The sequence below is a fragment of the Panthera uncia genome (genome assembly GCF_023721935.1).
Source record: "Panthera uncia isolate 11264 chromosome B2 unlocalized genomic scaffold, Puncia_PCG_1.0 HiC_scaffold_24, whole genome shotgun sequence".
Classification (NCBI taxonomy): Eukaryota; Metazoa; Chordata; class Mammalia; order Carnivora; family Felidae; genus Panthera; species Panthera uncia.
The window spans coordinates 62,127,832-62,199,920 of record NW_026057580.1 but is presented as its reverse complement, the minus strand read 5'-3'; the positions used below and the strand labels follow the sequence as shown (position 1 = coordinate 62,199,920).

General features: G+C 34.6%; 1 pseudogene; it reads right to left on the bottom strand.

Annotated features, from left to right (window-relative positions):
• Positions 1-27,596: 27,596 nt before the first annotated feature.
• Positions 27,597-57,594, bottom strand: LOC125939119 (endophilin-A1-like; annotated as a pseudogene).
• Between the last annotated feature and the right edge of the window lie 14,495 nt (positions 57,595-72,089).

Here is a 72,089-nt window from a genome sequence, read left to right as displayed (position 1 = left end):
AAGTTCATATCAGTGATAGATAGAATATTGAAAGAAATATTGGGTTTACATCTGCTTAAATCAAGACAAATAAAAAAATCACAGGCCAGACACAGGAAGGAAACAAAAAAAAATTAGAGGCAGGCAGGGCAACTAAAATACTTATCCTGTGGGGGGAAATGAGGACCAAGTGTGGTTATTTAGATGGAAGGCATGTGTCAGTCTTGCTAGCAAAATCCAGCTAATTTACTGAGGCTTGTTTATCCATGAAATAAACTCAGACTAGAGTAAATATAGCTTATTTGAAGCTTCCTACTTATGGAAGAAAATGGAACCAAAGAGGTTTTCATGAAGGACCTGGACCACGTGATTATAATGTGTCCAATCATATAATATGATGCATATATGATGCATCATATAATATGATCCACCAACTTAAGACTTGATTCTGTTTTTGAAATCTGAGCTGTCCAGATGGACATTACTTTAAAATAAATAGTGATGGTGAAGTGAATGGAGAAGGAAAGACAGAAAACAGTGAAAACAAATCAACAAGCCAATACTTAAAAGTCTTTGAGGAAATCTGATGCAGACATAATAGGCAAATATATGTATAAGGGATGAATTCAGAAAAATAATAATAACAGAGTAACTTGGAATTTTCAAAGAAATAGAGAATGCCAACTCTAAAATGAATGAATATTATGAAACAATAACAAGCAAAAATAAAATAAGGAGTGAACTGAAAAAGAGCTTATTTGAAGCCCTGAAAGTAATAAAACATTTATAATCATTGGGATGAAAATGCTCTAAGAAGCATAAACTGCAGACTTGACATGGCCAAAGACAATTTAGGATTCACCCAAAACTCAACTGAAAGAGAATATTGAATAAAATATACAAAATCTACGAGGTTGAAAAAAACTGATTGTTTACTATAAAGAAATAAATTCTGCTGCTAGTAACTCTCAAGAGTGTAGTAGACCTAAGGGTACAATGGAGTAATAGTCAAAACTCATGTAGAAATAAGTCTCCCTAGATTTCTATACCTACCTGCCTTATAAATCAGTAGTAAGGGTAAACTAAATACATTTTTCAGAAGTATACGCTAATATATTTATTATTGTTTGCTAAAACTACTACCAAAGCATAAAACTCAAGATTAAAAAAAGAGAGAGAGAAATGAATTTAGCAGCAGCCATGAGATGCAGGGAAAAATCAGGACACATACTGATGGAGCAAACTATAGAGGTCTGTGTAAATCAAAGATTATAATAAAAATTATTTTCTTCAGAATTATTCTGGAATTAAACTTCTAAATAAAACCAAAGTATTTTGGGAGAAAGAAGCAGGTATTTATTGGGTATAATATGGTAAGCTTAGTTGTTGTTGTTGTTTTGTTCATAAAGAGGATTGAGATGCTGAATAGCTTATATTTGCTAGAAAAAAATATAAACATGTCCATTAATAAGTGCATTTTATACTTAAAAATCACTGAATTTCAAATTAGCATGTGAAGATGAGAATGTGAACATAACAGAAGAAAATAAAATATTTTGCTATGGATATTACACTATGGAAATTTTACTCTGATTTGATGGTAAATGTAAGAAGCTCTTTACCCTAAAGATCTCCCACTGCTTTCTCAAGGAGGCTTTACAAATTGATAATTCCTGGTTGGAGAACCTAGAATACTGGAAAAGGAAAGGGTTAGGGAGATAAAGGAAACAGTAAATCCTAGATGCCTCCTGAGACTAAGTGCATAGAGGACATTCTGGAACAGCCTCTACAATCTGGATACATTTAGGATGAGCTAGTTATACTGTTCTAGTCTCAAAGGTAGAATCTTAATTGATTTGAAATTTATTTTCTTTTGTAAAATATAAGATTCTAATGCTTTAAATTTCCTCCAAAACACTGCTTTGTTCTTTCATTCCTCTCCTTTTGGGACTCCAATACATGCGTAACACATACTGATAATGTTCCATAGCTTTTTTTTTTTCTTTCTCCAATGTTTAAAAATTACAGTAAATACACATAACATGAAATTTATCATATTAACCATTTTTAAGTGTACAGTTCAGTAGTATTAAATATATTCATAATGTTGTGCAACCATCACCACAACCTAACTCCAAATATCTTTTTAATTTTGTAACACTGAAATTTTATACCCATTTATAGTAACTCCCATTCCCTCCTAGTCCAGCCCCTGAAACTACCATTCTACTTGCTCTTTGATTTTGACTGCTATAACTACCTCATAAAAATGTAATAATACAGTATTTTTTTGTGTGACTCACTTATTTCATTCAGCATAATGTCCTCAAGGTTCATCCATGTTATTACATATGTCAGAATCTTCTTCCTTTTTTAAGGTTGAAAATTATCCCATTGCATGTATGTACTACATTTTGCTTATCCATTCATCTATTAATGAACACTTGAGTTGCTTCCACATTTTACCTATTGTGAATAATGCCGCTATGAAAATGGGTGTAAAAATAATCTCCTTAAGACTCCATTTTCAATTATTTTATACCCAGAAGTATAATTGCTTGATCATATGCTAAGTTCTTTTTTTTTAATTTTTGAGGAATGACCATAATGTTTTCCCATACATGCTGTACCATTTTACATTCTTCCCAACAGAGCCCAAGGGTTCCAATTTCTCTACATCCTCACCAACACTTGTTATTTTCTGATTTTTGTAATTTGAGTCTCCTTTTTTTGGTAGACAGTGTAGCTAAAAGGTTGCCAAACTTTTCAAAGAGCCAAATTTTGGTCTAATTATTTTTCTCTATTGCTTATATATTTTCTATTTTGGTTATCTCTGCTCTCATGTTTATTATTTATTTTCTTCTATTGGCTTTAGCTTTAGTACTTTTCTTTTCCTTTTTTAAATTAGGTTGTTGTTTGAAACCTTTTATGTCTTTTTAAAATAAGTGTCTATGATTATTAATGCTCCCCTTAACACTAGTTTTGCTGTTTTGCAGTTTTTGGAATGTTCTTATTTTTGTTTCCATTCATTTCTAAATATTTTCTAATTTCCCATGTGATTTCTTCTTTGATCCATTGGTTGTTAAAGAGTGTGCTATTTAATTTCCAGCAATTTGTGTATTTTCCAGTTTCACTTCTGTCGTTGACTTCTAACTTCATTCTGTTGTGGTCAGAAAATATTCTTTGTATGATATCTAACTTTTTAAATCCATTGACACTAATCTATACAGGAAAATACTCCATGTGCACTTGAGAAGAATGTATATGCTACTGTTTGGGGGTAAAGTGTTCTATATATGTCTGCTAGGTAATTTATTGTCTGGTTGTTCTATCCATTTTTGACAGGGGTATTGAAGTCTCCAACTATTATTTTATTTTTAAGTTTATTTATTTATTTATTTATTTATTTATTTTGAGAGGGAGAGAGAGAGACACCAGCAGGGGAGTGGCAGAGAGATTGAGAGAGAGAGAGAGAGAGAGAGAGAGAGAGAGAAAATTCCAAGCAGGCTTTGCACTGCCACAGAGCCTGAGGCAGGCAGGGCTTGATCTCACAAACCGAGAGATCATGTCCTATGCTGCAATCAAGAATCAGATGTTTAAGAGACTGAGCGTCCCAGTCACCCCTCCAAATATTTTCAAAAACTTTTAAGTTTTTTTATTTATTTTGAGAGAGGAAAAAAGAGAGAGCAGGGAAAAGGCAGGGAAAGAGGGAGAGAGAAAATCCCAAGCAGGCTCTGCACTGCTAGCACAGATGCTGATGTGGGGTTTGAACTCAAGAAACCATGAGGTCATGACCTGAGCTGAAATCAAGAGTCTGACACTTAACTGACTGAGCCTCCCAGCTTCTCTCATTTAAAAAAAAAAATTTAAACATTTATTTATTATTGAGAGACAGAGAGACACAGAGCATGAGCAGGGGAGGGGTAGAGAGAGGGAGAGACACAGAATCTGAAGTAGGCTCCAGGCTCCAAGCTGTCAGCACAGAGCCTGATGTGGGACTCGAAGTCACAAACTGAGATAATGACCTGCGCCGAAGTGGGTTACTTAACTGACTGAGCCACCCAGGTGCCCCGTCATTTTTACTTCATACATTTTAATCATTTGCCACTAGGTACGTGAATGTTCATAATAGTTATATCTTCTTGGTGTGTTGACAGATTTCCTTGCCCCTCCCTGGTGGCTGCAGAGCTGGCCTTTCTTTTGTGGCAGAAACTCAACCTCAAGAATATTCCAGGTCTCTCCAAAAGAGGCTGATGACTTGTTTTTACTCCTTTACTCAAAGTAGCAGTGTATCTTTGTCTGGATACTGACGACAGCAGAGTTTCATACTCTACTTCTTGATTCCAATAGGATTTTTAAAAATTTTCCTACCTTGACCTTAATCTTTCTCTTAGAAGTATCTTGTGGAGACCCATTGGAAAAAGCTTGAAATTGAGTGCAAATTCCTTTTGTGTGGGTGGCTCCAGCTAGTCAAAATTGACATGCTTATCCATACTCAGTCCTGAAGAATTCATTAAAAACTTAGCTTCTTTATTCTTACATGTTTTTTATGGTGGCCAGCACTTTCTCTCATGCCATGCCCAAAGTAAAAGTTTATATGTCCTGGCTGTCCTTGAAGGAGCTTGTCATTCTTGACACATTAAGGTTGCCTCATAACCTGCATAACCTGAGTTTGTGATGGGCTCAAGAGACATTTTCTTTTTTTTAGAGCATTAGGTTTTACCTGTTATTTCATTGGGAACAGAGTTCTTATGTGGCTTTGTATACCTGAAGAAAAAGCAGAACTACTTGTGTTTTTTTTTTTTTTTCTAATTAAATGAATAACAAAGGTGATTGACTAGTGGAAAAGACTTCCACTGCAAGACGAATAGTTATGAATAAGAAGGAGCTGGAAGTTACAATGTGTTATCCCACATTGGCTTCTTTAGGGTCCATGGACACTGAGTGCAAAATAGACATGACTTTCTTTATACTCTTCAGTTTACCTTTTAACAACACTAAAGACATACATAAGAAGCAAAGGCAAAAAGGACTTTCTCCTCCCACAGCTTCAGGGAGAATCAATTTCAATAAGGGATGGGAAAATGTAGCATTTGATTTGATTTAAAGCAGAGCCTAAGGGGCTAACTTCAAGCCTAGTTTGAAGCCTCAAGTGATAAAGATTTATAGGAAAGCCATGAAGGTTATGAATACGCATCCATGCTATGAGAAAGTGAGATTATTTTAAAATTTTCGGCCAGTGTCAGGATGATATTGGTCCAATGTTCTATAGAAGCACAGCAGGAAATTAGATAGTACATATGCATGAGACATATCTCAAATCTGAAAAGGATCAAGTTTTTATTAATTTGCTTTGGAAGATGATCCAAAACTTGCTTTAATTTAATGGGATTAATAAGATGAGCCAGTGCTTAGAGGTAGAGGCAGAGATATGTCAAATATTTCTGTCTAGCATTTCTGGTACTATGAGCCTTGTTGTTACATATATATATATATATATATATGTAATATATATACATATATACATATACATATATATGTATATATGTATACATACATATATATAAAATATATATGTATCTATATAAATATATGTGTGTATATATATGCATATATGTAAATATATGTATGTATATATATATATGTGTATATATATGTATATATGCAGGATAATGGTATTGATTTAGAAATACATTTGCTAAGTTAGCAACTTTAGTAAAGAGAAGAGTTTCTATAGAAATATTTTTCTGGCTTCCCCTATACTCAATATGCATCCAGGACAGGAAACAATGACCACAAGGCTTCAGTACAGTAAATGCTTTACCCTAGTTCATGTTATAAAGCGCTGATGGAACTTTCATGGTAAGAAGTTAGGCTTACCCAATATCCTCTGTGTGAGCCATGCGAAATGTTAGGATGGAAAGGAGGACAGCTAGAGTAGCTACTCTGCCAAGCCGGTGGTGGCAGTTCAGTGAAGAATAGCCAAAAAGTGACAATAAAGCACTGAACCCGGGACTAGTGGGAGGGCTTAGAATCAACCTATTACACCAGTGATAGGGCTTTCAGGAGCCCGGATATTAGTGGGGGCCAGACCCTGACCCAGGCTTCATGGTATGTTCCACTATGGACTGGTGCCTGTGGCATGACAGAACCTCATCACATCCTGGTTCACCTCCATGCTGAGGAATTCTTTTGGTTGTACTACATAGCAATTTTAGTAGGGCATGGGGATGTCAAATCTTAGATTTTAAAAGATATCCTTTAGAACCCTCTGGAAACATAATTATACTTTGTATTTAAAAAATTATTAAGGAAAGGTGATTATGGAGATGGAAGGAGAAATCAATAAGTAAAGGAGACAATAAAAATAATTAGGTTGTAAGAATTCTGGGAAAGTTGGATAGCAGCTATGTCCTAAATGTAGTGACTTTTGTACATATTTAGAAACTTGTGTGCCATATACATGTTTCTGATGAGGTAAAAAAAAAATCTATCTTGTTTTTATTGTTGTGATTTCTAAAGCAGACTCAAAAAATGCATAAAAAGACTAAATCAGTAGCAGAAACAGTAATTTTTGGCATCACAATCAAAACCACCTTGTCATCACAAGAACATATATAAGTATTCAACAAGTAAGCTGTTGGTTAGTTAAGAATGTGTTCCAATTCCTGAGTAAACCCAGTGTGAGAGAATGGATGGTAATAGACGAGCAAACATGAGGCAGCAAAGGAAGTTGAGGAACTGATTGATATTAACATCCTGATTTTCAAAAATAAGAACATAAAGTGGGAATTAGATAGAATGCTTTAGATTTTTAAAAGTAATACATATGACAAGGCATCAAGATAGTAACAGGAAATTCTCCCTTAGAAGAAACAAGAAGGTGAATTTATTTTTTTTTTTATTTTTCCACAATGACACACAATTAAAAAATAATTGTTGCTGGGATCAAATGAAGAAGGTAAAATCATGTTGGAACAGAATAAGTGCATTTCTTGCAGTCCCTGTGGGACATCTATGATACTGCTGCCTTGACTCTACCTACGTACATGTTGAAGATATGGAATTTATTGGCAAAGTTCACCCATATGCCAATGCCAATGTAAAACACCACAGCTGTGCTCTGGAAGAAGTACATAAGACACAATATACCAAGCATTCACCAGTTATAGGATATGGCAAAGAAAGCATTCAGCAAGCCTTATTAAAACAACTAGAGTATCTAGTGGATGTTCCAAGAAAGAATCATCTTCAACAACATTTGAGACGTAGTTCATACTGACCCAACAAACATCATGTCTTTGCATCTGGTGTTTTCAATACTTAGATTCTTTACCAAGAGGTAAAACAATAAGAACCTCAAATTTGGAGTCCTATCAATTCTTCAGAAAAGCCAAAGGTTCTGCGGCTGGGGAAAGCTGGTAAAAGTAATGTTCTATTGAACATGATGGCAGTGAAGAAGAAGCATAACCATTGCATTACATAGAAGCCAGAATGTACTGAATTTGGCATGGTTTGTGGAGCATTGTTTTTGGTGGTACTTTTGCATAGCCTGACTGTGAAAACTTGAATGTGTTCTAGCTGAAACAAGTAGTGTTGTTGTTCTTCAGTATTAAGCCTAGTTCAGAATGGATGAGTATGAAATAAATGTTAATGAGGATGTTTAGAAGTCAATAGCCATTGGAACCAGACAAAAAAGCAGATCCAAGAGAGGTTTGGTTCTTAAGGTAAAAACTGTTACGAGAAACAGAGTGTGAATTCTCTGATTCTAATATTGAAGGCATAGAGGTTGTAAGAAGAAAAAAATGTAGTAGGAGAGAAAGAACCAGCCATCTTCAAAACTCCTCCAAAAGTAAATATCACTCTTGAGTTCAAGAGGAAGTTAGCCAATCAGCTCCTTCAAACAGACACTGTCGCACTTCTAACCTTATACATGGATTTTCCTTGTGTACAATATCGTATTATCTCTACAATATAACATTAAAGGTATTGGATCTCCCTTGAACCACAAACCATGGTCAGAAGCCAGGGATTAGAATCATGCATAGTAGGCTAATCCTAGGTTAGACTGTACATATTACTTTAGCATCATATAGATATATTCAGGTGATATCATGTGAACATTAATGTACAATGTCCAAACATAAAATGTACATTATTTTACTTCAGTTCTTTCAAGCTTTTTATTTTGAAATTGTTTTAGACTTTTAAAGCTAGTTTTTTTAAAGATTTTTTTAAAGTTTATTTATTTTGAGAAAGACAGAGAATAAGTGGGGGAGGGGCAGAGAGAGAGAGAGACAGGATCTGCAGCAGACTCTGTGCTGAAAGCAGAGAGCCTGATGCGGGGCTCAAACTTGTGAACCCTGAGATCATGACCTGAGCCAAAGTCAGATGCTTAACCGACTGAGCCACCTGGCACCCGTAAAGCTGGGTTTTAATAAGATTCTTAGAATTGTTTTAAACGATGAAGATATTGCAATTACCCAGAAATCTTACTATTATGTCATTTTAGATCTGAGAAACTTATTTTATAATAAACAAACTATTAAGATAATGTACCTTTTGTAAAAAGCATTTTCAAAGTCCATGTACAATGGATCTCATATGTATAATAAACCTGTCTCACCTTTAGAAATGAAAAACATGTTTTCTTCCTTGAATTTCGGTCTTTTCCTTACATATCCATTTTTTAAGAGCAAGAAAATATTAAACTAAGAACCTATGTATTTATATATGTATGTATATATTTATTTATATTAATGTGATTTCTTCAAATGACTCTACAATCTCAGATTTTTCTGTGCATTTAGTTACATAATTGGCCGGAAAAGGAGAACAGATCCTTGGATAGAGGTACCAAAGGAGATTTTGTTCTACTTAGTTTTATATGCTGTTGGGAAAAGATAAGCTCTTGCTACTATTATTTTTCTTAAGGCAGAGAGATTAGGACACTAAACTAAAGCATCTTGTATGGTGCTATGCATCCACTCAAACTGGTTAAATGGTGATTGGATTACAGTGAAAAAAAAAATGAACTTTTCACACCTGTTTTCTTTTTTTCTCCTACTTTTTCCTACATATTCATTTCTTCAAGAACTCAGAGAGCTTGCTCAAAACCTCAAGCAATTTTATTAAATTTTATATGTGACAACAATGTATAATATAACCTATCACTAGTTTTAGAGAACTGTGATCTGTTAGCAACACAACTGGAACAGTTGAGGTTTTTCAGATGTGATACAGTGATGATATGTCATGATTACATATTCTTAAAGATGTATGAGATGACAAACTTGTACTAAATTTGTTTTCTGCACCATAGTTAAATATATTTTACACGTCAGACACATTTTACATAGGATTTGGAGGTTAATTTATTTAAATAGGTTTACTCCTGAAACACAGTAGCATTTTAAAATGTCAAATGTGATATGAAAAACAGCTGAGCAGTTTTCAGTGCAACATTCACAATTTTTCTCTGAAGGAGTTATAGGTCATTAAACAGGCTTTCAGGGCCAACTGTTATTATCATTGAAAAAAAGGCATAAAATACACAGTGGTAGTACATCTCACGGTGTTAGAAATGAGGGTAATGCTACATTACTTGAGTAGATATATTTAAACAAACGTCAATCTCCATAAAACCTTATGTTCAAAGCTTCACTGGGAAAAGTATTAAGGAAGAAAACATAAGTCTTAGCATTTTACCTGTTCTGTAGTGTTAGTGATTTGATTAGTATTAAAAGTCATGCAAAAGATAAAATAATTGGATTTTTTTCTTTTTCAGAAGCGCCTAAGACAGCGAGTATAGGTATGGTCTGGGCATGAGAGGAACTCTAAAGTTTAGGATTCATTGGCAATAAATCTGCCATTAGCTGTACTTACCCCTCACCCAAATCCTCTTTATATCAGCCCACAAAAGAGGACAGCTTTCATCCAGCTGACCAGCCATTGACTTTTACCAAGCCATTGGTAATATCTTTGGCCTCTGCTCTACCCTTCAAATTCCTTCAATACAGTTCACCTCTGTTCCCTAATTTAAATACTGTTTTAACTTCACTTTTGTGGCTTTACACTTTCAAGGTATTTTTATTTCGACCTCAATGACTAATCTTTGTCAGACACTTTGGATGATTTCTTCTCTATCTGAACTACAAATATAGGGGTCTTGGGGATTTATCCAGTACCATTCTTCCTTCTCCATCTTTATTTTCTCCCTTACTGATCCAGGCCCTTCACATGGTGTAAATAAAATTTATATGTGGATGATTCTTGAACTTTCATCTTCAGTCTCTAAATTCTAGGTTGATACATCTGTGTTCTTACCTGGTATCCCTAAGGTTCATCTCAAACTTACTTTGTCTCTGGGTGACTTCTTGATAGCCTCACTCAAACATTTTTTTTTATTAGATTTGCTCTCTCATTAAATGGTTTGTTCACCTGTGAAATGAACAAACTAAATATCTAAGAGTTATCTGTCTTCTTCCTATAATCAATTCATCAATAATTTCTGTTTTGCCCCTTCCAAAATATTTTCCAATACCGCCCACTTTTCTCCACCTTCACTGTCATCCTCCCTTCCCCCAAATTCATCTTTCTTCCTTCAGGACTATTGTAACAGTGTTCTAATTGAGACCACTGTTTCTTTCTTCTTCTTTTTTTTAATGTTCATTTATTTATTTTTGAAAGAGAGAGAGAGAGAGAGAGAGAAAGAGAGAGAAATAACTGGGTAAGGGCAGAGAGAGAGAGGGAGAATCCCAAGCAGGCTCTGTGTTGTTTGTGCAGAGCCTAGAGCAGGGCTTGACCTCACGAACTGTGAGATCATGATCTGAGTCAAAATCAAGAGCCGAATGGATGTTCAATGGATTCAGCTATCCAGGTGCCCCTAATTGAGACCCCTGTTTCATTCTTGACTGTCCTTTCCAATCTAAAATATTCTCTAAATTGATTATATCTTCTTAAGATAATCTATCAAGTGAACAAATAAACTGCATAAAACTCTTGCTTGGAAAAACACAGATGTCAGATATCTCAGGAAAGACAGTGCAGTGTATCCATTAGGTGAGAAACTCTAAATGGCAAAGCTGGCTGAAGACCAAGAGAAAGTGGAATGGTTAGTGAAAGATGCAGCATTAATCTCTACTATCGCTTTATGAATGGTTACAGAAACTAGGGCTATGATATCTACCTGTATGTCTAGATTGCTGGGTCACATTTAATTATATGTTTTAACTAGCTTTTTAAAAATTTTCTTGTTTCTTTAAATTCTAAAGAGTTCATTAATATTGGTAAAGTAACAATTTATTTGATAGGTTATCATAGAACGACATGTAATTTTGATAAAATAGGAAGAGACAGTAAAATAAAAATCCTGTATTAAAGCCAGATACAATAACACACTTTGCTTTATGTTATTTTCCTTTGGTCAGAGGGAATCATCTTTTTTTGGAATAATATATAATTACTGTATTGGTCTGTTAGGAGGAAACAGCATCCACGCTCTGTTCCAGGAGTGCTTTAAAAAATGGACTGTTTAGGGGCGCCTGGGTGGCTCAGTCGGTTAAGCAGCTGACTTCAGCTCAGGTCACGATCTCGCAGTCCGTGGGTTCGAGCCCCGCGTTGGCTCTGGGCTGATGGCTCAGAGCCTGGAGCCTGCTTCCGATTCTGTGTCTCCCTCTCTCTCTGCCCCTCCCCCGTTCATGCTCTGTCTCTCTCTATCTCAAAAATAAAAATAAAAACGTTAAAAAAAAAATGGACTGTTTGTCAAAGAAACGACAAAATGTAGGGAACTCACAAGGGATAGTACTGTTAAGTATTTTGGGGCTACAACACCACCAGGGCCAAAGGAAAGGGGGGAAAAAGGCAGCAAAGACTGGAATACAGAAGGAAACAATTGAGTTAAATTAGAGTTTCAAATGCAGAGTCAACTTTCAAATGAGAGATGGATCCAGCCTGGAGCCACCCCACAGGGAGGAGCAAGGAGAAGAAACATCTACTACCTCAGGCTCCTTCCCTTTGGCCTCCTGCCAGGACTCCCTGTTCAAGCCAACCTGAAATCAGACCAGGGAGCTGTTGTGGTCCCTGTAGGTCAGTCACTTGGACCAGAAAGCAGGATGCAGAGAACTGGAGAGCAGAATGGAAGGTTTCTGGAATGTGACATCATGCGAGCCTGGGGCATTTTGTGCTGTCAGAAAGTTAAATATTAAAGAACGTGTTGGGCGTGGGGGAGGACTATATGGGCCAGTGAACAGTTGGGATCAAATGCTTGTATTTTGTGTGGACACCAGCATCACTTTAACATCATTCCTATTTGGGAGGAAATTCTCCATACTGAATTCTGCCTGGCCAAGGGGAAAGCCACAAACTTGATTTCTCATCCTCATGTGCCACTGAGGCACAGTCATGTGAAATAAGCATTGCCAGACAGATCACCCCATGTTCAACGTGGACTGTAGCAAAAACTGAAAAAGGCAGTTCCTTGTAGAAGCAATTTCCTCTCAAACTCTTTTGGCCAAGACATCTGGCTTTTAGGGTTAGCAGAGTTAATAGAGTGTCTGATGTCAGCTGCTGGGTTTGTGCCCATGGTCACAGCAGTGGGGTCTTCCCAGAGAAGAATCTACCATTTTTCATTGCTTCCTGCTGCATGGCCTCCTATGCTGACTTTTTCCGGCTGCTAGAGATTCTGGATCTCTTCTCTGGTTAAACTACTTACTGTGTTACCATACTTATTTTTTGCAGTTAAAATTCAGACTGATATATCGTGATATCCTTTAGACAGCTGCACATGAACAATACTAATTTAAAAACAAAATTCTGTTGATGGTCAATCAGGTAATTAAATGGTGCTACTACCATCTTTACCTATGAATTAAAATATTATGGAGTATTTATGAATTATGTATCTTTCAAGTAGAACAGATATACTGTGGCAATATATAATCAAGTTATAGAAAAATAACAAAAGGAAAATAACTAATACAATAAAATTTGCATATATTTATGCATACATATCAAAATAACTTTTTAATTAAAAGGTTAATAATATTTGTTATTGATTGGGAGAGTTCAATTTTTCTCTCCCTTGTTCTTTTTTATTTTATTTTATTTAAAAAATTTTTTTTAACGTTTATTTATTTTTGAGACAGAGAGAGACAGAGCATGAATGGGGGAGGGACAGAGAGAGGGAGACACAGAATCCGAAACAGGCTCCAGGCTCTGAGCTGCCAGCACAGAGCCCGACACGGGACTCGAACTCACAGACCGTGAGATCATGACCTGAGCCGAAGTCGGCCGCTCAAACGACTGAGCCACCCAGGTGCCCCTCTTTTTTATTTTATAATAAGCATCTATCATATTAAACCTGAGAATAGGACTGTCACAGTTTGCCTTATATGCCAGTTTGATTGGGCCACAAGATGTCCGATACTTGGTCAAATATTATTCTTTGGTAAATCTGTGAGGGTGTTTCTGGATGAGATTAGCATTTGAGTCTGTAGGCTGAGACGCAGATTGCTCTTTCTAATGTGGGTGAGCTTTATTGAAGTAACTGAAGATTGAATTGAAAAAAATAAATAAAATAAAAAGGTCTAAGAGGGTGCTCCTATTATTGGAGCTGGAAGGTAACTCTTTTCTTGTCTTCAGGTTCCTACTGAAACATCAGCTCTTCTTGGATCTTGACCCTGTCCACCTTAGGACTAGAATTTCAACATTTTCTCTACTGGTTCTCAAGTATTCAATCCAGAATGGAACTGTATCATAAGCTCTCTGACTGCAGCTTGTTGATGGTAGATCTTGGGTAGATCTTGGGACTTATCAGCCTCCATAAATGCTTAAGCCATTCCATTAAGTAAATAAATAAATAAAAGATGATAGATGAAAGACGATAGATAGATAGATATATGGATAGATAGGTAGATGATAGATAGATATAATGACAGCTTAACAAGCTGAAAATAAAAGCATTTTTATTAAAACCTCTGTCATAGTTTTTATTTTTCCCTAATGATACTTTAAAATTCAGTTGCTATTTTATTAAAGATGTAAAATTTTACATACTACTATACTTTAAAATCTACTATTTTTTTTTCTAACCTCCCCACGATTAGTCTTCTTTCTGCTGTCATGAATTTGTGGACCTTTCACTGCCTTTCCAGAGCCCTTCCAGGCCATATTTCTATCATGTTATTTTATGTACACCACTGTTTTACATGTATTTCAATCCATTATGTGACAGATTTTATGCACTATAAAACTTGCTTTTATACATATTTTAATATAGGCGCCTTTTTAAATTATTTTTAACGTTTATTCATTTTTGAGACAGACGGAGACAGAGTGCAAGGAGGGGTGGGGCAGAGAGAGAGGGAGACAGAGAATCTGAAGCAGCCTCCAGGCTCTGAGCTGTCAGCACAGAGCCAAACGTGGGGCTTGAACTCACGAACTGTGAGATCATGACCTAAGCCTAAGTCAGACACCTAACTGACTGAGCTACCCAGGTAACCCAAAACTATGCTTTTTTTTTTTTTAAGTTTATTTTTTTAGTTGAAAGAGAGAGAGAGAGAGGGAGGACTAGAGGGAGAGAGTCAGAAGGAGGCAACCCGGAGCCTGATGCAGGGCTCAAACTCATGAAACATGAGATCATGATCTGGTCTGAAATCAAGACATGACTCTGATCTGAAATCAAGAGTCAGCGGCCAGACTGACTAAGCCACCCAGACACCCCCACAAATATATCTATGATTTTAAATATAAGTCAAATTATTTCATTCTAGTTGCTACTTTTTATTTCTATCATATGAATATGTAAATTTTTCTGAAGCTAGTAGTTTGGATTAGATTTCAGGTATACACAAAGGATAATTGCTTGATCAGAAGCTATACGATTTAGCTTCCATTTCAATTCTTACATAAGTGCTTATATCTACTTACATTTCTTCCATCTGCGCATGAGAGTTACTATTTCTACACAATTCATATTAACTGATAGTTTCAAACCTTATTTTTAGCTAATATTTAAAGAAGTGAATTGTTAATTCTTTTTATTTAAAATTTTATTTTACTTATTATAGAAATATTGAGCATTATTTTAATATTCTCATGAGTTATTTGAAATTGCACTTCTGAAAATTGTTCATTCGTATTTATAGAAGATGCCTCTTGTATAGGTCACATCCCCTTGACTCCTCTCTGATTTCGGCACTGACATGTGCAGTAGGAAGTTGTTTGCAAACTCACACAACCAGCAGCCAGTGTCAAACTGCAGTAATAGACTTTATGTCTTCTACCTCAGGCTTCCTAAAAGCCAGATGGAGTTTGCTCAAACTGTTCTCAAGCACTGCCCTGAAATGCTGGAGTTAATCCTCAGGGCCACTCTTCCTACAGTAGAAGTTAAGAACCAGTGCTGGAACTAGGATCCTCCAGCTTCCTGTCTTTTTGATAGAAAAAAAAAAAAAAAAAAAAAAAAAAGGCAGACATTTTGTTTGCTTCTCAGCAGTTCCAGCAGTGTAAGCTTTGTCTATAGCATCAAACTTCATAACAGACTTCTACATTGGCTTCTCTTCTTTTCCTGTATCACTTTCCATGTTCCCTCACTCCTGTTTAGTAAGATTATCTCCCAAATAGAGTGCCTGACAGCAAAGTTCTTGGACCTTTGCTTTCAGGGTAAACCAAACTAAGAAATTATCTTCATGTAATCTAGTATTTTTTTACAGCTTTATTGAGGTATTATTGATACACAAAAAAACTGTATGTATATAATGCATACAATTTTATGATGTTGGATGTATGCATATAACTGTGATACGTTCACCATAATTAAGTTAACAAACACCTCCAAAAGTGTCATTGTGTCTTTTACTTTTTGTTGTCTTTTTTTTGTTTGTTTATTTATTTTTGAGAGAGAGAGAGACACAGACAGAGTGTGAGTGGGGGAAAGGCAAAGAGAGAGGGAGACACAGAATCCCAAGCAGCTCCAGGCTCTGAGCTGTCACCACAGAGCGCCATGTGGGGCTCAAACTCACAAACCACAAGATCATGACCTGAGCCGAAGTCGGACACTTAACCAACTGAGCCACCCAGGCGCCCAGTCTTTTTTCTTAATTATTGTTATAAGTTTTGAAAATATATTATACTTATTAACACTTTGTCATATATGTGGCAAATATTTTTTAGTCAGTGGATAAAATTGTTACTAGGATAATTCTATTTTTACAAAGTTATGTATGTGTATGTTACAGTATATATGTATCAGATACACACATATATATGAATATAAATATAAAAGTACATGTATTATAGTCAAATGTGTCAGTCCTTAGCTTTATGTGTAGTATTTATGTCCTTTGGTCCCCAGCTTTATTAAGATGGAATTGACATAAAATTGCATATATTTAAATTATACAACATGATTTGATATCGTATACATGGCAAAATGGTTCCCACAACCACATTAATTAATATATCCATGACCTTGTGTTACATTTTTGTGTGTGTATGCAATGAAATGATCTACTATCTTCTCAAATTTCAAGGATACTGTACAGTATTATTAAATATAGTCACCATGTTTTACATTAGATAAAAAGTTATTTAAGTCAGTTTATATATTTGATCAATATATTCCCATTTCCTCCACTCTGCCTCATTCTCTAGCAACCACTATTCTACTATCAGTTATTCTTTCTTTCTTTCTTTCTTTCTTTCGTTTTTAGATTCCAGAAATAAGTGAGATCATACAAAATTTATCTTTCTCTATCTGGCTTATTTCACTTACAAAATGTCCTCCAGGTTTATCTGTATTGTCACAGATGGCAAGATTTTCTTCTTTTTTATGGCTGAGTAATTTTCTATTTTCTATATTGATATAGATATAAGTCCTGATTCTTTCCTTGTGATTCTCACAGGAAATTATTTCCTTTCTTTCTTGACTCATTTAAATCACATTCTCTTGGAATTTATGTCTTAACTGATGTATTTCCCAAGATTTTGACTCTAAGCTACGTTTCAACCCTATTCTCAGGCACATTATGCTCCTTCGCAGTAATTGAACTTCTGACTATATCTGCCCTTACTACCACGGTGAGCAGCAGTACAGGAAGGTTCAACATTAAAGAACAAACAACCTAGAGGATCTAGGATCCAGAAATTTTCCCAGCCAACTGGAGACAAATTATGCCCATAAATCTGGTCACAGATTTTTTTTCACAAAAAAACTGAGGGGAAAAATGTCACCTTGAGTAGCATAGAAAAATCAAGTAGGATACTCTGTCCAGAATACTGAAGCTATCTCCTATTTCATTCTGCCTGCTTTTATTGCACCCTTTAATCCTTCTTTCATAATGTTACCAGTACTCCCATATCATGTCATCTTTCTCAAGCCTTCATGCCAATATGCAGATAATCAACTCTCTATTAAACCATACGTCTTGAAGACTCAGCCAAAGCTTACTGCCTAATCAATGTCTTCCTTGAGTACGTTAAACAGTTTATACCATGCATTCTTTATCCTCTTTCGTAGCATTTATCAAATGGTCTACTGTCCATCATAAATTCCCTTGTTCTCACTTTTCTGTAAGACATTGAGTTCTGACTCTTTAATAGCAGGGGCTGTTTATTAAATTCTATACCATATCTATTAAATATTTAATGAATAAATAAATATCGTAGATAAACAAAATCTAAAATTTGGGAGATGAGAGTATTGAAAAATGGGCACTGGTAGGCAAAACTGAAGTAGAATCTGAAACTAAGACAGAAGTTTCTTGTTTCTTTTTTTTATTTTTATTAGGTTTTTCATTTTAATTGCAGTATAGTTAGCCTACAGTGTTATATTAGTTTCAGGGGTACAACACAGTGATTCAAACAATTCTATACATTATTACTCAGTGCTCACCCTGATAAGTTTACACTTAATCCCCTTCACCTGTTTAATTCATCCCTCCCTCCCCACCTCCAGAAGTTGTATGATTTACATAAAAATATCTCTGGCAATTCTGAATTATTTAAATAATCTACATGTACTAAATAGTAAAGTCTCCAAATCATAATTTTGCATTTTAATTAGAGTGAATTATAATAAAATGTAACAAAAATGTATGTAGGTTTTATCTTTAAGTCTATGTAGTAATGGGGGCACCTGGGTGGCTCAGTCAGTTAAGCAGCCGACTTCAGCTCGGGTCATGATCTCGCAGTCCGTGAGTTCGAGCCCCGCGTCGGGCTCTGTGCTGACAGCTCAGAGCCTGGAGCCTGTTTCAGATTCTGTGTCTCCCTCTCTCTCTGACCCTCCCCCGTTCATGCTCTGTCTCTCTCTGTCTCAAAAATAAATAAATGTTTAAAAAACATCTATGTAGTAATGTTTATTATATAAATATTAGAGAAGTCAGTGACTCATTAAAAAGGAACAACACCAGAATCATAGGGGTCCCAGAAGAAGAAGAGAGAAAAATAGGGGTGTAAGGGTTATGTAAGCAAATCATAGTGGAAAACTTTCCTAACCTGGAAAAAGACACAGACATCAAAATTTAGGAAGCACAGAGGACTCCCATTAGATTCAAAAAAACTGACCATCAACAAGGCATATCATAGTCAAATTCACAAAATACTCAGGCAAGGAGAGTTTCATGAAAGCAATAAGGGAAAAAAAAGTCCTTAACCTACAAGGGAAGACAGATCAGGTTTGCAGCAGACCTATCCACAGAAATTTGGTGGGCCAGAAAGGAGTGGCAGGATATACTCAATGTGCTGAATCAGAAAAATATGCAGCCAAGAATTATTTATCCAGCAAGGCCATTATTCAAAATAGAAGGAGAGATAAAAAGTTTCCCAAACAAAAATTAAAGGAGTTTGTGAGCACTAAACCAGCCCTGCAAGAAATTTTAAGGGTGATTTCCTGAGGGGAGAAAAGATGAAAAAAAAAAAAAAAAAACAAATAAATAAAGATCAAAAGCAACAAAGACTAGAAAAGACCAGAAAACACCACCAGACACTCCAATTCTACAAGCAACATAATGTCAATAAATTCATATCTTTCAGTACTCACTCTAAATGTCAATGGACTCAATGCTCCAATCAAAAGACAAAGGGTAACAATGGATAAGAAAATAAGATCCATCTACACGCTGTTTACAAGAGACCCCTTTAGATTGAAAGAACCCTTCAGATTGAAAGTAAGGAGATGGAGAACCATCTCTCATTCTAATGGTCAACAAAAGAAAGCCGGAGTAGCCATACTTATATCAGACAATCTAGACTTTAAAATAAAGACTGTATCAAAAGATGCAGAAGGGCATTATATCATAATCAAGGGGTCTATCCACCAAGAAGACCTAACAGTTGTGAACATTTATGCACCAAGTGTGAAAGCACCCAAATATATAAATCAATTAATCACAAACATAAAGAAACTCATTGATAGTAATACCATAATAGTAGGAGACTTCAACACCCCACTCACAGCAATGGACAGATCGTCTAATCAAAAAATCAACAAAGAAACAACGGCTTTGGATGACACACTGGACCAGATGGACTTAACAGATATATTCGGAACATTTCATCCTGAAGCAGCAGAATATACGTTCTTCTCCAGTGCACATGGAATGTTCTCCAGAATAGACCACATACCGGGACACAAATCAGCCGTCAACAAGCACAAAAAGATCGAGATCATACCATGCACATTTTCAGACCACAACACCATGAAACTCAAAATCAACCATAAGAAAAAATTTGGAAAGGTAACAAATATTGGAGACTGAAGAAAATCTTACTAAAGAATGAATGGGCTAACCAATAATTTGAGAGGAAATTAAAAAGTTCATGAAAGCCAATGAAATGATAACACCACAACCCAAAACCTCTGGAATGCAGCAAAGGCAGTCATAAGAGGAAAGTATATAGCAATCCAGGCCTTCCTAAAGAAGGAAGAAAGATCTCAGATACACAACCTAACCTTATGCGTTAACAAACTGGAAAAAGAACAGCAAATAAAACCCAAAGCCAGCAGGAGACAGGAAATAAGATTAGAGCAGAAATTAATGCTGTTGAAACAGACAAACAAACAAAAACAGTAGAACAGATCAATGAAACCAGAAATTGGTTCTTTGAAAGAATTAACAAAATTGATAAACCACTAGTCAGTTTGATCAAAAAGAAAAAAGGTAAGGGCCTAAATACATAAAATCGAGAATGAAAGAGGAGAGATCACAACCAACACAACAGAAATACAAACAATAATAAGAAACTATTATGAGCAGTTATATGCCAAAAAAATGGGTAATCTGTAAGAAATGGGTAAATTCCTAGAAACATATACACTATCAAAACTGAAACAGGAAGAAATAGAGAATTTGAATACACCCGTAACCAGTAAGAAAATTGAATTAGTAATCAAAAATATGCCAAAAAACAACCATCCAGGGCCAGATGGCTTTCCAGAGGAATTCTACCAAACATTGAAGGAAGAGTTAACACCTATTTTCTTGAAGCTGTTCCAAAAAATAGAAATGGAAGGAAAACTTCCAAACTCTTTCTATGAATCCAGCATTACCTTGATTCCCAAACCAGACAGTTACCCCACTAAAAAGGAGAACTATACACCAATTTCCCTGCTGAACATGGATTCAAAACTCCTCAACAAGATATTAGCCAACCCGACCCAACAATACATTAAAAAAATTGTTTGCCACTACCAAGTGGGATTTATACCTGGGATGCAGGGCTGGTTCAATATAATCAATGTGATTCACCACATCAATAAAAGAAAGGACAAGAACCATATGATCCTCCCAATAGATGCAGACAAAGCATTTGACAAAATACAGCATCCTTTCTTGATAAAATCCCTCAAGAAAGTAGGGATAGAAGGAGCATACCTTGAGATCATAAAAGCCATATGCGAAAGACCCAACACTAATATCATCCTCAATGGGGAAAAACTGAGAGCTTTCCCCCTAAGGTCAGGAAGAAGACAGGGATGACCACTCTCACCACTGTTATTCACCATAGTATTGGAAGTCTTAGCCTCTGGCATCAGACAACACAAAGAAATAAAAGGTATCCAAATTGGCCAAGAGGAGGTCAAACTTTCATTCTTCGCAGATGACATGATACTCTATATGGAAAACCCAAAAGATTACACCAAATAACTACTAGAACTGATTCATGAATTCAGCAAATTTTCAGGATATAAAATCAACATACAGAAATCTGTTGCATTCCTATACACCAACAATGAAGCAGCAAAGAGAGAAATCAAGGAATTGATCCCATTTACAGTTGCACCAAAAACCATAAAATACCCAGGAATAAATCGAACCAAAGAGGTGAAAAATCTATACACTGAAAACTACAGAAAGCTTATGAAAGAAATTGAAGACATACACACACAAAAAAAAATGGAATAAAGATTCCATGCTCCTGGATAGGAAGAACAAATATTGTTAATATGCTTGGCGCCTGGGTGACTCAGTAAGTTGAATGTCCGACTTCGGTTCGGGTCATGATCTCACAGTTCATGAGTTCGAGCCCCACGTCAGGCTCTGTGCTGACAGCTTAGAGCCTGGAGCCTGCTTCAGATTCTGTGTCTCCCTCTCTCTCTGCTCCTCCCCTGCTCACATGCTGTCTCTCTTTCAAAAATAAATAAAGATTTAAAAAATTAAAAATAAAATAAAATAAAATGTCGATACCACCCAAAGCAGTCTACATATTCAATGCAATCCCTATCAAAATAACACCAGCATTCTTCACAGAGCTAGAAAAAATAATCCTAAAATTTTTATGGAACCAGAAAAGACCCCAAATAGCCAAAGCAATCTTGAAAAAGAAAACCAAAGCAGGAGGCATCACAATCCCAGACTTCAATCTATACTACAAAGCTGTAATCATCAAGACAGTATGGTATTGGCACAAAAACAGACAACTCAAATCAATGTAACAGAATAGAGAACCCAGAAATGGACCCACAAACATATGGCCAAGGAATCTTTGACAAAGCAAGAGAGAATATCCAATGGAATAAAGACAGTCTCCTCAGCAAGTGGTGCTGGGAAAACTGGACAGAGACATGCAGAAGAATGACCCTGGACCACTTTCTTACACCATACACAAAAATAAACTCAAAATGGATGAAAGGCCTCAATGTAAGACAGGAAGCCATCAAAATCCTTGAGGAGAAAGCACACAAAAACCTCTCTGATCTGCCCGCAGCAACTTCTTACTCAACACGTCTCCAAAGACAAGGGAAACAAAAGCAAAAATGAACTACTGGGACCTCATCAAAACAAAAAGCTTGTGCACAGCAAAGGAAACTATCAGCAAACTAAAAGGCAACCGACAGAATGGGAGAAGATATTTGGAAACAACATATCAGATAAAGGGTTAGTATCCAAAATGTATAAAGAACTTATCAAACTCAACACCCAAAAAACAAATAATCCAGTGAAGAAATGGGCAAAAGATATGAAAAGATACTTCTCCAAAGAAGACATCCAGATGGCCAACTGACACATGAAAAAATGTTCAACATCACTCATCATCAGGGAAATACAAATCAAAACCACAATGAGTTACCACTCTGTTTTAATGCTTTAACTGTGCCCAAGCGTGAAAAAATGCTCAAGAAATGAAACATTTTTACTGGTCCACAAAAGACCTTAGCCTGAATTCTGTCTTCCCTCCCCTCTTACTAAATCCTAATGTAGTCTTGGCAAATTTGTGTTCCCAGTCTTACTGTTTATGCATCTTTACCACAATTAACACAATCTTACTTTTCCCACACCTGCAATAAATTGAACGCTGTAAAATTCTCAGAACAAGACTTTGACTTTCTCCAATATATCCCATTAATACTTTAGGCAATTGGTTTCCTATAGAACACTCATCTTGACCTTTTCCATATTACAGGATTTATTTTTAATTTTTTAATTTAATTTTTTAATTTTTTTTAATTATTAAATGTTTATTGTCTAATATTTAATGTTTATTTATTCTTGAGGCAGAGCATGAGTGGGAGAGGGGTAAAGAGAGAGAGGGAGACACAGAATCTGAATCAGGCTCCAGGCTCTGAGCTGTCAGCACAAAGCCTGATGCAAGGCACAACAAGGAGCCGTGAGATCATGACCTGAACTGAAGTTAGACGCTTAACCGACTGAGCCACCAAGGTGTCCTTCATATTATAGCATTTTAAATAAAGCTTGAATTAATAGTTTTGGTTGACTTTTCTCCTGCTACACAAGAGAAGCCTTTATAGGACCCCAATAGCCCTTTTCTTTTAATTTTAATTTTTTTTCAATTTTTTACGCCACAGACCCACCATAAGAGCAGAAAACATTTTCTCCTCTTACTACCTACCATAATCTCAATCTTAAGAGTGTCCAATCAAGATGTGTGAACTCCACTAAGCTAAAAGAGATAAATAACAGTTAAAGACATCCAATGAATTTTGAAATGTAGACCAGTGAAACAAAATTGTTGGAAGAAAAAGATAAATACATATACATATCATTTATGAAGATTTATATGCAGGAAAAAGTATGTCCTGAAAGTCAAGAACACATGTTCAAACCAAAGACAAATAAAAATCAATAATTTAACCAAAAAAGAAACATATACACTGTTGTAACTGGAATTAATTATATGAAATAGAAAATTTTAAAATGATCTCAAAAACAGAGGAAAAAAGGGGGAATTATGAGAAAAGGGATACAAACGCAGCCAATAAACCAAGGGCTCTCATTTGTGAAAACTAAGTTTTCAAAAAGAAAAAAAAGGCAGATAAAAAGTGAGGAAGAAAATTAGGAAATACTGGGAAGAAATATTCCTGAGTAGAGGGCAGACCTATGATTGAGGAATTAAGGAGATTATATAGTCATAAGCTGTATTTTTAAGAATGAATATTTATTTAGGCACAGTCTGGTTAAAACTCTTATTCCTAAGGGGAAAAAAATCTTATAAGCCTTATAGAAGAAGAAAACTTTTTGTACAATAGGGAAAAAAATATATGATTGCATTTCTCATCTTGAATCTGAAAATTAGGTGAAAATAGAGGAGAATCTATACACTACTGAGAAAGAAATGACTGCAACCCTAGAATTCCATATCTAGCCTAGATATTCCTCTATCAGGGTGGATGGAATATAATGAGATCATCACAAAGGCAGAGAATATCTGATCTAAGCGACTCCTCTGACAAAAATATTTGAGAAAAAGACTCTCATCAACAAATCACAGGAAATGCATTAGGGTAGAAGATGATGAAGACGAATGAGTAAAATTTCACTTAGTCCCAAACGGAGAACAGACGCTTCTTAGTTCCCCACAACACAGCACACACTGGGTTAAAAGTATTTTCATGATTTGAAGGAATAAATGGAAAAGACAATGCAGTAAGTAATACAGAATTACTATTTCTTCAGGGGCTCTTTACAGACCAGCCCATTACCTCAATCATGACTTGACTCCATTTAACTAAGGAAATTTTAGTCCCCTAATTTGAAATTACCCAAAACTTTTCCATGAGATAGAGTTAGCTCAAACTTCCCCTGACACTAAATCTACCATTTTGTCCCTTATTTTTTTGCCTTAGTCTTGAGCACTTACTTTTGTAAATGGTTGAGTAGTGACACTGATTTTTTTTTCAGGAGGAGAACTCACCATCACTCATGAAGATCTAGCCATAATACCTCAACCAAATAATCACACAACAATGTAATATTTATGTTTACTCCAAAATTTGAGTTATTTGGGCTTAAATACCACATTAAATCTAGTTTTGGATTCACCAAATTCAGTCAGTTTTCTTTTCAGTTTCTTCTCATCATATGTTGAGTTCTTGTCATCTAAAATCCCTTTTGTGCTTGATCACTTGTGTTCTTGAATGGCATAAGTGGTTGGTATCAATTATCCCATTGTTTGAGAAAATCCTTAGGGAAGCCCAACTTCTGCAAGTGGTGCTAAAATACATGACTTGCAATAATAGATGCCCTGAACCGAAAACATACAGTAGAACGTAGGACCCTATATATTTTGTGAGACAATCCTTCCGTAGACAAACATTAAAATAAGTCAGGAAATAAGGGATGGTCAGCCTGTCATGTTTTGATTCAGGAAGAAACACAGAGTGAAGACTTAGAGGGGCCTTTCCTCCCTGAGCTATGGGTGGCCAGAAGCTGGGAAAAATAATACTGTTAGAATTAGTTAAATTCCTCATATAATTAGGTGATTCAGTTTTCCACAAAGAAAATACATTTAAATTCAGTCTGCTTCTTGCCTTAAGAGTTCATTTTTAAAATTTCTTTTTGATGCATAGTAACATTAATCTCCTATAGAGACAAAATGCTTGTAGCATAATTTGAATACTAAACTATTAGTATCAGTAGGAACATGTCTTTCTGTCTTCCATAGTCTTTTTTCCTTGGGCATCACAAATATAAACCATCTGGTATGCCAGATGCTTGCTTTTCTCTTTATACATGCAGAAAGTGTAGGTGGAAGGCCTCCAAAATCCCAGACACTATTATCCATTTTGCTTATCATCATCATCATCATTATCAACTTCCCAGCATTTTAATAAATGATGCTGTTTATCTGGTTTGAAGTCTGTAAGATTTGTAGAGATTATTTACTTTTTTTCCACCTACAAGATGTCAGTGAAATTTTAGTTGGCCAGAAGTCTGGAATATTGTTTATAATCGTTCTGTTGTTTATAAGCTCCAACTTTATAGAGTGTGCTCCATTTTAAACTAAGTGTTGACTTAAATTTTACTGTAGTATTTATCAACCTGTCTCTGAACCAGGGTTTACTTTTATAAACCAAAAACAATTTGAACTCAATTATATATACTGTCAAATACTTGCCAAGTTTTATCCAGAGTAGACTGGGTTTTTCCTAATGCAGTTCATTATATCCAAATCTTTTGATGAAAAAAACAAGAGGTTTGTATGCGTGTGTGTGTTTGCCTGCATGCACGCATGTCATTTCATGTGTACTAATGTGTGTGCGTACATGCAAGAGAAGAACATTTCCACAGTGGTGGGCATATCATAATTAAACAAAACCTAGCAAAGCAATAACAGAAGGAGACACTAGGAACTTATAATACTTAGTGTGTCAGTATAGCGCTGGTATTAAGAATTAAAATAACCCCAGGCTAGACAATGCATTTGCAGTACAATAATTTAACAACAACAAAAAAAGAACTATTTAGCAAAATATTTAGAGAGAGGCATTCTAGTAATACAGTACCTATTTGCATGTAAATGTCTAACTTAAGAAATCCCCTTTTTAATCATAAAGCCACATAAATATAGAACAGCACAGTAGTGAGTACTCACAGATTTTCAGATGGAGTTAAAATTTTAGGGAAGTAGGTTCACATCTAATGTAAGAAATATGATTATCAACTCCTTTGTCATAGAGTATCATTAAGGCTAAATGAAATATTATATGTAAAACGACTGCCCTCCCCAGAAAACAGGTCAACAAGTACTTGCTGAATTTGAAATAAATCTCTTGAAGTTGTTCTTTCAAAGATTTGTGAAATACCTAAGCTTACAAATCAAAAAATTAAAATTGCTATTTCATTAGAAATATGATTGCTGAAGTTTGTAACAAGACATAACATCTGTGCTTTAAGGACTAACCTCTGAAGGGTTATAGGTGTAAATAGAGAAGAATCAAAACATTATTAATAAGATTAAGGATGATCAAAATAAAATGGATCCAGAAAGAAACAGTAGAAGTACAAGAACTAAGAAAAAGAGAATTTTAATCTGAATGAGGGAAATCTCTGGCTTCACTTGTCTGTAATGACTGCATAACGGGTTGTTTCTAGGTGGTGGAGAAAGAGTAGCAGAGAGTATCATGCCTTGCATTCTGAAGTTACTACACATAAACACATAAAGTTATGAAAATGTGTTTGTGTGTTCTAAAATCACAGTTTTAGGAAAAATCAATTAATGTACCTTCCTTCCAAGTATATTGCTATCCCTGCATGCAGAGTGTGGAGTTGCCAGAGTTTGTCTGGCAAAAGGTATCACCAGCACATTAGCTGGAAGAAAGGCTTCTTAACCCAGTCACACATGCTACTTAAAAACACATACATACTGGGGAGGAGCCAAGATGGCGGAACAGTATGAAAGTTTTTTTTGCATCTTGTGTCCATGAAATATAGCCAGATCAACACTTAACCATCTTGCACACCTAGAAAACTTATTTGAGGATTAACACAACAATCTGCACAATCTGAACCACAGAACTCAGCAGGTGCTTGATGCGGAGAGGTGAACTGGGGGAGAGAGAAGCTGTGGAGGTCAGGGAGCTGGTTTTGCTTGTGGAGAGAGGATGGAGATGGAGGGGAGTACATGAAATGCACCCCTCTCCCTGCAAAAAGCAGCTGGAGAGAAAGTAGAAATAGCACATGCCATCCTTACATGCTAAGAAGATACCGCTCATCACCATCACTCTTGTGGGATTGTACAAGTCAACCAAAGAAACTCAGTGGAACTTGATGACTTGGACCACTTCAACCTGCACTTGGAATGTATTGTGAGCAACATTACCAAAGTAGTAGTTAAACTTAAATATCTGGATCAAGAGGAGGTGGGCCTGTTCACTTAACATCTTAATGGGGCAAGGCAACCAGAGTCTCCATGTAGCTGATGGGGAAGAAGCCTGAATGGCCATGAAGCATTCCCCTATACCAGTGCTCATCAATTTGGCTAGTGAGTTTGATGATAGCATCCTCTTTAAAACCCATTTCCCCTTCATTTTCAGGTTCAAAGTTGTACACAAATCAGCCGCAGGGCTGATCCACTGTGGCACTTATGAGTGTATATGAGGGAGAAGCTTCCATTGGGCTGTTGTCTCCAGCTGGAAGCTCCTGGCTCATTTGTAGTTTAGGCTGATATTCTCCTGTAGGCTAAGATGAAGCTTGTGTTATTTTTTCTTCCAGTCTGAGGGTGACTTCCAGCAGGATCCGGACTGTCTGGTTATGGTACTCCAGATGGGTTTGCACAAGTGCAGAAAGCTGGTTCACCTGTTGAACATGTTTACCTCATCAACATCTTGAGACTAATCAAATTTCTCCAGACTCTTGTGGAGCTCTTGATTTGGAATCTTGCCTTGTCATTTCTTCTTACACTCAAAGTCCAAGCTTTGACCCTCCAACCTCTGTACATCATGCTTAATTTTCCTTAGATCACTGTCATGAAGGTTCCGAAGGAGGTCAAGTTCCACCTGACTTCCATGCACAAAAAGTCTTAAACCTCCAAAAGTTCTTGAATGACCTCCCGCCTCATCAATCGCTATGCCAATGTTGCAATCATCTCTAAGCCCTCTTCCAGATTGATCATGGCCTCTGCCAGCAGCACTTCTGCCTGGGAATATCCTTGCTTTCCCCTGGATGCAGAATTTTGACATGGTGTTGATCACAATAAGTTTATCTCTGGAAGCTGGGATGGCTTGAAGGTATTCAATCATTTCCATCATTATTTCCATCACAGCCCTGATCCACTTTCCTCTCTATCTCTTTGAAATCATCATCTAGCTTGGTTCCTTCTGCTCCTCCAAATTTCTCACTTTTTCAGTGGCTCTGTGAATTGCTTCTTGCACCCAGCCACTGCCTACCAACAAGTTGCCAGAGGACACATGGGCATAGGTGTAGGGGCAGATGCTGGAAAGATTCTGTGGAGCTGGACAGGAGGGCTGCACAGGGCCCTTCCACAGCTCATGCCCCCACCATAGTTGTGGGTGTGGGGCACAGAGTGACATGGGACTTTGAATAATTTTAAATTTTAAACAAGCTAATATTTTTGTATTTATTTAATCAAATAAACTTATACAGAAATTACCCGAATTTATGTATGCACAGAAGTTCAATATTTTTTGAGGTTCTACCACAGTATAGGAACTGTCTGAGTAGCTGTAAATTAATTTACACATAAGATCTCATTTAATCTTCAGAATAATATATGATTGGTTGTAAGAAATGGGATTTACAGATGTGCTAATTGAGGCTCCAAAAATTAAGTAACTTCTCCATGTCACAGGTAGAAAGTGAAGAAACTAAGAGACAAACCCAGGACTGTGTGGTTGTAAATCCTGCTTTATTTTATTTGTCTATACAAATCAATAACTTTCCTTTAAAAATTGCTGGAGGAGATATCTCATATCAAATGCTCATATTTGATTACCGTGTAGAAAGTCACAAATGACCATAACTCTGGCAGCAATAAGAAAGTACAAGATACATGGAAAATAATGCATTTGTTTAAAGTCATTGAAGGGGCGCCTGAGTCACTCAGTAAAGTGTCTGACTTATTCTGTGGTTACGATCTCACAGTTCATGAGTTCGAGCCCCACATTGGGCTCTACACTGTCAGCACAGAGTCAGCTTCAGATCCTCTGTCTCCCTCTCTCCTGCCCTTACCCTGCTCCCTCTCAATCTCTAAAAAATAAATAAAGATTAAAAAAATAATAAAGTTATGAAGAGTAGTAGATGCTATAGTTGGCTGCCATTTTTTTTTAAAGAAAAAGGTAAGCAATTCAGCCAGAAAATCAGGTTTATTAGGGAATAGCAGAAGAATTGCAATTCAGGACAAGCAAACTATGATGAACCATAGGCAAGTCCAGAGAACAAGGGAGAGCATCCTTTTATAGAGGAAAAGAGGAAGTTGGGGAGGAGGAGGGTTGTTTCAAAGAAAAGTTCATTGGAGGAAAATGAGAGTGAGAAATGGTGGTGGTATCTCATTGGCTGCAGGCCAGGATAGCTGGCTATTGCAGGGTATCTACAGCTTGCTGTTGCCCTAAGAGTAAATCTTCCTTCTTCCTGCTGGACTATGCAAGCTACATAGAGTAGTATATGCTTGACAGCCTGACTGAAATTTTGAGTTAGGTTTCCTTAACACATTTTCATATGGTTAGTAAATTAAGTTCCAGAGATGGATGAGCCATTTGTTAGGTGATCAAAGCTTGCAGTCACTTTTAAGTCTGGGAATAATTGCCTGGTCTGGGTAAAAGGGGAAGGAGGAGTGGGTTTGACACTTGCAGGCATATGTTATTGAGATGAGAAAATAATTGAAGTGTTAATGCTAGCATAGTTTGTATGATGAATTAAAATCTGGAACAAACCCAAATGCAAAAATAAGTTTATCAAGAAAAATGAAAAAGAAAAAAATGTAGGCCTAAATCCAGTTATGTCAACTTTTACATAAAATAGAGAATTAAAAGACAAAATTGTCATATTAATAAAAAAGCAAGATTCACATTAAATATAGACACATATTAAATATAGAGACCTAGAAACATTGACAGTCAAAGGAGGAAACAAATATACTGTACCAAGAAATGAAATATAAAACTTGAGGTGCCTATGTCAGTATCAAACAAAATAGGCTTTCAATAATGAAATATTACCATAGATAGAGAAATTTCATAATAAAAAGTCAATTTGTTGGGTACATAATAATCACAATATGTGTGTATGTGGTTAATAACAGAGCTTCATAATAAATACAAATATTTGTATAAATAAAGTAGAATGAGAAATAGAAAAATACACAGTCATAGTTTGAGATTCTAACATGTTTCTCTCATTGTTTGATTGAAAAAAGTGTACAGGGCACCTGGGTGGCTCAGTTGGCTAAGCATCCAACTCTTGGTTTCAGTTCAGGTCATGATCTCATGGTTAGTGAGCTTGAGCACATGTGGGGGCTCTGCACTGACAGCATGGATCCTGCTTGGGATTCATTCTCTCTCTCTCCTCCTCCTCCTCCTCCTCCTCCTCCTCCTCCTCCCCTGCTCACTCTCTGTTTCTAGTTCACATGGACTTTTCCTAAAGATGTACTACCTGCTGGCCAATAAAGCAATTCATGATAATTTTCAACAACAGAATTAAAATAAAATTAATTCTTAGTAAAATATCCAGAAAAGCCACAAATGTTATAGCTAAACAACACATTTATAACTAATCCATTGTCCAAAAAAGAACCCATTCATTGTTCAAAGAATTGCAGGAATAATTGCAAACTCTTTCTACTAAATGATAAAGATAATATATAAACATATAAATGTATAAAGCAAGTACATGAAAACAAATTTACACTAGCATTGGAAATCAAGAAATGAAGGCAGACAAATGGTAGGTATTTTTTAAGAGGTTGGTTCTATAAACAAGTCATGAAAAATTATACAACTCTAGCAAGTTAATATAAAAAAGAGGGAAGAAACAAAAATTGCTTATAAGAAGAATGAAATAGTAATATAGATCCTTCAGATTTTAAATATAGGCAAAGAAAAATTTATAAATAACCTTAAATCAATAAATTTGACAACTTAAACTATATTGACACAGTCACTGAAAGAAATTTACAAATATTAACACACACTCCCAAATCAAAATAGCCTTACATTGAAAAAAAAAAAAAAAAATGTGATTTAAAAGCAGCTACAAGAAAATGGTCTCTCAAGGAAAACTCCAGGGATAGATAGTTTTAATTATAAATTCTAACACACATCAAAAAAAAAAAAAAAAAGAAAAAGTTTACACACTATTCTTAGAAAGTATAAGCAGAGAGCAAATTTTTCTACTTGTTTACTTGTCTACTTGTTTACTTGTTTACTTGTTTCTACTTGTTCTACTTGTTTATTGAGGCCAAAGCAACTATGATAACACAATTCAATAAAGATTTTATAAGAAAAAAATTACATAGCAAAATCCTCCATAATATAATGCAGAAATCTTTTACTAAAACATTATCAAATCACATTCATCGAGAAATTGGGGCTCCTGTGTTGCTCAGTCAGTTAAGCATCCAACTTCAGCTCAGGTCATGATCTCACAGCCTGTGAGTTCAAACCCCACATTGAGCTCTGTGCTAACAGCTCAAAGCCTTGAGCCTGCTTTGGATTCTGTGTCTCCCTCTCTCTCTCTGTCCCTCCCTCACTCCTGATCTCTCTCTCTCTCTTTCTCTCTCTCTCTTTCAAAAATGCATAAAACATTTAAAACATTAAAAAAATAAAGAAAGAAAGATAATAATACACCAAGACTAACTGGGGGTTCATCCTGTGAATACAGATAAAATCCTGAACAAATTTTAGCAAAAAAATTTTGACAATATATAAAAAGGATAATATAGTATAATCAAGCAGAGTTTATCCTGTGAGTATAAAATTGTTTTAACATAAACCAAACATTGATTTATGTTAATATTAACATTAAAATATTTGAAATTAAAACTATGGAAGTTAATATCTATGCCAAAGAGAAAAAATAAAATCTCAATAGATGTGGGAAAAAGCATTTGACAACTTTTTAATACCCATGCTTTGATAAAAACTAACAGCAAGCTAGAAATGTAAAAAAATTCCTAAATCCAATAAAGGGCACACACAAACACCTACATTTAACATCAAACATAAATCATGAAGTATTAGACCCTCTCCCTCTAAGGTCAAAAGCCAAATAAGGCTGTCCACTCTTCCCACTTCTATTCAGCATTGTACCTGCAACTCCTGTTCATGCCATAAGGCATGAAGAAGGAACAAAAGACATAGATTGAGAAGAAAGAAAGAAAACAGGTTTTATTCACAAAAGGGAAGATGGCTCATATAGAAAATCCTAAAGAATATACAATTAGACTACTAAAACTAATAAGTGAATTTATCAAGGTCACAGATAAAAGCTCAGTAAACAAAATTACATGCATTTCAATATATTAACAGCAGTTGTATTTATGCATACCAAAAGCAATTTATTTACATTAGTGACAAAAAGAAAATGGACATTAATTTAACAAAATATGTGAAATATCTCTGCATTGGAAATTATAAAACATTGCTGAGATATACAATGTCCATGGATTAGATGATGGAGTATTGTTAAAAACTCAATTCTCTGTAAATTTATGTACAGGTTTAATTTTAGCAATTCCAAACTAAATCTCTGAGGGCATTTTTAACGGAAATGTTTGGGTGCTTTTAAAGTATACATGAAAATGTGAAAAATCAAGAGTCATGAAAGAGTCTTGAAATAGAAAAACCATGGTTAGAAGACCAACTCAATACATAATAAGAGGCAACAATTATCAAAACAGTATGGTATTTAAATATAAAAATATTTAAATGGAACAATGCAACAAAAGAGTGTAAAAAAATAGACCCACACTTTTATAATTAATTGATTTCCCATATATGCATCAAATTATTCAATAGGGGAAGAAAAGTTTTTCAATGATGGGTGTTAGAACTAGATAACCATGTTTAAATAAATGAATCTCAACCCCTATCTCACATGACAATAAAATTAATTTTAAAATAGATCAAACATAACAACTAAAAATACAAATATCCTAGAAGAAAACATATGGGGATTATCTTCTCAACCATATGCATAGGGAAAATTTCTCAAGACACAGAAAGAAGTAATAATTAAAGTAAATACAATGATAAATAAAATTTTAAAATACTAAAAACATTATCAAAACAACATGAAGTACATTAAAAATGTTTTTGTTGTCTACTATGAAAATCATTTGAAGTAGTTCTAATAATTTGCGCAATTGGTTAATATAAAGACCTATAAGCATTGATTCTTCTTTGTAAAAGAGCTTCAGAATACTAACAAGAAAATATTTAACTATATTAACTCTTAAGTTCAAATGGTTACATCTATTCTAAAAAACCATGTATATTCCATTAGAAACCTAGCAGAATCTAGACAAAAAATATTAATAAGATTATTGATAGTGTCAATGATTTTATCTCTATTTCCTAAAATCTTCAATCAGATTTGAGTATATAATTGTTAGAATACTCATCTTGATGTTGATCTATACATACAGATCCTCTGTAGTTTATAAGTGTTTAACTTTCATACTTGGTACTCAGAGTAGAATGTGGTTTTACTTCTCCTGTGAGTTTCCCCTGTCAGAAATACATTATCCTCTCCAAAACCGTCAGGCAGAGTGCTATGATAATGAAAGGTATCTATTTTTCAGTTATATTATATGCAACAAACTCTATTGGAGAAAAAAAACCAGTAAATAAGTGGTTCATGATACACAGGCTACATTTATCTAGAGGGGCTTTCTATTTTCCAGAATTATTAATTTAGAACTGTCCATTTATTACAAAATATCAAATTAATTTGTTAACTGAATGTTACCTTCAAATTTAAAACAATTACAAGGAGGGAAGGGAAGAGATCATACAATGGTTATGTCCGGCTGGTTTGTTTTTCATAGGAATCAATGTAAAAACCTTTAGTGTGGTGGGGACTAATAGCTTAGACACTGAAGCAGACTGCTACAGTCCAATCTAGACTAGTTATGTCAACTTAGACAAGTCATTTAGCCTCCCTATCTCCGTTTCAAATCTATAAAATGTGAAAATAATAATGCCTATCTCATACATTTCTTGAGAGGATTAAATGGATTAATGTAAGTCACGTCTTAGAATAATTCCTGAAGCAGAGAAAATGGCAAATGATTTTTCTTTTACTTTTAGTAACAAAAAAGCATGAACATATTTTTTTTCAATACGTGTGAGAAATATCTACATTTAGAAAGCCTAAAATTTATCCTAAACACCTTTGCTATTTAGATCAAATTACATAAAGATTAAAGGTATTTCTTGAATTAATAATTTGCATAATTTAGTAATTTTTACATAAAAAAGTAAAGTAATAATGTTAAAATAGAGAAAGCAGTGTTTAAATAAAAAAATAACCTAATGACAATGGCCTAATCTGATAAAGAATATGCAAAATTCAAACCATCTCATAAACTCAATAGCATGAATATACTGTACATCATTTTAATTTTAATTTTGGGAATTAATTTTGTCATGCAAATAAATAATTTTGTGGTAACTTTTCTCAAGTTTGCTCAGACACACCAAGAATTTATTTAGTGAAACGAAGTCCAAACAATATGTTTTACAGAGTATTTCCATATAGATGTATGCAACTGAGGCCAAAAATATATATATATTTCATATTTATATTTATATGAAGAAAATACACTAATCAATCACTATAGTCATGGCTATAGAGGGAATATTGTAAGATTATTTTCACTATGGGAGACGTTATGTGATTTTCCCCCTGAAATTCATTAGAACATGCTTCAAAAAAGTTGAAATACGGCAAGTGTCAATGAACAGCATTTAAAGCGAAGTGGATTTCAGTTCAAGACTAGGCAGAACAATATTACATGTGACAACAATTACTTCATTTACCTAACTAATGTTCACAGTTGTTTTATTTGAGATGGTGAGATCACTTGTCAGAAAGTTTTGGAGGGTTTCACACACTTAGACGAGGGTGGGATTTAGCTAGATACCACTAATATTCTTTAAAGCAGTCTGTTCTGTAAATTTGGATGAACAATTAACACAATTATATTGTTAACATAGAGACAATTACTATAACTTATTTAAGGGAATATGACTTAGCATGTTTAATAACAAAAAATAATGTCTTATTTCTGTTCCTATTACAAATTAGATAAAGTGAACTGCATAGATATGTATTGAGGCTGCTACTGTTAAATCAAACAATAATAAAATTTTACTTGTATATTTATTTGTGTAAATACACCACAAGGGCCATTCAAGTACAGTGTGTGTGTTTGTATATAAGTAAAATTATATATATATATATATATATGTTAAACATATATATAAACATATATATATAAACATATATATATATATTTTATATATATATATATATATATAATATATATATATATATAAAATCCCTACATGCTACGAAGTATACATATATATATAATCACTACCCTATATTTCCTATAATAAGTTTACTACGGTACATTAGTATCCTGGTCTTTCCATAACCAAAAATGCATGCAAGTATTTCTCTTAGGCATTCTTTGGACTTTTTGGCTGGCTGATTTGCTCCCTAGGTTTTCTCTATCCCACATTTGAGGCCATTTTTAATTGTTATTGAACAATCAAAGTCCTTACAAAAAATAGAGTAAAGGAACATAGTAAATGAACATTTTTTTTTAATTTTTTTTATTTAAAAAAAAAATTTTTTTAACGTTTATTTATTTTTGAGACAGAGACAGAGCATGAATGGGGGAGGGTCAGAGAGAGAGAGGGAGACACAGAATCTGAAACAGGCTCCAGGCTCTGAGCTGTCAGCACAGAGCCCTACGCGGGGCTTGAACTCACGAACCGCAAGATCATGACCTGAGCCGAAGTCGGACGCTTAACCGACTGAGCCACCCAGGCGCCCCGTAAATGAACATTTTTTTAACCAACAAATTAAGCTTTTACATCACACAAATTGGTCTTGCCACATGACTGTCACAGATACACCCTTTATAACATTATCCTGGGAGTGGAAATAGCAAGGAGACTATAACCACATAAATGGTAAATACTGAGAAAAAAAAAAAAACTATTGACATTTTCTCCTATCATCTATGTTATTCTTAGCATGAAATTAGAGTGGGATTGTTGTTGGAAAGTTATAATTTATTAAGAATATAAACAACAATGTGAAATCATCCAAGCTTCTACTATTCTGACATGGTTGTTTCTAGCCATTTTCCTAATTTCCTTTCATAAATACTTATACTGTATATTATGTATTGTAGTGATCTCTTAACTATCCTTAAGTTATCAGTTCTTTTTTTATGTAAATAACTGTCCATTAGAATTATTTTGACAGCAAAATGAAGATAATACCATTTAAGATTAGCTGTAATTACAATGCATATTCATAACCAATGTTAGTGCTTTAATAAGTTTTATAAATGTCCTCCTTTATTCATTACACAAGTGTTTGTTGAGCACTGAGTGTGCACCAAGAAGGTACTAAGTTCAGGGAATTTCATGGCAATTAAGATAATTGCTAAGAGGGTAGCATAACTTTTATGTTAAAAGTTCTTATACACACAAAAATAAAGATTATTTATTATAATAAATAAAGTGGAATGAAACTTTTGGAGGTGAAAGATATTTATGGTATAGATTGTGGTGATGGTTTCAAGGTATTTGCTTATCACCAAACTCACCAAATTGTATACATTAAATATGTACAGCTTTTGTATGACAATCATACCACAATAAAGTGTTTTTTTAAAAAACACAAACATGACTTTACTCTCACTGAGTTTATTGAATAATGAAAGATAAGACAAGTTATTTAGAAATTGCAATACAAAGTGACAAGGACTATGGAAAGCTGGGCAGTATGTTGACCAAATAGAATGAATACTTTTATCTCTGCCCCCACATCCAAAACCCCTTTGAAATGATAAAAAGATTAAGAAAAACTCATTAGAGTACTGGGGTGGGGCCATTAGTGAATGTGAGAAGTTAAAGTATTTGTAGAAAATACTAAGATGTTAGGGGAGAAGGGAAAGAGGAACCAAAAAAGAAACCAAAAGTCCAATCTAAAATTTGAAAAGATTTCTAAGAAATTGAACATCGTTCTCAACAGAGCCCAGAAAAAATTCCAAGTGTAAAGACAACAACAACAACAACAATAACAACAACAACAACAACTGTAACAACCAAAACAAGGTGCAGAATTAACCCAAAGGGATAAATATTAGGCTAATTAAGCTACTACCTGAAAAGATATCTGGCAAATTATGCTTTATTTATCAGGAACATTTAAAACAGCAAGTTGGAAATTTATCCTGTAATAAGTCAACGGATCAATCAATAAAAAGTAATGCATTAGAAAAATTCAAATATCAGGGTGCCTGGCTGGCTCAGTCGGTTAAATATCTGACTTTGGCTCAGGTCATGATCTCAAGGTTCATGGATTCAAGCCTCACGTCAGGCTCTGTGCTGACAACTCAGAGCCTGGAGCCTGATTCAGATTCTGTGTTTCCCTCTCTCTCTGCCCCTCTTTTGCTCATTCTCTGTCTCTCTCTGTCTCTCAAAAATAAATAAACATTTAAAAAAATTAAAAATTCAAATATTTATCAGGTTGGAGACTGAATTGACAAATGATGCTATATCAATAAAAGGGGGTATTTTTCAGCAGTAAATAAAGACAAAATACTAAATGTAACAACATGACTGATCTCAAAAACAGGGGAGGGTGGGTGATGGGTATTGAGGAGGGCACCTTTTGGGATGAGCACTGGGTGTTGTATGGAAACCAATTTGACAATAAATTTCATATATTGAAAAAAAAACATAATCTCAAAAACATGTCCAATGGAAAAAAATAACAGAGTACATATGAAGTTAGAGACTAATTAAATTAATCTGAGGTGAAGATTACCAGTAGAGTGGCCACTTTGTTATGAAAGGAGATTGGGGAGGAAGGGGCTTGAGGGATATTTCTGAGGAGATAGAAATGTACATAAGTCTGTCAGTCACATAGGTATATGCATTTGTAAAACTCATTGAACAGTACACTTGATTTATGTGTTTTACTGTATTTCAATTACACCTCAATAAAAACAAATGAATAATAAACTCATGTTTCAATATGAAAAAACTTGGAAACTAATCAATTTAATCATGATATCTGGAAAAATATTGACAATCCTATCTAGCAACATAAAAATGAACTAAAGAAAGAGAATGGCAACCAGTTTAAGAAGCAATGGGAAGAAAATAAATTCTAATTAAGACTAAATAAATGTATAGTTCTTAATGTGCAATTTTATGATAATGTTGTGACATATTAGGAAGAAGATACTGTAGTCATTAAAATTTGGTATACTGAACAGTTATGGTCATCAAATAACAAAGAATAATTATGTAATGAGTTTTTTCAACAAAATCAATAGGAAGAATTAATCAACAAGCCTATATAATATTCAAAAATTCACTTAAAGTATTTTCCAAAACCTGTCACATAGTTACATAATTGGACCTTGTACTAAGTCAAAATTTTAATAATTTACAAAACAAAACAAATACTATATAGCATAGTCATGGAGTACAAAACTCTTTCCCAGGCAAAATGCAAAATCACTTCAAAAGCCGTGAAGGAACATTAAAACTTCTGCCTGAGAAAAGACATTATAAATGAAGTTTAATGACAATCAGAAGAGAGAGAATACATGTATTTTCTTCATCAATAATATATGAGGAACTCCTTTAGATCAGTAAAAATTATGATATATAACAGAAATAGAAATAAATGATGAAAAGTATAAAAGAGGCTATCCTGAAGAAAAAAGTAAATATATTTCATAGAGATATATTAAAATATTTATTATTAATTTCATGACAAAAAATGGGATCTTGTTCAAAATTTTCTGGGCTATTCTTAGCCCCTTAATCTGCAATATTAATTTTAGAATTAATGTGTTAAGTTCCACAAATTATATAATTATGTTTTGGGTTGAATTTGATTTATGGGTAACAGTATAATGTGGAAATAATTGACATCTGTACAATGTTAAGGCTTTATTCAGACTTTCTGACAGTGAACAAAAGTTTTCATTTTTATTTATATGTTTTTCTGACTTTTTTTATTATTTGTATTGACTTGTTAACTTACCACTTTTTAGATCTTTTAAATTATTTAAGATTAGTGGTTAGTTGGCTCTGTTGGGATTTATTACTATGTGATCATACTTCATATAATATGTAAATAACAACTGTTTTATTCCTAGCTTATTAACCTTATTTATTCATCTTGCTGTTCTGCATTAGCAATAAATAAATAGTAGAACAATAATGAATAGTAACACTAGTAAGGGCAAATGTTGCCTTGATCCTGACTCTAACAGGAATGTACCAAATACTTTGTAGTATAGAAATTTAAGCTAATCCTCTACTTTTGAATTCATAAATATCTTCAAGAAGATATAAATACCATATTTTAATATCAGAATATTTTTAAAAATTATATATTGTATAATATTTTGCATTTTGAGAAAAAATGACTATATTTGACACATCAGAACAGATATATGGCTTATTTTGTTTTAATTTTTCTTGTACTAAAAACACTGTAATCATTTATATATCTAAGCAGATATTTGAGGTAGTGACAGCAACATGGTTTTGATTTATAACATATCACTCATTCTGTGCATATCAAAGAGTTTTAGAATATTTTCATATAACAAGTATGACTCAAATATAAGTGAGAGGTAATATGTGTTCAAAAATAAAATAACTAATAAAGGGTTTTGATCATACAAAGAAAATTATAACACTATTTTTAAGTTTCTTTTTTTTTTAATTTTTTTTTTCAACGTTTATTTATTTTTGAGACAAAGAGAGACAGAGCATGAACAGGGGAGGGGCAGAGACAGAGGGAGACACAGAATCTGAAACAGGCTGCAGGCTCTGAGCGGTCAGCACAGAGCCCGACGCGGGGCTCGAACTCACGGGCTGTGAGATCATGACCTGAGCCGAAGTCCCGAAGTCAGATGCTTAACTGACCAAGCCACCCAGGCGCCCCTATTTTTAAGTTTCTATATATAATAGTATACTAAAACCATATTGGTAGATATGAATCTTACTGGGGTACCCAAAGCAACTATAGAATAATACACAGGTAAAACAAAGCACTATGATAAGTTATTGTGGGAAGTTATTGTGGATATAAGACTTGTGTTTCCAAATGGGTCAGAGATATTACGATGGCAATTTCTTAGGTCTATGTAACATATATTTATTAAATTATCAGTTCTTAATATTAAAATAAATATGTACCATTAAAGAACAATATGATTAAAGAGGCAGATTTATTTATTTATTTATTTGAGAAGCAGTGATTCTCTGCTATAAAGGAACTAAAATGGATACTTTTCTGTTGATCAGAACGTGAAACTGAAGGGAGAGAGGTAAAATGAGAAATAACAACGGTTACTGCTCTGAGGGCTCCTAATTCTCCTGAAAAATGAGAAAAGAAATGGTAGAGTTTTCTTTAAAGATGGGGTTGTACTTCACTTATAAATGTTCATTATAAAAATATCTTTTTAAAAGTCAACAGAAAAGTAAAAAAATGGGAGAAATAATAAGCAATGAAAATACAGGTATCTCCCACGGATATAAGGTCATATTATACCACTCTGCCTTCACAAAAGACCTTCTTCAGTACAAGTTTTCCCTGCTATCTGAAATAAATCAAAAGGATAAAAGGCAAAAAGCAAAAATAGCTTTCAGAGTTTAGTTTGCAGTGAGCCATTACAGAGGCAGCCCGGACCCCAAGTAGTGAGAGTGGCGCCACCAAGCGCCTTCCCTGGGAACTACACTCAGCATCTCAGCATCAAGCTGCCAGAGTTTGAATGGTGTCCATGAGCCTCTGTGCTTTATTTTGATTTATTTTATGCACCTGTTAGCAAGATGTGGCCTAACGGATCAGAAAAGCCTAAGAGAGGTTAATTTTTCGCGCTTGGAATGCTCAAAACTTTTTCCATATAAATTAATGGTAATTGCTTCTTAATTTTATACCATTTCAGCTTAGAAAATTTTCATAAGAATGCTCCACTTTGAGATAGTGGGAAAAACTTGTAGTACATAAAAGTTTAGTATTCAGAACAACTGTAACAAATCAACGTGTAAAATAACATAAATAACCAAATAGGAAATCAGGCAAAAGAAACGTATTTCACATATTATGAATAGGATTGCCAATAATACTATAAGGGTGGATTCATTGATATGAAATTTGTTTTAGTTTACTTCATATTTATATGTAGGTTTCATGTGTATTAGTAATGCATGATCAGAATTAAAAATATATTTGCTAGCATATCCATAATGAATGGTATTATAAATATAAGTAGCACGACTTACACCATTTTTCAGTTTCTTAAGAAGATTATTTGAAGTATTTTCTTGGAATAAGATTCAAAAAAGAAAGCCAGGCTGGGGCTCTTGGGTGGCTCAGTCAGTTAAGCATCTGACTTTGGCTCAGGTTATGATCTCATGGTTCATGGGTTTGAGCCCCACGTCAAGCTCTGTGCTGACAGCTCAGAGCCTGGAGCCTGCTTCTGATTCTGTATCTCCCTCTCTCTCTGTCCCTCCCCCATTTGTGCACCCTCTCTCTCAAAAATAAATAAACATTAAAAAATTAAAAAAAAAAGAAAGTCAGGCTGACCAAAGGTGAGCTCTACTAAATAGGGAAAAATTATGGTATTTATTCACAACCAGACTAATGAAAGTTTCTTTCATCTTAACCAAATGAGATCATTGAAAAAATAAGTGAAATCGTTCTTTAAATTCAGAGAAGAATACTAGAAAAGGCAGAACATTAAGTCGATCAAATATTGTATATTTGATCAAAATGCATACATTTGATCAAAATGTATAATTCTTTTCTAAATCAATTATTTTAAATAATTGTACAATATCCTATCAGGGATAATATCAGGGCAGATTTTTTCAAGATCCTAGATGATGCTCCTGCTTCTATTTTAGGCACTTCAGGTTTGATACGTACTCTGCAATAAGCAGGAGGCATAGGAGAATGGCCCTTGGGAGAGAAATTCCAGATTTCAGTTGTGAACATGATGAATTTGAGGTTCCTTCCTAATATCCAGAGAGTTGTGTCTAATGCATTATTCAATATTCCATTCCCAAATCTAGGAGAAGCTATAATGCAAAGGCATATTTGGGAGGAGTTAAAAAAAATGGATGAAAATTGAAGCCATGGAAATCAATGAGACAGCCCAGGAAATATTTGTGGTATTAAGATGAGGACTTAGCAGAGACATTTAGGAAATACAAATCAATGTTTGGGGGAAAAAAAGAGGTTTTAAAAAATGTTTCTGCAAGGGGAGAAGCCAAGATGACAGAAAAGCATGGAAGTTTTTGTGTGTTGCACATCCATGAAATACAGTCAGACCAACACTAAACCATCCTACACACCTAGAAAACTGATTGGAGGATTAATACAACAATCTGCACAACCTGAACCACAGAATTCCTCAGGTATGTGGGGTGGAGAGGTGAATTTGGGGAGAGAGAAGCTATGAAAGGTAGGTTTTGCGGGCAGAGAGGGGACAGAGACTGGGGAGGTGGGGAGCATATGGGAAAAGCACCCCTCCCCAAAAGCAGCTGGAGAGAAAGTGGAAAATTGGAAACAGCCACAGGGACTAAACTAAAAAGGGAGAAAGGAGAAAGGAGAGGGTTTTAAATTCCGTTAAGACTGTAAACAAGGGAGCGCAAAGGCTGCATCTCTGCAGCTCGATACCTTGTGGTGCTCTGGTGGGAAGGGTGAATCCCCAGGAACAGAGTGGGGTCCAGGAGGTTCTCAGGCCACACAGGGGAAAGCGGTTCCACTGCTGGAAGTACATTTTGTAGAGACTGTTGAAAGCACCTGGTCCCAGCAGACGCCAGAAAATGGCCACATTCGCTGGTGCTGGAACAAGGTCCTTAAGGGTGAAGCCTGGTGCCAGATGTGTGTTGTGATTTTCCATAATCCCTGAAACGCTGCTGCTACACTGTCTAGTGATTTTTTCTGGGGTGGGCTGGAACCTGGCCACAGTCTCGGGGCACTGGCAGCAGCAGGGTCCAGCAAGCATTCCTGGGTGCAGCCGACATTCGGCCATTGCTCATTCAGCCATTGCTCATTTGGCCATTTCTCAGTGAGACCCTCCCACAGAGGGGCGGAACGGGTCAAAACCACAGTCCTTTAGAAGTAAGAAACCAGGGAAAACAGCCACATCTGAGACAAAACTCGGGAGAGAAGTACTGCCAGCGGCCTGGTTACGGAGAGTGAAAAAGCAGGGAGTGAACCAGAGCTGAAGACAGAGAACAGGTACGCAATTGTTGATCCGGAGAACAGACTGGGTAGCTGGGTGGCGCCATTTTTTACCGCTCCCGTACATGTGCATACGCACCTATAAGCACCACAACAATCCACCCCAGTAGGCTGGCAGCGCCATCTAGTGGAGAGCGGAGCTGTTACACTGAGCACTGCCCACCTGGGCCAACTTTGCTCTTCAAGAACCCAAGTCTCACTACTGGCTTAATTAATGGACTATAAAGAGCTACATAGACTGACTTCTAGGGGAAAACAAAGTAATTTCAGTCCTACTTCAATCTGTTAGCAGGTTCATCTATTCAATTTTCTTTCTTTTTTCTTTTTCCTTTTTCTCTTTCATAATTCTTTTCTTTTTCTTGAATACAGAAAGAAAAAAATTCATTTTTATTTTCATTTTTATTAAAACTATTTTTCTTTAATTTTTATTACTATATTTTTTCTTTTGTGTAATTTTTTTTCAAATTCTATTTTACTTCCATCATTTTAATTTAGTCTACTTCAGTGTATCACCATTTCAAATTTGCAATTTCCTTTTTTTCTTTCTTTTTCTTTTTTCTTTTTCATTTCCTTTCTTTTTCTTGAATGCAGAAAGAGAAAAACTTCATTTTTACTTTCAATTTCTATTACAAATGTTTTTATTTAATTTTTATTACTATATTTTTTGCTTTTATGTAAATTTTTCAAATTTTACTTCCATCATTTTATTTTAGTCTACTACAGTGTATTCACTTTTTCAAATTTTCAAATGATTTCTTTTTCTTTTCTTTATTCTTTTTTATCTTTTTTCTTTTTCATTTTTTTTCTTTTTTCCTAAATATAGAAAAAGAAAAAAATCACATTTTTTAGTTTTTATAAAAAAATATTTCTTTAATTTTTTTCTACTATATTCTTTACTTTTGTATATATTTTTAAAAATTTTTTTACCTCCATCATCTCATTTTAGTCTACTTCAGTGTATTCATTTTTTCAAATTCTCAAATGATTTCTTTTTTTTCTCACCCCCTTTTTTTTTCTAATCTGTCAAACAACTTTCAACACCCAGACCAAAACACACCTAGGATCTAACAGCATCTATTCGATTTGTGTGTGTGTGTGTGTGTGTGTGTGTGTGTGTGTGTGTTTAAGTTTAATTTTAATATTTTTTAATTTTAATTTTTTTAATTTCAATTTTTCTACCACATTAATTCCTTTTTTCCTTTCCAAATGACAAAATGAGGGAATTCACCCCAAAAGAAAGAGCTTGCAGAAATGACAGCCAAGGATTTAACCAACACAGATACAAGCAAGAAGTCTGAACCAGAATTTAGAATCATGATAATAAGAATACTAGTTGGGGTCGAAAATAGATTAGAATCCCTTTCTGCAGAGATAAAAGAAGTAAAAAATACCCAGAGAAATTAAAAATGCTATAACTGAGCTCCAATCACAGATAGATGCAGAAACGGCAAGGATGGACAAGGCAGAACAGAGAATCAGCGATATAGAGGATAAACTTATAGAGAATAACAAAGCAGAAAAAAAGAGGGAGATTAAGGCAAAAGAGCACAATTTAAGAATTAGAGAAATCAGTGACTCATTAAAAAGGAACAACACCAGAATCATAGGGGTCCCAGATGAGGAAGAGAGAGAAATAGGGGTAGAAGGGTTATGTAAGCAAATCATAGCAGAAAACTTTCCTCACCTGGGGAAAGACACAGATCAAAATCCAAGAAGCACAGAGAACCCCCATTAGATTCAACAAGAAGCGACCATCAACAAGACATATCTTAGTCAAATTCACAAAATACACAGGCAAAGAGAGAATCATAAAAGCAAAAAGGGAAAAAAGCCCCTAACCTACAAGGGAAGACAGATCTGGTTTGCAGCAGACCTATCCACAGAAACTTGGCAGGCCAGAAAGGGGTGGCAGGATATACTCAATGTGCTGAATCAGAAAAATATCCAGCCAAGAATTCTTTATCCAGCAAGGCTGTCATTCAAAATACAAAGAGATATAAAAACTTTCCCAGACAAACAAAAATTAAAAGTTTGTGACCACTAAACCAGCCCTGCAAGAAATTTTAAGGGTGACTTCCTGAGGGGAGAAAAGATGAAAATATATATATATATATATATATATATATATATATATATATATATATCACAAGCAACAAAGATTAGAAAGGACCAGAGAACACCACCAGAAACTCCAACTCTACAAGCATCATAATGGCAATAAATTCATATCTTTCAGTACTCACTCTAAATGTCAGTGGACTCAATGCTCCAATCCAAAGACATAGGGTAACAGAATGGATAAGAAAACAGGATCTAACTATAAGCTGTGTACAAGAGACCCACTTTAGACCTAAAGACACCTTCACATTGAACGTAAGGGGATGGAGAACCATCTATCATGTTAATGGTCAACAAAAGAAAGCCGGAGTACCATACTTCTATCAGACAATCTAGACTTTAAAATAAAGACTGTATCAAGAGATGCTGGAGGACACTATATCATAATCAAGGGGACTATCCACCAAGAAGACCTAACAGTTGTAAACATTTATGCACCAAGTGTGAAAGCACCCAAATATATAAATCAATTAATCACAAATATAAAGAAACTCATTGATAGTAATACCATAATAGTAGGAGACTTCAACACCCCACTCACAGCAATGGACAGATCATCTAATCAAAAAATTAACAAAGAAACAACAGCTTTGGATAACACACTGGACCAGATGGACTTAACAGATATATTCGGAACATTTCATCCTAAAGCAGCAGAATATACATTGTTCTCCAGTGCACATGGAATGTTCTCCAGAATAGACTACATGCTGGGACACAAATCAGCCCTAAGTAAATACAAAAAGGTTGAGATCATACTGTGCATATTTTCAGATCACAACACTATGAAACTAGAAATCAACCATAAGAAAAAATGTGGAAAGGTAACAAATACTTGGAGACTGAAGAATATTCAACTAAAGAATGAATGGGCTAACCAAGCAGTTAAAGAGGAAATTAAAAAGTATATGGAAGTCAATGAAAATGATACCACCACAACCCAAAACCTCTGGGATGCAGCAAAGGCAGTCATAAGAGGAAAGTATATAGCAATCCAGGCCTTCCTAAAGAAGGAAGAAAGATCTCAGATACACAACCTAACCTTATGCCTTAACGAACTGGAAAAAGAACAGCAAATAAAACCCAAATCCAGCAGAAGAAAGGGAATAATAAAGATTATTTATTATTAATGCTATTGAAATCAATGCTATCTGAACCAAAAAACAGTAGAACAGATCAATGAAACCAGAATCTGGTTCTTTGAAAGAATTAACAAAATTGATAAACCACTAGTCAGTTTGATCAAAAAGAAAAAAGGTAAGGGCCTAAATACATAAAATCGAGAATGAAAGAGGAGAGATCACAACCAACACAACAGAAATACAAACAATAATAAGAAACTATTATGAGCAGTTATATGCCAAAAAAATGGGTAATCTGTAAGAAATGGGTAAATTCCTAGAAACATATACACTATCAAAACTGAAACAGGAAGAAATAGAGAATTTGAATACACCCGTAACCAGTAAGAAAATTGAATTAGTAATCAAAAATATGCCAAAAAACAACCATCCAGGGCCAGATGGCTTTCCAGAAGAATTCTACCAAACATTGAAGGAAGAGTTAACACCTATTTTCTTGAAGCTGTTCCAAAAAATAGAAATGGAAGGAAAACTTCCAAACTCTTTCTATGAATCCAGCATTACCTTGATTCCAAAACCAGACAAGAGACCCCACTAAAAAGGAGAACTATAGACCAATTTCCCTGCTGAACATGGATGCAAAAATCCTCAACAAGATATTAGCCAACTGGATCCAACAATACGTTAAAAATATTATTCACCACGACCAAGTGAGATTTATACCTGGGATGCAGGGCTGGTTCAATATCCACAAAACAATTAACATGATTCATCACATCAATAAAAGAAAGGACAAGAACCATATGATCTTCTCAATAGATGCAGAGAAAGCATTTGACAAAATAAAGCATCCTTTCTTGATAAAATCCCTCAAGAAAGTAGTAATAGAAGGAGCATATCTCGAGATCATAAAGGTCATATATGAACGACCCAACGCTAATATCATCCTCAATGGGGAAAATCTGAGAGCTTTCCCCCTAAGATCAGGAGCAAGACAGGGATGTTCACTCTCACCACTGTTATTCAACATAGTATTGGAAGTCTTAGCCTCTGCAGTCAGACGACACAAAGAAATAAAAGGCATCCAAATTGGCCAGAGGGAGGTCAGACTTCCACTCTTCACAGATGACATGATACTCTATATGGAGAACCCAAAAGATTCCACTAAAAAACTGCTAGAACTGATTCATAAATTCAGCAAAGTTGCAGCATATAAAATCAATGCACAGAAATCGGTTGCATTCCTATACACCAACAATGAAGCGACAGAAGGAGAAATCAAGGAATTGATCCCATTTACAGTTGCACAAAAAACCATAAAATACCTAGGAATAAATCTCACCAAAGAGGTGATAAATCTATATACTGAAAACTATAGAAAGCTTATGAAAGAAACTGAGGAAGACACAAAAAAATGGAAAAAGATTCCATGCTCCTGGATAGGAAGAACATATTGTTAAAAATGTCGATACTACCCAAAGCAATCTACATATTCAATGCAATCCCTATCAAAGTAACACCAGCATTCTTCACAGAGCTAGAAAAAAATAATCCTAAAATTTGTATGGAACCTAAAAAGGCCCCAAATAGCCAAAGCAATCTTGAAAAAGAAAACCAAAGCAGGAGGCATCACAATCCCATACTTCAAGCTATACTACAAAGCTGTAATCATCAAGACAGTATGGTACTGGCACAAGAACAGACACTCAGATCGATGTAACAGAATAGAGAACCCAGAAATGGACACACAAACATATGGCCATCTAATCTTTGACAAAGCAGGAGAGAATATCCAACGGAATAAAGACAGTCTCCTCAGCAAGTGGTGCTGGGAAAACTGGACAGCGACATGCAGAAGAATGGCCCTGGACCACTTTCTTACACCATACACAAAAATAAACTCAAAATGGATGAAAGACCTCAATGTAAGACAGGAAGCCAACAGAATCCTTGAGGAGAAAGCACGAAAAACCTCTTTGATCTTGCCCGCAGCAACTTCTTACTTAACATGTCTCTGGAGACAAGGGAAACAAAAGCAAAAATGAACTACTGGGACCTCATCAAAATAAAAGGCTTCTGCACAGCGAAGGGAAGGGAGAAGATATTTGCAAAAGACATATCAGATAAAGGGTTAGTTTCCAAAATCTATAAAGAACTTACCAAACTCAACACCCAAAAACCAAATAATCCAGTGAAGAAATGGGCAAAAGACATGAATAGACACTTCTCCAAAGAAGACATCCAAGTGGCCAACCGACACATGAAAAAATACTCAACATCACTCATCATCTGGGAAATACAAATCAAAGCCACAATGAGATACCACCTTACACCTGTCAGAATAGCCAACATTAACAACTCAGGAAACAATAGATACTGGTGAGGATGCAGAGAAAGAGGATCTCTTTTGCATTGTTGGTGGGAATGTAAGCTGGTGCAGACACTCTGGAAAACAGTATGGAGGTTCCTAAAAAAACTAAAAATAGAACTACCCTATGACCCAGCAATTGCACTACTAGGCATTTATCCACGGGATACAGGGGTACTGTTTCGAAGGGACACATGCACCCCCATGTTTATAGCAGCACTATCAACAATAGCCAAAGTATGGAAAGAGCCCAATGTCCATCGATGGATGAATGGATAAAGAAGATATAGTGTATATATGTATACAATGGAGTATTTCTCGGCAATCAAAAAGAATGGAATTTTGCCATTTGCAACTACGTGGATGGAACTAGAGGGTATTATGCTAAGTGAAATGAGTCAGTCAGAGAAAGACAAAAATCTTATGACTTCACTCATAAGAGGACTTTAAGAGAAAAACAGTTGAAAATAAGGGAAGGGAAACAAAAATAATATAAAAATGGGGAGGGAGACAAAAAGGAAGAGACTCTTAAATATGAAGAACAAACTGAGGGTTACTGGAGGGGTCGTGGGAGGGGGGGATGGGCTTAATGGGTAAGGAGCATTAAGCAATCTACTCCTGAAATCATTATTTCACTATATGCTAACCAAGTTGGATGTAAATTATAAAAAATAAAAAATTAAATTAAAAAAATGTTTCTGCAAGAGTGGCCAGAAATGTAAAGAGAAAGCAGGTTGTGTGTGTGTGTGTGTGTGTGTGTGTGTGTGTGCGTGTGTGCATGTTCTCACTTGAAGCAAACGAAAAGTAGTGTACATGGCTAGTGTGCTAAACTATACCATGCAGCAAAGTGGCTATAAAATGAAGGAGGGGGTTTGACCGCTTGCCAGATGGGCCTGCACAATAGGTAGTTATCTAGGGAGAGGCAGTATTTACTTTTTCTATTGATGAAACAATCTGAATATTCTTAAATACCAAAAAAAAATCAAGAAGAGAAGAAGGGAATAAAGGTAAAAGTGTGCCAGTAAAGAAATCCCTGGGAAGACAGAAAAGCATTGAATCAGGACAGAAATGAGGAAATTAGATTTTAGTTGCAGGAGAAACTCACCCATTTGTGTATTTTTCCCTTTTCTTTCTTCTGTTGTTTGTTGTTGTTATTTGTTTTACTTTTTCTTTTCTTTTTTTCAATTTTCTCTTTATTTATTTATTTATTTTGTCTTTTTGAAGAAGTTGATCCAGTTCCTATCTAATGCATTTTATTTTCTCTCTGACATGAGAACAAAGATCATCTGAGAGTGAGGGGATTAAATGGAATTTAACAGGATTGGGAAAGGAGTGAAAGACCTATCAGGGCAATAGAAAATAAACCACAAAAGGGGACTTAGGATTTCCAGGTGGTGGGGAAGTGTGGTTTGATACCATGGTCTCCAGAATGTAATGAAGAAATGAAGACCCCAATTCCATTGCCTGCACATATGTGAGCAGTGAGTACTGAGAACTAAATTACAGGAGAGATCAGTTCTTTATTTAGTTGCAATATGGTCCTACATTAAACTTTATGTTACTTTTTTTATTATCCACTAAGTATTCACAATATCCAATGACAATATAATCTGAAAGTGGAAAAAAAATTAAACAATAAAAGCTATTTTTATCAGCAAGTATATACATAAATGTCATAAAGTTCCTTTTCACTTTCTAAAAATTCAATTCTCCCCTAACAGCTTGTGCCATTCCTAAATCCTTTTAAAATAGTTGCTATATTTTTTTACTTAGTATTCACTTATAATTATGTGTATATAGAGATATTCACAGACATATCATATATAAAAAGACATCTCGGAAAAGACCAATTTTATCTTCTTATATGTTTAGACACTTTGATATGCATACACTTTCTAGTTTTTCAACAGTCTTTGTTGTAGAATCTTTTTGTATACTCCATGTTTTTTCCAAATATTTTACTATGAGAAAGTTTTGTAATCTTAACATCTGTTCAATTAAAAAAAAAAACTCATGTGTTACAATATGCTGTACCTGTACATCAAAACTACAGTATATAAAAAAGAATTTGCATACTTAGAAACAAATTAGCTGTTCTATTAAACTACTGGAATGTGAAATTTCAACAGGTGATACAAAGAATGTCTTGCTATACAAACATTTCTAGAAAACAAAGTATTTACTTCCTCTAACTGCAAGTGAAGGTATTTAGAATGAAGAATAAGAAACAAAGCTTCTAACTGAATTTTCCATTTATAGTCTACAAATTTAAATTTAAATTTTCTGGTAGATAGAATTAGATAAAACTTACAGTAAATAAAAGCAAGGTGTGTTTTTGAGTCTAAAGTTAAGATGAAGGAGCACTTTAACCATTGCAAAGTAACATTGGAAATGCACAAAAACAGAAATAAATGTGTATACAGTAATAGATGATATATAGCAACAAGCATGATCTTCAGAATTAAACTCTTAAAAAATTTTTTTTAATGTTTATTTATTTTTGAGAGAGAGACAGAGTGAGTGGGGGAGGGGTAGTGAGAGAGGGAGACATAGAATCCAAAACAGGCTCCAGGCTCTGAGCCATCAGCACAGAGCTTGAGGCGAGGCTCAAACTTATGAGCCATGAGATCTTGACCTGAGCTGAAGTCAGACGCTCAACCTAGTGAGCCACCCACGCACTCCCAGAATTAAACTCTTGAGATATAGTTTCACTAGAAAGTAAAATAAGTGTTCTTACATTTGGGTTCCCCAAAACAATTTCATAGAACACTTATTTATATGAATAATTTAAGGAACTGTAGAAGACAAATGATATATGTGGCATAAGAATTATGCTTAAAATATTCAAAAAATTTTCCTAAGAGTTCAATATTCAATAATTTGATTCACTAAATGAATCAGTGTCTGTAGGATTTCACAATTGATAACAACAACAAAACAGATCTGAAAGGCAACATTATATTAAAAACATTCCAGATCTATTTTGAAAAATCGGGTCTATCTTTTAATCCAGGTAATTAAAGTCAACTTCTAGATCATAGTGTCCCTCCAAAATATTTTGTTTATTTATTTAATCTGTCATTATCAACTTCTATAATATGGAGCACTATATTCTATGTACCATATGAAAAGATGGAAATACTGAGAATAGTTCTTACCCATATATTGCACTCTAATTCTCTCAGAAACATATACTCTGTAATAAGAAAACAAGTTTCATGGTAGGGATTTGTACATAGGTATTTGTATGGATGTGGGGAGAGGTATTCATAGTAGACTTACACTACAATACCATTTACAGTAAGTCTAAGAGAATTTTCCAGAATAGATTATATTGGCCTGTACTTTTAGAGTTAGCCCCCCTGTGGAGATGGAAGTTGAAGGATATAGAACATACAATGCTATAGAGACAGAAAAGTTCTTGATAAGGTATCCTCGGTTAGTTATAAATGCATATGTCTGGAACATTAGAAATGCAGGCGAATGTGAGGAAACTCCATTGACTAGTGATGAACCAATATGAAGTATTAAATTCTAGTTAATTAAATTTTTTAAAGTTTATTTATTTATTTTGAGAGAGAGAGCAATCATGAGTGGGGGAGAGGCAGAAAGAGGGGTAGAGAGAGAATCCCAAGCAGACTCTGCGCTTTGGAGTGAAGCCCAACACAGGCCTTGATCCCACAAAGTGTGAGATCATGACCTGAGTAGAAGTCTAGAGTCAGATACTTAACTGATTGAGCCATTCATGCCCCTCTGGTTTATTAAAAAATTGTTTAAAAATTTAGAACACGAGGGGCGCCTGTGTGGCTCAGTGGTTAAGCATCAGGCTCTTGGTTTCCACTTGGCTCATGATCTCATGGTTTGTGAGTTTGAGCCCCACATCAGGCTCCAGTCTGACAGTGCAGAGCCTGCTTGGAATTCTCTCTCTCCCTCTCTCCCTGCCCCTCCTCCACTCATTCTCATTCTCCCTTTCTCTCAAAAAAAAAAAAACAAAAAAAAAACAAAAAAACGTTAAAAAAATCTAAAAAAACCTAGAGGGTATTTTTTATTTTGAAATAATCATAAATACGCAGGAATCTGCAAACATAGTACAGAGAATCCTGTTGACCTATCTCCATTCTTCCTCTAATAGTGCCATCTCACATAACTATTTCACAAAAAGAAAATAAGGAAATTGATATTGGTAGAATACTGTTAGACTACAGATTATATTCATATATCAACAGCTTTTACACACACTTATTTGAGTTTATGTGTGTGTAATTCTATGAAACTTTCCCACATATCGATTTGGTTTACCACCACCACAACCAAGAAACAGCACTTCATCATCTCAAAGAAACTCCTTTATACTACCTCTTTGTAGTAACACCAACCCTACTCTTCTTAAACTATTTACATTAACAGCTAATCTGTTTTCCATCCCTATGTTGGCTTAAAAACTTGATATAAATGAAATGTATAGTATGCAGCCTTTTGAGACTGGCATTTCTACTCATCCTGGGTCCTTTAAGATCCATGGAGGTGATTGTATGTGTCAACAGTTCATTCCTTTTTACTCCTGTGTAATATTTATGGTATAGATACACCATGGTTTGTTAAACCATTTTAATTGAAGAACAACAGGGTTATTTACAATTTTGGGTTACAAATAAACCTTCCATGAACATCCATGCACAATTTTTGTGTGTGAACATAAGGCTTCATTTCTCTGAGATAAATCCCAGGAACAGGACTGCTAGGCATATAGTAAGTGCATTTTAGTTTTACAAGAGATTGCCCAAATACTGTCTGTTATACCATTATACAGTCTTATCAGCAATTTATGAGAAATTCAATATATCCTTTACCTGGCCAACATTCAGTATTATCATTATCTCATTAACTTAATCTTCCGAATATGCCATGATTTTAATTTTCATTTCCTTAATGCTTAATGATATTGAACATATTCATATGCTTACTTGCTATCAGTATGTTGTCTTTGGTGAAATATCTGCTCACAGTATTTGTCCACTTTTAATTGAATTTCTTGTTTTTTTTCTAAGTTTCAAGTTTTTTAAATATTAAAGATGTTTATTTTCTGTCCTGTAGGTGGTTTGCAAATATTTCCTCCCAGTTGTAGCTTGTTTTTCCATCTTCTCAACAGGGTCTTTCATGGAGCATGCATTTTAAATTTTGATGAAGTGTAACTTATCAATATTTTCTTTTACAGATCATGAGATGCCATGCTTAATATTTGTTGAAATGTCACCCATACTTCACTTAATTGTCTTTGTAAATTTGCAAAAATCCAATTGTGCATACTTGTGTGGGTCTATTTCTGGTTTTTCTGCTCCTTCTTTGATCTCTGTGTCTATCCATTTTCAATACCACACTATCTTGATTGCTGCAGATACCTAGTATTACTAAAATTAGGTAGTTTCCTCTCACACTTTTTTTAAACAATTGTTCTAGGTATTCTAGTATATTTTAATTTCCATGTCAAGTTTAGAATATGTTTATATATTGAAAAAAAAACAACTTTGCTGGGATTCTAACAGTCATTGTGCCCATCTGAAATATCAGTCTGGGGGACAATTGACATATTAACTATATCAAGTCTCCCAAATCATGAGCACAATATGTGTCTTCCTTTATTAACTTTTTTGGTGATTTTTCTGCATACAAATTCTGTACATGTATTGTTAGATTTACATCTGAGTATTTAATGTCCTTTGAAACAATTTTAAATGGTAAAGTATTTTAAATATTGGTTTCCAAATGTTCATTTTTAGTACATGGAAACACAACTGATTCTTGCATGTTTTTATTATGTACTGTGACTTTGTTGAATTAGATTATTACTTCTAGATTGTGAGTCCCTCATGATTTTCTATATCAATTGATGTGATCAGTAGCTTATCAGTTTGGTTGATAATATTGATTGGTTTTGAATATTTAAAGAATCTTGCATTTCTGGAATAAATCACACCTGGTCAGGGAGTTTAATTATTATATATAATATATTTATTTTCTTTTATATGTTCTAAAGAAAAAAATGTTTTTGAAAAAATATCCCTCAATACAAAAGTTTTCTTAATATTATTTATTACTTAGGAATCTTTAATGTATTTGTTTTAATCAATGAAGTCTTGCTTTCAATATTATTTGTATGAATAGAATTTACTAAGCTTCTCAAAAAGTAGCTAGATATCCTATGTGTTGACATATGTTTTAGAAGTTTGAATACCTTTTATCTATAGTATTTAAAAATGCTCTGTGTGATCCATCCATATGTCTTTTTGTGTTAAATTTAAATAAAAATATGTGATTCGTATTTAAACTCTTCCTTCTTTAAAGGATTATTAAAATAATTTCCATTTTCTGAGTGTGAGAATGTTTGCTTGCATTTATCAATTAATAATGATGATATTTAAATAGTATTCCAATGATTTTTTTTTTTTTTTTTTTGGTAACACATTTAGTAGGAGATGCCTAGCTTATGTGTTAGTTAACAGAATCTCCATGTAAGTCAATGGCTAAAGCATTGAAAAAGATTTAGATTATTGTGTTCTAATTATCTTGCTTTTAATATGCAGGCCTATTTGCCAGCAACAAAAGGGTGGTTACTATTGGTAACATAAAATTGGTAGTTCCAATTTATAACATGAGGAAAGCAATGCCCCAAAAAGCTAATTAATTTTCTATTTTATGTTGAAATTTGTAACTAAACCCATGTTTGCCAAACTCACTTTCTACTTTCTGTATTAAAAGAAAAGTATTATAATTCAACTTGTTATAGCACAATTATAACATTTCCTTAGTGTCTCAGAATGATGTAATCATTTTAGGCTGTTGTGTTAGTAATTTATTGCCATAATATTGCTCCGTGAAAAGGCACCACAAAACTGGGTATTTTAAGCAATAATTCACTGTTCTTGATATGTTAAAAATTAGCCTGTGGGAAGGGGTTCTTACTGTAGCTGCTGATCTCCCTTAAGCACTGCTAATGAAGCTAGGTGGCTTTGCCTCTGGGAGTCCTATGGTTCTTGGCTGGGTTACCTCAGCTCTCTTCCATGTGGTATTTATCCTACAGCTACACAGTACTGGCTTACTTTCATGAATAAGACAAAGGTCTAGGAGAAAGTGTATAAAATCCTGTTGAGGCTTAGTTTCAGAAATAACACTGACAAAAAAGTCATCTGGCTATTTCAGATTCAAGGAGTGAAGATATAGACTCTGCTCTTTGATAAGGGAATCTGAAAAGATATACTTAAAATGAATGAATATAGAAATGTGTAGAGAATTTGGGCAATATTCAATCATAGCTGACATAATTATGAGGCAGGGAAACTGAAGGAACCCCATGAGTGAAAAAAAAGCTTTTTGTTTGTTTGTTTTTGTTTTGTTGCTTCCTATCCAGTTTCTATTCTTCCTAGGGCTTGCACTCCAACCCCACTCTACACATGCTTTGAAATACAAATAACATGTTTTCCTTGTAAGGAACAAAGAGATAATGGTATCTTTGGAGGCTTCCAGCACTGTACACAACATCTAAGGTGTGACCAGGCAGGGTCTTCATAAAAGTTCTCTAAGACCACTGACTCCAACCAACTTGACACCAAGTCCCCTGGTTTCAGGGAATTAGTGACTTATGAAGGACACCTGGACCCTCTCCTTATTCTGCCCAATTCATGGATGCCTAAAAGGACATGTGCACCAGACCACAATTGCCAGTAAAAATCCCAGACCTCAAGCAAGACAGACTCATGCTATTTTCCTTTCCAAGTCTCTTGGATGCTCTCTCCTTATCCATCACTCTCTCTCCCTCTGTCTCTCCATATATAAATATGTGTATATAAATATATACATACATATGTATGTATATATATATATATACATACATGTATATATATGTATATATGTATGTATATGTGTGTGTATATATATATGCATATATGTATATGTATGTAAATCTCTGTGAGATTTACAAACTGCTGATTCACGTTTGATTTCTATCTCGCTTGAAGCCAAGGACCTTCTGGCTAGTTCTTCAGGACCCCCTCTTGGTCCTCAGACCAGCCTGCCTGCATCAATTATACCATATCTCATGTTATTTATTTCCAAATTTCATTTCACACTTAAAATTTAGAGTCATATGCACTCTTGTTAAATAATTAGTCACACTTTTTATCAAAAGCTAAAACTAAGAAAACAGTAAATGTTTTATGACTTTATTTTTATGAATCAGAGAATTGTATAACTTTGTATTTTACTGGAGAAATTGGAATATTTCCATCTATGATTTTTGTGGACTCTTTACCACCACCACCACCACCACCGTCATCATTTTTCTACCCATAATGTACAGGGAAGTCATTTGTTATTTCCCCTAAGAAAATAAACTTTTATCAAGTATCATCAAACATATTTTACCATTATTAATTCTGCTGATCTTTAAGCTGTACCAAAGATAAATAAGACAAAAGAGCCTAGGCATCAGGGACTTCCAAATCTATGTTTGAACCTCAACTTCTTATAGTGTTTTTGTTTTTGTTTTTATGTTTATTTACTTATTTATGTAGAGTGTATGGGAGGGGCAGAGAGAGAGGATGAGAGAGAATCACAAGCAGGCTCTGCTCTGTCAGCGCAGAGACCCATGCAGGGCTTGATTCCATGAACCTTGAGATGATGACCTGAGTCCTGATGTCCAACCAACTGAGCCACCCAGGTACTCCTCTTATACTGGTTTTGATATTGGTAAAGCATTTTTCTGTTTGAGGTTTTTTTGTTTTTTGTTGTTGTTGTTTTTTTTTTTTTTTAATGTAGGCTCCATGCCCAGCGCAAAGCTCAATAAGAGACTTGAACTTAAGACCCTGAGATCAAGACCTGAACTGAGATCAAGAGTCCAACCCTTAACCAACAGAGCCACCCAGGTGCCCCTCTCTGTGAGATTTACAAACTGAAGCAATTCTCAATTTTCTGTTTATAATTTTTAAGGGTTGAAATTTAAATATAGGTTCTCCTAATACACATTCTTTGAACACATGTTCTCTGCAGTATTTGAGTTGCATTTATTACTTGTGATTTTTTTGCTTGTTTTCCAATCTGTACTGCACTGCTGGGAAAACTTTGAATCTTTCTTGAATCTACTGAGTATTATGGCAGTTCAAATACAGAGAATGACCTGAAAAGAATTCTCATCTCCAATTGTATTAACAGCTTGCCACTTTTACTGATTAACTGTACATTGCCCAGTATGTGCCAGCTACTTAAGAATTTATATAAATGATCATTTTTTTCCTGTTTTTGTGATGCAAAAAGATGACTTAAACTTGGATTGCTGACATCCATTTCAAAGACAATTATGTTGAAAAGCACATTACCAGCCACCGGACTAGATAGAGTCAGACCACTCCCCTCTGCCTGAGTTTCTTTTGTCTTAGAAAATATGGTTGATTTCAATTACTCATCTTTGGGAACACTTGTCTTTTCTGTTTCCTTCACTTTAAATCACCACTTTTATGTTTTAAACCTTATGATGTTCTTATGTTTTAAATACACCAATAAAGAATGAGCCTGTGAAATCGGAGGCCCCTACCCTTGACCCCAATAAAAACAGAAACCCTGTGCATGAGCTTTCTTGCTTTCTTTCTCTCTTTCTACCCCCACCCCCCACCAGAGAGACTCAGGTGTATTGTGTAATTTCCAGGTCTTGTAAGTAATAAACATTTATTTTTTCGAAGTTTCCTGATGGCTGTTGCTGAAGGGCATCTTGCAAGCAAGCACAGTAGGAACCCCAAGAGTCAGTCCAGTGGTTCTAACATTGGTTTGGAAAGAGATGTCTGTAGGAAGCTCAACGTAAGCCAGGTGAATGCTTTCAGGCATTTCTAGCTGGTAGCATTACCGTCAATAGGCCAAAACCAGCACAAAACAGTTGTGTGCATTGGGAATTATATTTGTCTCCTAGAATAAATTATTTCAATAACATCAACAGATAGAGGTTGGTATTTTTCTCCCGTAAAGGAATTACAAAGTGGGGAGACTATCATAGTTGTTATGGAAGGTCTGTGGTATCAACATTCCAGTTTCCTGTTGCACACGCATCATTTTAAGTGTGTTATTCTACTGTCAAGCTCATCTTATGTTCATGTGTTTTCCTGTGCAGCTTCAGCCATCATCTCTATGCTTCAAACAAAAACAGAAATAAGACAGCTTTTGAAAATGGTCATGAAGAAAAAAAGTCATCTTTATTTAAAGAACTTTCTTGGAAAACCAACCCGGTAATTTTCCTTATATCCAATTGAGCTTACCAATCTTCAAATAAAACTAAGAAATGAGGCAAACATCTGGCAATAAGTCATTCAGAGTTCTGATTCTAGAGAAGTTAGGGGAAAAAATGGGTGTTGGATACATACTTTGTGCTCCAAATACCAATTAACCATACTGTGTTCAGTATGATCCTATTGAACCCATGTGAGAGATTCTAGTGAGAGTAAATATGTTTGCATGTCAAAATGATACACAACACAACTTTCAGGATTGTGACTGGGAAGTGGGCATTAAATTAGACTAGTGTGTAAGTGGTATTAATTGAGTAGTAGGGTAGTGCAAAAACTACATAACCACAGGAGGCATTTCCAAATCCATCTGGTTCAATTCAATGAAAATTAAAGTCTAAATCACTTTCATTCTACTCCTAGAGAAGTTTGTCATGGGTGAAACAAAGATGGGAGGTACACATTTGAGCAGAACAGAGGTTATAAGCAGTGTAATAAAAGGAAAGAAAAAGGAAGTTCAACTGGTTCTCTAGATAATATAACTGAAATGTGGCTAGGCACTGAGAATTAGCAGATATTTGGGGAAATAACAAAAGGAACAAGAACTAATCTTCAAATATTTGCCCTAAGGAAATTTCTGACATGTTCATATACATATATATGAAGCTTACTTCTTCTAAATAAGAAGTAATTTCACACACACACACACACACACACACACACACACAGTCACACAAATCTCATATCATTTTAACTCACATCTATGATAAAATGTAGTTGAGTAGATCAGCTTTGTCTTGGACTGTTAGTAAAAGTTGAAGATTCTCGATTGCTGACATTTTCAAAGTGAAAACCAGTAAATATGTCTTGTACCAGACAGAGGCTCTCTCCAACTTGGTATTATGATCTGCTAATCCATAGTGAGCATACACACTGAGCAGTGAAACCAAGAACTGAATTTGCTCTTAATTACCTGTCTGTTTTATTTATTCTTCTAAGAGAGATCAAGTCTGGAAGCTCCCTATAGGTCTTTTCTTTAATCATTAAGCATTTCAAGGAGCAGTTCATTTATATTAAAAGTTCAATAGGGCATAACTATTTCTCCTCATCTTCTGAAGTGAAATAATTCACTCTTGTTCAGGTGTTATATGAGACACCATTTCATTTGAAGAGGCAGAGAAAATTAATGAGTTTGAAGGCAATTGAGCTACGTTTTCAAATAGTAAAAGCAATGAAGTAGACATATATTGTTTATTTTCTACTCTAAAGGCCATATAATTGTACTAGACATTGGTCTATAAGGAAATAAAACCATGTTGCAGCAACTTTCAGGTCAACAAACATTCAGACCACCAAAATATTGAAGGCGGAACTTGGCTGCACCCAGAATTCAAAGATAGGAAATAGGAAAAACTAACACCTTGGATTTCAAAATAGCTGTAATGAAAATGATAAAGCTAAAGTGTAAATAATTTATTTTTAATTTAAAAAAAAGTAGAAGAGGGGCACCTGGGTGGCTCAGTCGGCAGAGCATCCAACTTCAGATCAGGTCATGATCTCATGGTTTGTGAGTTTGAGCCCTGCCTCAGGCTCACTGCCGTCAGCACAGAACCTACTTCAGATCCTTTGTCTCCCTCTCTCTCTGCCCCTCCCCTGCTCATGCTCTGTCTCTGTCTCTAAAAAATAAACATTAAAAAAAAGTAGAAGAGAACAAAAAACATTTCATAAGTCACTTTGAAAGGCATTATCTAGGTAGCATATATCCAGCGAGAATCTTAACCTAGAGGTAGGCAATATTTGGTTTTCCCAGAGCAAGAATAATGAAATCTTTATTCAATTAAACTTAACTAAAAGTAGTCATTCTCTAAATATGTGTTGTTTATTAAAATATTTTTTAATTGAGGAAAAAAGAACACAACAAAATGTCTCAAAGATCTGACTAAAGTTCTTTGAAGGTGAGTTTTAAGTTTCTAACATTGACTAATCATGATTAATTATACTAATGAATAGATATTTTTCCAAAAAAGAAATACAGATGGCCAACAGACACATGAAAAGATGTTCAATGTCACTAATCACCAGGGAAATGGAAATCAAAACTGCAATGAGTTATTACCTATCATCTGTCAGAATGGCTAAAAAATAATAATAATAAAAAGACAAAAAATAACAAGTGTTGGGGAGGATGTCGAGAAGAAGGAATCATTGTGCAATGTTGGTGAAAATGTAGACTGATACAGCCACTGTAGAAACAGTATGGAGGCTCCTCAAAAAATTATAAACAGAAATATCATACGAACTCCACTACTAGGTATTCATTGAAAGAATACAAAAACACTAATTCAGAAAGCTATATGCATCCTTATATTTATTGCAGCATTGTTTTACAATAACCAAGCAACTAAGTAACCTAAGGGTCCATGAAGGAATAATGGAGATGTGATACACACGCACGCACGCACACACACACACACACACACACACACACTGGAATATTACAGGGGCGCCTGGGTGGCTCAGTCAGTTAAGTGTCCGACTTTGGCTCAGGGCATGATCACTCACAGTTTGTGAGTTCCAGCCCCACGTTGAGCTCTGTGCTGACAGCTTGGATCCTGGAGCCTGCTTCAGATTCTGTGTCTCCCTTTCTCTCTGCCATCCCCTGCTCATGCTGTGTCTCCCTCCGCCCCCGCCCCCAAACATAAATAAACATTAAAAAATTCAAAATTAAAAATAGAGTATTATGCAGCCATAAAAATGATGAGGTCTTGCCATTTGTAACAATATGGATGGACATAGAAGGTATTATGCTAAGTAAAATAGGTAAGACTGAGAAAAACAAATACAATAATTCACTCATATGTGTAATCTAAAAAAAATGTAAAAACAAACAAAAAGCATTATCACCTCTAAAAATATAGAAAACAAATATGATATTTGCCAGAGGGAGGTAGGGAGATGGGCAAAATGGGTGCGAGGGAATAGGAGATATAGACTTCCAGTTATGGAATAAATAAGTCATGGGAATAAAAGGTACAGCATAGAGAATATAGTGAATAATATTTTAATAGTGTCATATAGCGACAGGTGGCAGTTACACTTGCAGTGAACACAGCATAAGACATAGAGATGTTGAATCTTTGTGTTGCACAGCTGAAACTATTGTAACAGTGTGTGTCAACTGTACTCAAATAAAACATTTTTAAATACACAATTTTTCTACTGATTTGCAGAATGTATTTAATAATTTCTACTATATAAAGTTTAAAAAGTTCCCCAAATACATAACTCTTTAATGTTGTCATACTGAGTTTGTGTGTATATTTGTATTGTGTGTGTGTGTGTGTGTGTGTGTGTTTCCAAATTCTTCTAAAATTCTTTAGTAACTATAGTTTTCAAGAAGTTCTGGGAACAATTTTTGTGATCTCAGAAGGTTTTTATAGTATTTCTTTGTTTAAATTTTCATGATACAAAATAAGTTTTGTAACTAATTTATGATTAAATTATTTTTCTTAAAACTCTTAAAATGGGTTTTATATTAGTAACTTTTTTGGTTTGTTTCTTTAATTAATAAACTATCTCTAAAGTACTTTACATTTACAGAACAACTGAGTGGAAAGTATAGAGAGTTCATATATACCCCCCATATCACCCCATTCTCCAGTTTCCCCTATTATTAACATCTTGCTTTTGTGTGGAACATTTATTACAATAGAAGGGCCAATATTGATATATGATTATTTACTACTGTCCATAGTTTTCATTAGAGTTCACTCTGTGTTGTGCATTCTAACGGTTTGAACAAATATATAGGATCATATGTCCACTAATTTGAGTATCATACAGAATAATTTCTGTCCAAAAAAATCCTTTTGCTTTTTCCTTTCTCTGAACTATTAGAAACCACTGATCTTTTCACAGTCTCCATTGTTTTGCCTTTTACCAGAATATCAAATAGTTCAAATCTCTAGTAAATTTTGAGGAAAAAAAAAAACAACTAAAGTTGAAAAGTGGTAAAGAGACTTAATCTTTGTGTCAGTAAATCTTTGTGTCTTTAGTAAATTTTGAGGAAAAAAAAACAAAACACCTAAAGTTGAAAAGTGGCAAAGAGACTTAATCTCTGTGCCAATATTATTCTGTTAATGATTGGTTAAGATAACTTTTGTTTCTGATTCAATCACAGAATATTAACAGCCTTGTTTGAGTATTGCTGTATTTGAGTATTGTGTTTTGAGTATCACTGTGTTTGTGTGTGTGTGTGCATGTGTGTGTGTGTATATACACAGACATATATAATGTGACTTTATATTTATGTTGATTATATATAGTCATACATATTTAAATTATATATAAACAAATATATATATATAACAAATATATATAAATAAATAAACATATATAATTATATATTTATATATTTTAAATGTATTTTAAGACATTATATAAGTATATACAACATTCTATATTCTTTATATATTAAAAAATGTGGTGATATCTTTCATTAAAACCTGGAATTTATTGCTTCAATTATGTAAAATAGCATATCCATTGCAATGCACATGAATTACAGTGTTAAACATATAGAGATCTGTTGCTATTATATTATAGTTAAATCTCTACTGTTTGATTATTTACTTATCTGTAAAATGGCATCAGTGGACTAGAGGATTCCTGACCCTTCATCCATATTTCAAATTTCAGGATTTTATTTCTTTCCCATTTATCCTCTTTTTTTTCTCATGCAATATGTGATAAAAAGAGTGAAACTCTAATAATTTTTTTTGTATTGCTATGTCTAAAGGTAGCTTTGTCTATAATTTAAATTGTTTTGTTTATTTATTTATTTTGAGAGAAAGAGTGCACACAAAAGGGGGGAGGGGCAGAGAGAGAGGGAGAGAGAGAGAATCCCAAGCAGGGTCCATGTTGTCAGCAGAGAGTCTAATGTGGAGCTTGATCCCATGAACCATGGGATCATGACGTGAGGAAAAACCAAGAGTTGGACACTTAATAGACTGGGCTACCCAGGTGCCCTCTATGATTTTTAAGTCTTAGATCAAAGTTACTTCAGAGTATTTAGTAGAGAGAGCCCATTCTTGCATGTCTGAAAGAATACAAGTTATAAAATTCATGAAAAATTTTAGTTACCTTTGGAAATTGTCTTAGTTTATCTATGAGTAAATATCAACCTTTATATTGCACTTGTATCTTAGTGTGCATTTTTTTAAAGTATTATTTTTCCAAAATAAGACATTTATCCATTTTAACCGATAATGAAATTTTAAAATAACCAACAGTAGAAACAAATCAGAATAACAAAAGGCAGAAATCTGAAAATGAATATTTCTACATTTTTTCTGTATTATATGACAATTTTCAGTCATTTATATTTACCCTTAGGAGCTTTTCTTTTTTTGAATGTTTATAGCTAATTATTTCTATACTCTACCATCTGTTTAATCAAGGATACAGGCAAGAAGAGGTTTATTCTCAGTAAGGTGGATGAGGTGTGTCCTATTGAATTATTATTTACTTAGTAAATAAGTGTATAACACACATTATCAGCTTATAAAAGAAAATAGAAATGCTGGCTTATGATGCGTTTTTGGCTTTCATATACGTAAAATTTCAGTCAATGAATCTGTGGATTCTACAACACCCCTAACCACCATCACCCCCCAAAAAATTCTCATCCTATAGTTCTGGGGTCGAACTCAGGCAGTCAGTATGGTTGACAAAGGAATTTTGAAAGACACACTTAAGGCAGGAATCAGAAAATCTGGAGCATTAGTCACATTTTTCTTAGGCTAGATGTGTGCTATCTCATCAAATCTCTCAACGTCTCTAATTCTATTTTATGTATAAGATGAAAAGGATTTGCTAATCAGTCTTAAAGTCCATTAAGCATTTTTTTAATGAATCTCTAATGTTAGCATCTCAAGGATATTAGGGAAATGGAAGAAAAGAACATAGATTTGGGGGAGAAAATATTGCTGAGTAAAAGCTTATAAAATGTCAGCTATTGTTTTAAATGTTTTACATTAGTTAATCCATTTTATTGTTACAAAAATCTAAAATGAAAGAAAAGGTTATTTTTTCCACATTGTACAAATAAAACAACTAAAGAAGAAATAAATTAATTAATGTAACCAAAGAGATACAACTATTGAAGGCGAAAGCCAAGATTTTAACCCAGCTGTCTGAATCAAGAACTGTACCTTACACTCTAAAATACTGCACACATCAAATGTTCAGTGCAGATTTCTTATCTTTATTGTTAATGCTTATAGCATTAACTTCTGCCAGTTCAGCGATCAACTTAGTACTTTGAGATGTATGGAATCTGAAGTCTGACAACTTTATCCTAGATTTGCTCAAGAAATTTTAACAAAGTCTGCTCTAATCAGACCTATATGCCATATAAAAGTATTCTCAAAACATAATCTACAGCCTGCATTAGTATAAATTTGAGTGTGTTAAAATGCAGATTTTTAGAACTGAACCTACACACACTGAATAATTATTGAGAAGCAAAGTCAAGAAATGAATAATTTAACCATCACGATTATCACTGCTGTAGGCGAAGTGAAGAATTCCTTAGTTTTCATTGTTTATTTCAGGCAATCATAATAATTCCAAATACCAAGATCCCAAGATATAAATAAAAAAATGCAGTCATCCAGCCGAGCAGGCAATCAGAGAGCCATCCAACCATCCATTCATTCAAAAAAACCTACATTGACTTTTTACTACGTGACAGATGTTACACCAGTAGCTGGAGAGAGGGGTTTAGCCTCTGTGGAGATTACTCTAATATGATAAACAAACAAACAAACAAAGAAGGAACCAAGCCAAACCTTTCTGAAAATATTTTGGTGGAAAGATGTAGTGGAAAAGAGAACAGTCCTTCATTATTAAACATCTATTCTTCTAATATTTCAGTGCCTGATGTGCCAAGTTCTGAATGGAGTACAAAATGATTTTTACCAATTACTTTAAATGAGGTGAATTGTTTAACTCTTGTTGTTGCAGAAAGCAAAACAATCACAAGATTTCAATCCTGAATTTGCCATATATTAACTTAAGATCTGAGACCAGTTTTATCTGTAATACAGACGTAGTTGAACATTTTCTATCTACATCAAAGACTTGTTATACTATGCAATCGAAGAACTACTTATGAATAGATATAGAAAATAGGATAGCCTAAAGACATTTTGTTAGCATTATCGATAATGGTTATTAATAAAATACATTTCTCACGTTACAAAGAACTTAGGTAAAACATGTTTCTTATGCTTAGATTTCTAAGGCCCAGAATATAAGAAAATAAGGGGAATCTACTTTGAAGCAGTGCTTTCCAAAATATTATATATATTTCTACTGCTATTACCTTGCTACAAAGGTCTACATTTGTATAGTTAATGCAGTTCAATGTATTAATAAAATTAAAAATAGTTAATGTGTTTCATGATGCATATCTTTCCTTGACTTGATATAGTTGTGGTAATAATTTTCTGTTACCATGTTAAATCTAAAGTCAATATTAATCTAAACTGAGATGAGGGGTGCCTGGGTGGCTCAGTCGGTTAAGCAGGCGACTTCAGCTCAGGTCATGATCTCACGGTCCGTGAGTTCGAGCCCCGCGTCGGGGTCTGTGCTGACAGCTCTGAGCCTGGAGCCTGTTTCGTATTCTGTGTCTCCCTGTCTCTGACCCTCCTCCGTTCATGCTCTGTCTCCCTCTGTCTCAAAAATAAATAAACGTTAAAAAAAATAAAAAAAATCTAAACTGAGATGAGAGTCTTATAACAATAAAGGTGGCTAATGTCAAGGGTAGTACCTACAGCATCCATTTTGAATGTGGCAATTTTAGTTATACTATCTAAATCTCTACTTGGTGTAAGTGGTAAAAACAAAGGGAAATGGACAGCCAGAATGGTACTATATGAACAAATTTAAAATGAAAAGAAACTGTAAACAAGTGTTTAAAATGAATACTTAGAAAAATAAACATTCTGATCTATTTTAACAATCACACCTCACTGTAGCCATGGCAATAAACTCCTCTATGTCATCGAGCAGCTTGAAATTCAGAATTAAACAGAGAATAGAACAAGTGCAAAAGAATGCTCTGTAAATCTATCAGGAGTCAAATCTTGGCACTGCTTGTATGGGCAATCATCAAAGAACAGTGTCTTCAAATATAAATTGGGGCAACATTGTACTGCTGCTTTTATTTATAGATGAAACTCTTCTCAACTATGTTCCCTGAGCTCTTTGCCTTATCCTGAACTTGTTTCACGTTCTTTTCCCTGGTGAAGTTCTGTATGATTTGGCTTTGTGAGAGTTTTCCTCTTTCCTTGTGTTGAACCCGCCGAATGTAATGTAGCACAGAGTTGTAGACTGATGAGGCCTCACACCAGGGAGGATAGTTATCTATGGGTATCCCTTAGAGCAAACCACAAGATAAAATAATAGGTCACACTTTCCATCCTGATATGTAAAGATTGTCAATTGTCAATCTTAATTTCATATTACTTTCCATTCTTCCAGAAATCTTAGTTTTTAGTTTTGTGTTTTTATTTTCCATTCATCATAATCACTATGAAAATATCTTATTATGTAGTATCCTAATACATAGTGGGTTTTGTCATTTTATGCTGGTAACATTTTATGTTAAGATGAGTTGACCTTTGGTAGATTTTTTTCCCCTATCATTTCTTAAATAATGGTAAATAACTTAGAAGCAAAATGTAGTGCTCATTAGGCAGTATCTATTAGTAGACTGGTAAAAATTGACAAATTCCAGGATTATTTGCCATCTCCAATTAATCAATCCCCAAGAGTAACTTCAATCTTTTCTCATGGACTGTGAGCTTTGGGCAGTTTATCAAGTGGAGCTCTCATGGTCCCAATTCTATTTCTCACTGTTTTTTTCTCAGTTATCAGTCAGGCGTGATAGTTCCTCCAGGTGCTCTTGTAAGTCTAACAGATCACCATCATCACTGTCATTTATTGACTGCCAGATAAATACTTTGCAGAGCATGGTGTAAACTGCTTCTCTGGGAAATCTACCTCCACATATAAATACATCTTTCTTTTCTAAAGTGACACTCCACTATGTGCTACTAAGCAACAGCTCTCTCTCTGACAGATCTAGTGTTCTTTTACTTTTTTCATGGGTCATGTAACCAAGACTTGGGACAAACTTTTATGCTTTTTGATTGAAAGATGCTTTTAAGGACACAGAATTTGAGACTCCACAAACTGAAAAAAATCACCTAGTCAACAAAAGTAATACATTACCTAAATTTTTAGTAGAAAAGTGTGGGCAACAGTGAGACCATGCAAATCTCAGTTATTATGGAGTGAACTTACTAAACCTATTTTCCATATTGTGACCTTGCATGTGCTCAATGTCAATATCATCTGTTCCCTCCAGGGAGTGCGCAAATAGCACTGTTGTTTTGCTGCTTGGCAAGATTTATTCCGTCCTGTGCTAGTTAGCGATGTACAACCAGACTCTGCTATATTGGTTCTGGTGTTTCTGAAGTTGACCTGGAAAAATTAGTTTTATTTATATTTGATTGTTACCATGATTATCATAGAATCAATACATATCTAGCTATGTGAACACTATTTCTTCTCTCAACTGGAGTCCCTAACTAAAATAATAAAATAAAATAAAAATAAAACAGAACAAAAGTTTCAGAAATATTTTGCAGAAAAAAAACAAGGAGTTAGCCAATCAATGGACTTAAGTAAGAAATATTACCTGAGCAGATTTGAATATTTGAAAAGGGATGTCAGATGAAACTTATGGATTTGTGCACCACAACAAAGTAATAGATAGGCCAGGTCAGTTTGCACTGAATACCAGCTTAAGTAAGTATCTAAAAACTTCAAATAAAAATAGATCTGACTTTCTATGGAGGAAAATAAAATTACCTTAAAAAGTTAAAATCCATAGCTAAGAGTAGGACAATCTACACTGTCTTCTATTGACCATGCTTTTGTGTAATTTCAAGTTCTCTGAGGACAAAAATTATCATTTGGTCTATATTTCACACTTCCATGTGGGTATGGAATATTTGAACTTTTGATAATTTCCCAGAGAATATAATGTATATTTTATGCACTAATTGATAAGTTATTTGATTTTATTAATTTTTATAAATCTCTCATTCCAATCACCCTTCAATTCTATAATGCCATATTGTTCTAGTTTTTACCTATGATCTTAATATTTCTTCTTTATCTCTTTCATTTGTTCCTTCGCCAGTTTAGGTTCCCATCCCTACATTAAACACTTATGCAAATTTGGTCGTGTGGCAGATATGGTTGGGACTCCACATCCCCTCAACATTCGGGGTATCTATCCATGCCTGCAGCTTTATTCTGCAGCACCTGCAACACTGGCCCTGAGGATGATCTCTGGCCACAGGGTTGTTCTCCAGCAGCAGCATGAGGCATGTCAGAAGAGCCAGACAATCAAGATTCTTAGAAACAGTCCTCAACAAATGACAGGTAGGTATGGTGGACACATAACCCAGCTTCCTTGTCCTTTGGGAGGATAGGGGCAGGGTGTACCAATTCTGAGGCATATTATAGCCTACCCTGGTAATATGTTCATTAGCCCAGACTATATTGACTTCTTTTCCTTTCCTCCTCTGTATCACCTCCTTATCAGTGCTTCATGAGATCACCTTCCAAATAAACTATTTGCACTCAAATATATTTACTCAACCCTGCTTCTTGGGTTACTCAAACCAAAACTATATTATTTGAATTCCTTCATGTTCAATTTACTTACCGCAGAAAATATTGAACTGCAGGATTTTTGTGAGCATACTGAAATAAATTATGTGAAGCATTTTACATAATAACTATTTTGAGCACAAAAATACTATTTCCTTTCTTTTCTTTCACCACAAATAATATCAGCTTACTGCAAATCATCTAGGTATCAATTCAAATACAAATTCAAATAAAATCAAAATCAAATTCAAATACAAATGATGGCATTTTCATGATTTCTCCCATGCTGGAATGTTCTCAAAAAGCATAGGCTGGTAGACTATCGACCAAATGTGGCCTACAGACATAGTCAGTTTAGTTGTCACAGTAAAGGTTAGCCCAGCATTATAAGCTATAATTTTGTACCAACATTTAAGATGAGGAAATTTTATGTTTAAAAGGCCAGAATCCTGGCTTACCTTGAAAAACAAACAAACAAACAAACAAACAAACAAATGACAGAAGATAGAGAAACTTGAGGCTGGATTTGTATATTGCCAGAGTCAGCGAGTATTAATAGATAATCACTTCCTTTGGATAGAGCATATGCTGTGCTATTATTTTTTTAGCAATAATAGTGCATATCAATTATTACTCATAGTAACATTTACATTATTTTCCTTAAGAAAAGTTAGGAATAAAGTGAAATGTTTCCTGCTTTGTGTCTGTATCCAAGGAGAGAAAGCAAAGAAAAACAGACTGATAATGTTATTTTTCGAACAAATGTGTCAAGTTTGTTAATTTATGGAAGTGAAAGTGAATTATATGTTTCTAATTTGCTAACTACACCCTACCTTCTTCAGTTATGCTTGCAAGTTTATGAACCAAAGTCTGAAGAGGGAAATTCCAGACTCCTCAGCCTTATAGTAACAGACTCCACATATAGGAATCTGTACATCTTAATCCACTGCTCTTAAGTAGCTTTTCTACAATTAGAAAAGTATACTTGTTCATCCTTCTTTTGTAAATATACTTCTCAGAAGTGATGATATACCTATCTGTATGCATTTCCCTCCATCACATTCCTTTTTTCAAGCTTATAATCAACTAATCCAATCAAAGCAACAAAGTTTTATGGTGCTTCCTCCCTTTTATACTTGTGTTTGCTATATTATTTAAGATTAGTTAACATTAGTTGAGAGTTTGAAGCATTGTAAACATGAGATCCCTAAAACACAGTGGCTTAAAGATGCTAAAATCTAGTTCTCACATGTACTAGCCTCAAAGTAAGTAGTCTGAATAGGCTGGACATCTTTACAAAGTCACTCAATGATGCAGTTCCTTCAGTGTTGTTCCTCTATCATTTACTAAGATTTTTGTTTTCATCTTCATGGTCACATCACAGTTTCCAATATCTAAGGTACTGGAAGAGAAAAGACTATAGAGGAACCCATACCCATGGTGGGTTAATGCTGAGAACGACTTATTTAACTTCTGTTTATATTTCATTGACAAGAAGTTAGTAATGTGACTGCACCTTCCTGAAATAAGGACCTAAAGTGTACTTTCAATATGGGTGCCTGTATGGTCAGCTACAGTTCTGTCTTATAGAGAAGGAGTAGAAAGATTTTGATGTCAACCTAGTTCTCTCTACCATTGTCACATTATTTCTCATACCAGGTGTGTTCCTCCTGTTCCTTTCTTTCTCTAATTCCAATCTATTTTTCATGATCCAATTTGAATAATACCTGCCCCTTAAGTCTCCCTAGTTGGATTTGCTTGCATTTATTTGACCTTAGATTGTGATTATTGGCCCCATCATCTGATAAAT